At 38.1% G+C, this 54,287-nt stretch overlaps 2 protein-coding genes across 3 annotated transcripts in view; both read left to right on the top strand.

Annotated features, from left to right (window-relative positions):
- Positions 1 to 881, top strand: part of LOC132172202 (uncharacterized) — a 7,892-nt gene extending 7,011 nt beyond the window's left edge. The window contains exon 9 of the mRNA XM_059583665.1: positions 768 to 881. Within this exon, the coding sequence (XP_059439648.1) occupies positions 768 to 881 (114 nt within the window). The remainder of the gene's footprint in view (positions 1 to 767) is intronic.
- Positions 882 to 2,922: 2,041 nt separating this feature from the next.
- LOC132167794 (uncharacterized) lies at positions 2,923 to 46,111 on the top strand. 2 transcript variants are annotated; one of them, XM_059578824.1, is made up of 51 exons: positions 2,923 to 3,127; positions 7,689 to 7,986; positions 8,127 to 8,355; positions 8,488 to 8,824; positions 8,956 to 9,069; positions 9,178 to 9,306; positions 9,392 to 9,583; positions 9,679 to 9,873; positions 10,168 to 10,305; positions 10,926 to 11,048; positions 11,141 to 11,394; positions 11,797 to 11,900; positions 12,809 to 12,903; positions 12,980 to 13,219; positions 13,555 to 13,743; positions 13,853 to 13,934; positions 14,059 to 14,126; positions 20,546 to 20,691; positions 21,084 to 21,192; positions 21,303 to 21,449; positions 21,672 to 21,719; positions 21,798 to 21,926; positions 22,016 to 22,255; positions 22,385 to 22,525; positions 22,635 to 22,720; positions 22,806 to 22,911; positions 23,474 to 23,569; positions 23,708 to 23,860; positions 33,713 to 33,895; positions 33,994 to 34,214; positions 34,301 to 34,436; positions 34,523 to 34,648; positions 34,921 to 34,965; positions 35,137 to 35,214; positions 35,418 to 35,534; positions 35,966 to 36,092; positions 36,166 to 36,266; positions 36,346 to 36,483; positions 36,566 to 36,649; positions 41,072 to 41,218; positions 41,294 to 41,407; positions 41,505 to 41,534; positions 41,628 to 41,774; positions 41,847 to 41,908; positions 43,300 to 43,453; positions 43,549 to 43,740; positions 43,828 to 43,932; positions 44,183 to 44,314; positions 44,736 to 44,960; positions 45,431 to 45,532; positions 45,627 to 46,111. In XM_059578824.1, exons 1-51 carry the CDS (start codon positions 3,029 to 3,031, stop codon positions 45,774 to 45,776), a joined length of 7,203 nt encoding a protein of 2,400 aa, XP_059434807.1. In that variant the 5' UTR covers positions 2,923 to 3,028; the 3' UTR covers positions 45,777 to 46,111. The 2 variants fall into 2 exon arrangements, with proteins under 2 accessions (XP_059434807.1, XP_059434806.1); XM_059578823.1 differs by having other exon boundaries at positions 44,733 to 44,960.
- The last annotated feature ends 8,176 nt before the right edge of the window (positions 46,112 to 54,287 follow it).

Below are 54,287 nucleotides of genomic sequence, written 5' to 3'. Positions count from 1 at the left end.
TCAACGAAAAGCTTCATATGATTTCAACATCGGTGCATAAATAGTGAGTAGGTGCTACCACTGCTCTGACTCCCTCAAATGGCATCAGGCTTTTTTTTTTTTTTTTTTTTTGGGTTCTATTCAATACAGGGAGGGGGAAAGGAGAATTACATAATAAACACCCAAACACAGGTGAGCAACCTAAAAACAACTAAAATATGGTGCAAATACAAAGTAACCAACGAGAAAGAATCAAATAAATGACCCTATCCATTAAGAAAATCAAAACGATCACAAAGGACTGCAGTAATAGGCAAAACAAAGGGCTCCAAAAGAGCAACTATTTCCAAACCCTGACCATAACCACGGTAACAAAATAAGCACCGAAAATGCCACACCACAACAAACAAATCCAACCACCACACGCCGGAAGGAGAAGCCACCCTAAGCAAGAAAAATAGCCGAAGTGCATGGAGACTACATCTAAAAATAAATAAATAAATAAATAAATAAAAGAAAAACAACAAAACAGGATTAAACAACTTCAATATTGGTGAATGGGGATTGGGGCCAGTGGAGCAGTGAACTAGACATCATATGCACAAGTGAGGGGAGTCCACGTGGAAGACACTCATTGGCGAGTGAGATCCACGTTCGGGCGCTTGAGGGCTACACATCCGCGTGTGGTGGTCAGACGATGACACAAAAGATGTTAGAATATATTGTGTGAAATTTGATTTTATCAATTGATAATTAATCAAATCTCACACAATATATTATAACAAAAGAGAATGGCGGGAAGCGATGAGGCCCAAGAGCATGGTGGTGGGGCACGTCTGAAGACAAGGCTGATGAGGGGTGGTGGGCCAGAGGTGGAGGTTGAGCTGCAAGGGTCTTATTAATTTGGAGGAAACGAAAACAAAAACCAAAGTAGAAAACAAAAGGATGAAACAAGAATAAGAAAAGGAAAGGAGGAAAGGAAGAAAAAAAATGGGAAATGGAGGAGGGGAGGGAAAGAGATCCATCCTCCTCTCTTGGAGTTGAAGAAAAAGCCTTGCTCTTTTTAGAGAGAAGGTGGAGGTTCTCACTTCTCTCTAAAGAGAGAACAAAAAATATGAAGATTTATTTTATCAGTAAGAGTAAGTGTAACATGTAGCATGTTTGAGAGTCATTGTTTAAGATTTTAAAAATATTTGTAAATAGTATAATTTTGAAAGGGGTGTGAAAAATTAATGTTGCCGGGGGCCTAGTATAAAAAATAGTCATTTTCTAGCATTTTTGTAATTATTTAAAAAAGTATTGGGTTGCCAAAGACTCCAATCAATCACTTAGAGCATTAGCCGCAGCTTCCATTTGATTTTCCGTAAGTTTATGGTACAAAACTACTTTTTGTTTCCTGTGAAATTTTCTTATACCATTAAAATATTATTTATTTACAAAATACAAGTTTCCTACCTACTATCACTTTTTTCACAAAATCTCAACACAATCCTCAATTAAAGACAAAACGATAAAAGATAAATGTTTATATTAAAATAATGTATAAAAAACTACTTTTGGTTATGTATATATTGGGAAACACTATAGTAACTTTGAGAGTTGATTAAATGTAAGAAATCTGATGTGAGTAGATTGTTGTAGTTTTTATGAAATTTTTCCTAAACATAATAAATAAATAAATGACTTATAAAGCATCTGCTACTAGTGCTTTAAAGTCGGCCCCTAAACGTCGTCGTGCGACCACTTTCTACTAGCTAAGCGCCCGACTTGGGTTACAAGATTATATCACGAAGGGGCTAGTAGGGCTACTTGTTTGAGAAGTAGCCAGGCAATTCTTCGCTAACTTTTGACATTCTCTGTATGTCAAAAGTGGCCTGGCCATATAACCATTTATATATATATATATATATATATAAATAAAAGAAGTAAGCTATACACCTATTTATTTATTTATTTTCAAAGTAAACATGTTTAATATCTATTTATTAGAAAACCGAACCAAATAAGTTGATGAAGTGAACCCCATAAATTAAATTTTTATTTAAATATGAATCACACGATTCACATCTACCAACACTTATCACATTTATATTACATTAAAACACTTTTTTTCAAACAAAATCAGAAAAAAAATATTTCAACATTTTTTTTTTTTTTTTTAAAGTCCTTCTCATCGTTATAGTTTTTGTTACATGAAAAAAAGGAGTAATGTTAAAGAACTACTTTTTTTATTTTAATTTTTAAATGTCATGACTATCTTACATTGATGACAAGACAATTTCAGTCGACCTTTATATCAATCACTATTAAAAGAGTAATCATACATTTTAAATAAACATCTCTCAGAACTGATATAATAAGGTTTAATAGTTATTATAATTTTTTTTTAATGATGACTGATTAAAAAATGATTAGACCTTGTTAGTTGTCACATTAACTTTGTGAGATATTTGTGTGGTATACAACATTATTCTTATTAAAAGAAAGGGATATGCTAGTATCTAATAAAAACTTAATACTTTGCTCATAAAAGTTCATGTGGCAATATGCCACATTTTTTTTTCTGTTTTTTTTTTCTCCACAAAAAAATAATGTGACATCTTATCACATAAATTTTTATGGGTAAAATATAAATTTTTTATTAGATTATAGTATATCTCTTTCTTTTAAGAAGAATTGATTGAGATGTCAATATTATAAATAATTGTGAGTTAAAAATAATAATATATATATTTTTTAAAAAATACTATGGTCCCACTGTGAATGTAATGGCCTCGAGAGTCGGGATTGTAAATGGTATTTGATACCCACTCGAAAACATGTTCAACCCATCGTATAAAACCCGCCGGTAATCCGCACATTCCCTACGCAACCAAACCAGTCGTCTTACTCTATAAAACACTATCAGACGCAAAATCTTGCCTTTACTTTCCGTTTCTTGACGATTCTTCATCCCTTCGAATCTCCGAATCTCCTCACCCAATCTTCTTCTCACAGACTCAGTCTCTCTCTGCTAACCCTTAACCCTAGAATTCAATCACTCGCCACCATGCTGAAGTTTTCGTCAACGGCTTCGAATCAGATTCGGTACCTGCTCCAGATCCTCGACGAATCCAACGCCGACTCTGTTCTTCGTGAGCTCCGTCAGGTATTACCCCCCTCTCTCTCGGCATGTATGCGTATATGTGAATACCAGATTATCTATGTTTCTATTTGTAAAATGCTATGCTTTTTAGGTTGTAATATCATCATGATGTTACGTTTCCCTTGTTGGTTTAGCCGGAAACCTAATAATTTCACTTTTTTTTTTTTTTTTTTTTTTTTCATTTGTGTGGATTGCGCTAGCTTCTTTCTGTTTCTAGGCTTAGATTGTGCCTTATTTAAATTGGTTGAATCTGATTAAACGTGGGATTAAATATACTTGAGAGTGGGTTTACTCCAATGACTGGTTAAGGAGGAAAAGATTAAGAGGTAGTTTTGATGGGTATTTGCAAATTAATTTTTGGAAACTCAATTGATTTATTTATTTTGAGGATATAGTTAGCTTTGCTTTTGGACAGGATAAGTGTGTAATTGGTAATGCAGTTTGAAAATTGTTACTGGATGCTATGCTAGCAAAGAAGGATAGGGAAGACTGGAGGACTGGAAGACTGAGTAATCTTTTTAAAAATTAATAGGTTTGGACAAGTTATCTGCATGAATGTATTCTTGGTACAGAGAATTACTAGATTGCTAATGATATTGGATTTGTAAAACATAGAAAGGAGAGTGATTTTATTAAAAGAATGAAAAATGGAACTACCGTGCTTACCATAACTTCCATACTTAGGCCTTGAAAATGAACAAGAGAAAATGAAACTAAAGAAAGAAAATGAAGTTTAGTTGCTCTATGATGCTATTGATTAACAAAGTAGAAGATTGGGCGGAAATGTAACTTATACAGGCTTGAGCTGAAAAGTCACCATGGATACTATCTGCTTGTATCCTTTTTTATTTATTTATTTTATAAGTAAACAAATATCATTAAAAAGCACAAAGGGGCACAACCCAAGTACATAAGAAGTATACAAAATAAACACACAACTAAGAAGAAGAAGAACACAAATAAATAAATTCTAGAAAATTAGAAAAGCAAGAACAATTATAAGCAGGAATCCCAACATAAAGAGACTTGAGCATAATGGCTTTTAACTCTAACGCTGTATCTTTGGACAACTTCTTTTGTTTCTCTTTTGACGATTAGTTATCATGATTTATTTGTTTTTTTTTTTTTGCTCATTCTAACTAGGTGTTTTCTCTTGTATATTTTTTATGTACTTAGGAGCATCTTACACTTTTAATTTTTTTTTTTTTTTGATAAGTAATGAAACAATCTCATAAAAAGCGTAAGGCGCCCTTAAGTACACTGGGAGTATACAAAAGGAGCCACCTTAGCAGGGGCAAAACGAACTAGGAAATCACTAAAACTAATCGATAGAGGAGACACGTACGCTGCCGTCCATAGATACAAAGTTTCATAGAACAAGGATAAAATTTTCCCCAATGTCCTCTCTTTGTCCTCAAAGCACCTATCATTGCTTTCCTTCCATACACATCAGAAGAGGCATGTGGGCAACATTTTTCACACCGCAACACTCCTAGGCCTGCCGAAGGACCACCACAACAATTAAGCAAATCAACAACACTTCTAGGCATAACCCAAGACAACCCAAAACGACTAAAAAAGATATATTGATCACTTATAAAAAAAACTCAACACTGTCTTTTCACAATCTTTGAAGTTTTGAGCATTGTGTTTTCTCCAAATGCACCACATTAAACACAGATGAATGCTTATATCTTATTAATATTGTTTTTTAGGTTAGAATCTCTTAAAAGTTAAAGATATGCTTAATAATTCATTGCATGAATTTGGTCTTGTTTATTTCAGATGTATAGACATATCAGGAAAAATGTAGTCTTTTTTTGATAAGTAAATTATATATAACCAGAAAAGCGCAATGCGCCTCTAAGTACACAAGAAAGTATACATAGGTAGCCCAATTTAAACCCAAAGACAAAACCCAAGAAGACCCAACCCCAAAAACCCAAATAGTAACAACAACAAAACGGTAAACCAAAGAAAGAACCCAAAAAACCCAAAGATTGAAGCCCACAACCACCACCAGCCCTAAAAAAACACAAAGCCCCTAATGCACCTCTGGAGGAAAGGAAAATGCATTTTTGGTCCTAACACAACCCCGCCGGCGATGGCACTTCTCCGGAGAAGGTCTCTCTCTAGCCTCATAGTTGATGGAGCATTCTAAATTCTTGAGTTCCTTCTTCCCTTTTACCTTAGAGGTATAGGGCTCCCACTCCTCTTCAATTTTCGAAGAGAGATTCAAATGACTTTTCTCATCACCTCCTTCACCATTAGACAGTCCCACACTGGAGGCGAATTTCACCGCATCTCGCACCACCTCCGAATAGTTCTCCACCCCCTTCTCCGAAGGTTCCGCTACAACCTCGGCAAACAGCTCCTTGTTCTTATGCCACTGCTTAGCAATCTTCTCCTTCACCCTCCGGACATACCCTATTTGAGATTTGGAAATAGAGGAGTACATTGGAGCACCACTCTCCGACATGCGAGGAAAAGGTTCGCTTATTCTCAAACCTAGCTCAGCCGCGTGCTTCTTCGAAGAAGAATAAATCTGTGAATCTTTGACTACAACCTTAGAACCCTTTGCCGATGATGAAGCCTCCTTCATCCTAGGTAGAGAAGAAGAAGAAGCATTTCTAGACCCTAAAAACCCTCGACGTAGCAACCCTTTCATCGAAGCAGTCTTAACAGGCTCAACCTCCTTCGCCGGAACAACATCAACTCCCACCGGATGGACAAAGACCACCGTTGGAGACAGTGGAGACAGAAGAAATAAAAAAGATCCCCAATACTAGGCATGGTACTCACAGACCCTGACGCACAGCCCTATTGAGGTAACTCCGGATGCACCTCCGCCAATGACTACCCCACCAATGCAAGCTCGGAATCATTGCTGGAAACCCAGGCTAGACCACCGGCGATTGGCGCATATGCCTCAGAAACACACGCCTCCCTACGAGCGGCCGGAAAATCAACATCTCTCGGCGAGGCAGACCCGCACTGTTGAGACTTAGGCAAACACTTAACATGACGCTTCATACCCCTGTGCCAACCTGACTTAAGATACCCAGCGTGTTTGGGCTTAAGGAAAGACCCAAACCCGAGATCTTGTATGCCTTTTAAAAAAATAGAATAAACCCATTCTTTTTTCCTTAAAGGTAATACACCCAGTCCAACTAATAGTCCTTTAACTAACCCAGCTAGGACCCGGCCCAAATTAGAACGAAAAAGACCTAGCATCGTCTTAGTCTTCTTCTTCTTCTTCTTCGTATGATCAGCCGCCGGGATAGAACATGTAACAGAATTAGCAGGCTCTCGCGACTCCAACTCAAAACAATCCATCATCACCTGCGACTCATAATCTCCGTACCCCAGCTCAAAAGAGTCCTTCACCGGGAAAAGATCGAGAGGTTGCGAAGATCTTACCCTCCTCCCAACGGGAAGCACCTCAGAACCAGATGCCAGCCGAAGAACCTCTGCAAAGGAGCCCCCAGGATGACATCCAGAGATGGATTCTCCCAAACCAAGCTTGAGTTGCGTCCCCGGAACAGGGTGCACAAAGGCTTGTGGAGCCAACATCCTCTGCAACTCATTTGCAAACCGATGCCATCCCCTCCCACCATGGCCCTCAGGTAGTCAAATGATTCCTTTACGACCTCCGTCAACAAAGACAGCCACCTCCAGGAAACCACCTGCCTTATTAACACCCCCATGCACCATCAGAGCCTTATCGCCCTCATGGTATGACTTCGCAATATCAACCTTCAACAAAGATTGACTCGCCTCCTCAACCGTATCCACCAACCATGAAGCACAAGGTTGACTCACGAAAATTACCCCTACGAACCCTTTTCTCTTTTCCTCCAAACGGAGATCAGGACACCCTTCCTTCGCGGACAGGCAAAAGGATTTCGCTTCTATGGAGAAGCATCATTCCATTGTGGCTCACCAGAGCTAGCGCACAACACCTAACAGCGCCGCCGCTAGGGCAGAAAACTCTCTTTTCTTTTTTTTTTTTGATAAGTAGGGCAGAAAACTATCTTACTAACCTAAAAAGAAGAAAGAACATACACGCAAAGACATTTTGGAGCTCGTCATCACCTTCACCTAGAATTCAATAGATAAATCCACTAGCACAACATTACAAGGGAGTAGGGGAGAGAAAATACTGGTGTGTAATATTTTTTTAAGTGTTGATTCTAAATAATTGATAAGGCTCAAACCTTAGCACCTGGTCCATTCCTTAGGAAACTTGTATTTATATGTAAAATCTGTTAACTTGATTTCTATTGTGCAGTCTATTTCAGACATAAATATGCTGGCAATGATTAAAATTTAATCTTTTACATTCCCATTTTGAGGGGTTGTCTGAAGTTTATGGCATGCTTAACTGCTGGTCAAGCCTCTGTAAATTTTGTATAATTTTAAAAATTTGGAAGTGATGATAATTTGCTCAGGCAGAAAGAGGTATTCATGAAGCAGATCCAAATTCATTGGAATAAGGGTTTTTTGAGTTTCATCTATGCATTTGAATGGATAATGCACTGATATGGTCTATTTTTTTTGGCAGTTTGTTGAATATGGAGTTGAGGGAAGCATTATGCTGCTCCAAGCATGCATTGATCATCTGAACTCTTACGGCACAGACTCAAAGAACATGCAGCTAGAATTAGTTGTTGCATCAATTTTTAGATACCTGTTGGACCAGCCAAATTTCAGCACGGTGTTTTTTGAGTCGCTAAGGAACGCAGAGATCAATGAAGGAACTCTAGAGAATTTCTCTAATGCACTGCACCTGTCTGTATCTGAAAAAATTGCCATTGGTCTCGCTTTGTCAGATTCTGAAAACCTTGAAGCCAGAATGAGTGGTAAGTTTCGATTTTAAGTGGAAGTAAAATCTTGATACCGGGATGTATTCTTGCTTAGTTAGTTTCCTTTGCACTTATTGTCGCGTGTATGTTTTTCACCTTTTAATAGGGGATTTTTTGTTTTTTTTGGTGTTATCTAGGAAAAAGTTTTTGTATGGCTCAGATTGAGGAATTGTGTGCGAATCCTGTTTTACTGAACTCTTCTGAGCGAATTCAGAATATTGTTATGTTCCTCCAGCGGTCTGAGGCCCTTTCCAAGCATTTAGATTCCTTTATGCAGATGTTATCTTTCGTGCAGTCGAATGATGTTGCCCCATTTGTTTTAACGCCGCTTCTTTCAGATGAATTGCGTGAGGCCAATTTTCTAAGGTGACAAATCTTTCTCTAATTGTATTTCTTCTAGAAAAGTTGTGCAGTTGATTAAAAAGATGCCCTGCCCATTTGTTTATTGCTTCTAAAGGTATCATCTAGAAATAACTTTGATTGTTGTTTTTGCTACAGGAATATGGATTTGTTCCATGACTCTGGAGAAGATTTTGATTCTATTTTAGCAGAAATGGAGAAGGAAATGAGCATGGGAGATATTATGAAGGAACTAGGTTATGGGTGCACAGTTAATGCAACACAGTGCAAAGAGATTTTATCTCTTTTCTTGCCACTGACTGAGATTACTGTGTCTAAAATACTTGGCACAATTGCCCGCACCCAAGCTGGTCTTGAGGACAATCAGAGCATGTTTTCAACGCTTAGCTTGGCTCTTGGTTGCAGCACTTTGTTTGATCTGCAATCCTTGGACTCCTGGAATATTGATGTTGTCATAGATACAATCAAGCAACTTGTGAGTTTATTTTTTGTTCTTGTTGCTGCAAATTTTTATTTTTTTATTTTTTATTGTTATTATTTTTTTATCGTAATGATTGCTAGTTTGTATGTGTGTCTTTTGTACCTAAGTATGTATGCTGAATACAGGCTCCTGGAACCAATTGGATACGAGTTATTGAAAATATGGACCATGAGGGGTTCTACTTTCCTAATCAGGAGGCATTCTCTTTTTTTATGACTGCATATAAGCGCGCGTGCCAGGTATATTCTTAGTACATGTGCAGAGTTACACACAGAAAATGTGTTGTAAGATAAATATGTGAATTTCATATGAGAAACATGTTAGTTCTAAATCTTTGGATTACGCAGGAACCATTCCCTCTCCATGCCATTTGTGGTTCTGTTTGGAAGAATACAGAGGGTCAGCTATCTTTTCTTAAATATGCTGTTTCAGCACCACCAGAAATATTTACATTTGCCCATTCTGCAAGGCAGCTGGTATGATGCCATATGTATCCAGTTGTTACTTCTTTCCTTGAGCTATCTCTTTTTGATTGTTGTAAATAACCGATAATTGTTGCAGGCTGATATTGATGCCGTGCATGGCCATAAGTTACAACTTGGACATGCTAATCATGCATGGTTGTGTCTTGACCTTTTGGACGTGCTATGTCAACTAGCTGAGAGGGGTCATGCCACTTCTGTTCAGTTGATCGTTGAATATCCTATTAAACACTGTCCTGAAGTCTTACTTCTTGGGATGGCACACGTTAATGTACTTTTGTTTGCCTTTTCTATTCGGTCATTGATGGTTTTCATCATTTTCCAAATATTTTTGGTTGGTTAATAAATTTTGCATGTGTTTTGCAGACTGCTTATAACCTCCTCCAGTATGAAGTGACCTTTAGTGTTTTCCCGGTTATAGTAAAAAATGCCATGAATAGTGGAATGCTTCTTCACCTCTGGCATGTTAATCCCAATATGGTGTTGCGTGGATTTATAGATGCCCTCAACTCTGATCCAGACAGCATGACTAGAATATTGGAGATCTGCCAAGAGCTAAAGGTAAATTTTGAGTGAACTCATGGTTGATTGCCTTCCTGTTTGTGTGTTGCATTATATTGCTTTTAAACTCAAAAGTCAATATGCTTGTAGTATTAGTCTCTTGATCGGTCTGATGATCTCCCCAAAGAACTAGAAATACTGTCTGATGCTGTGAAGTTTCCATTGTGCTTTAGTTTTTCATTGCTTTGAGCTTCTTTTATCCAGATATACCCTTTTGAATGTCTAATGATTTTGGCATTATTAGATTTTTTATTTCTCCTGCTTCTGTACTCATTGCTCTTGTCTACTATGCAGATTATATCAGCAGTGTTAGATATGGTTCCTTCTTCTTATGCCATCCGATTGGCAGCTCTTGCGTCAAGAAAAGAACTTGTAGACCTTGAGAAGTGGCTCAGTTATAATTTAAATACATATAAAGATATTTTCTTTGAGGTAATAATTAGTTGCTCTTGCATCTGCTACCTGTAAATAGTGCAGATAACCGTGAGAGTGCCAATTTTTGGTACATTTTGAATATCCACTGTTTCCCCAAAATCGAGTATCTTGGTTTCAAATGGTACAATTTTTTTTTTTTTTTTTTTGGTGAAGATTAGTAAGTGCAATAAGCTTTCTTAAATGCCCTTGACCCTCAATTAGAGGTTGGCTAATGTTACCGGTTGGTTTTTTGAATAGGTAGGGTTAATGTGGGAGCATATAGAAAGTACTTTTGACTTTTTGAAAATGGCGCTCATTTTGGAACATCCCAAAAGGAAAGCAAAAAGTGACTTTAGGATGAAGAAGTTTTAGCTCTGTTTGTAATGTGTTTAGAGGGTGTTTTTTGTTTTTGGTTTGAAAAAGTGTTATGAGGTGACATAAAGTTGAACATTGTTTTTGTGTTTTTAGGAGTGTTTTGTCTTTAGGTTGTTTGTTAATGTTTTTGTTTTGAGAAGAGAAAACAAAAGACAGGAAACAAGAATGTTAACAAACGGAGCCTTTATTTTTGTTATTATTGGAAAAGAAATATAGCAACTGTATTAAAAATATGGTTTGAAGTGCATAGTTTGACCTTTCAGGAGTGCCTCAGTTTCTTGAAGGAGATTCAATTTGGTGGATCACAGGATTTTTCCACCAAAACATTCCATCATTCCGGTGCTGTCTTGAATCTCTATGTAGAGACTAGTTCTACCTTCTTGAAGGTTCTTCTTCTGCAACTCGGTCAATCTGTCAATCCACATGCAGTCTTGTTCTTGATTATCTGTAACCGTGTTCTGTATTTTTTTTACTGCAGGTCCTTAAAGCTCATACAGGCTTGATTAGCTCTACGCAGCTTGCTGAGGAGATGGAAAAGCTGCATGTAACAACTATGGATTCTAATCCAAGGTTGCAGAATGGTGGGGCTACAGATTCTTCAACGTCTGATGGATATGCAGATGATATTGAGGCTGAAGCAAACTCTTACTTCCATCAAATGTTTTCTGGTCAGTTGACCATTGAAGCAATGGTTCAAATGCTTGCTCGATTCAAGGAATCCTCTGTGAAAAGGTGTAATGCCTGTTAAAGCTTTTACTCACCTGGTTACTTCATATCTCAGAATATTGTTGTATTATTTGAAACCCCAGGTTTTGAAGGCTTACTCTGTCTTTGACTCTTTGTCATGGTACTTTTATCCAATTGAGATATGGCTATCTTTTCTCATATATCTGATGGCAGTTCCCATCAATGCTAATTGTCTTTCCGTGTTTTTGCCTTTGGAAAACGAGGTCTAAGTGGGTTTTTTGTCTTTGGAATTTTGTTGTGCCAATTTTTTATTTTCCAAAATGGGTAAAGTCTGGTTAAGGGAGCTTTTTGTTCAAATCTGCTGATGTCACCTATTTTCACATTAAAATTTTATTTTCTTTCTAATGTGGAATTAACATTTCAAGGATCTTCTGCACCAACTGACAGGGAACAATTAATTTTTGAGTGCATGATTGCAAATCTGTTTGAGGAGTACAGATTCTTCCCCAAGTATCCCGAGAGGCAGCTCAAAATTGCTGCAGTTCTGTTTGGTAAGTTTCATAATAAAATTTGCAGATGACTATTAACTTAACTATAATGACCCTGACCCTTTTTACTCGGAGAAAAAAAACTTTATGCATACATACATAATAAAATTTGCTGATACTTCATATCCTTTTATTGTACTCAGAATTAATCTTATTGAAACAGCTTGAGTTAATATGCTACATGAGCACTTTCAAATTTCAGCATCATTTCTCCATTTCTTGGGTATGCTGAACTAAGTTCTTTCTGTTTGGTCTTGTAATAGCTCAGCCTTGTAGAAATCTCCGAGAGAGAGATTGCCTGAAAGGGTCTTGTGAATAAAACCATGTTTTTGTCTTTGGACTTTTGCTATGATTATCTGCAGCAATAACATTTGCATCTACTCCACTCGTATCTTAAAGGATGCATTCTGACACATTTAACTTTAGGACATACCAGAGAGATATCAGAATTTGAGGCCTACTTTCCACATGTAGCTGTCTTTTTTAGTCGAACCACCTTGAAAGTTGGAGATCATCAGTTTCTGAAAACATTCTCTCTTTGGCCTTATGGTGACAATTAACTACAGTGTTGGATTTCACTACATTGTTAGAATTACCTGACTCACTACCCTGGTTAATCTTCTCTTCAGTAGTCTTCTAATGGTGACTGTGTTGAATGTGCTCAGCTCTATATGGTTATGCAATTTGGATTTATATGATATATGCAAGTCATATTTTGTTTTTCATGTCTTCAGCCGATTAACGACATTGACTTCATCAAAATTTATTTTTAGCCTGATTTTAATTGCAGTGATGTATATTATTCAGCTTTTGATTTATTAACAGACACCTTTTTTCATTGTTAGACTGTTATGTGTCTTTAAAATGAATTTTCTTTTGCTTTATTGCTATGGTTCTTAACCATATCTCAGGCTCTGTTATCAAGCACCAGCTTGTAACTCATCTCACACTCGGGATTGCTCTGCGTGGTGTTTTAGATGCTCTACGCAAACCTGCAGATTCAAAAGTTGGTATCATTTTTCATTGACTTTCTTTCATCGGTTATTGTTATATGATATTAATGATGGTTTCTTTCTGTGCAGATGTTTGTGTTTGGGACTATGGCTTTGGAGCAGTTTGTGGATCGTCTGATTGAGTGGCCACAATATTGCAACCATATCTTACAGATATCCCATCTGCGCGGGACTCATTCAGATATTGTTGCTTTCATAGAACAGGCTCTTGCAAGGATTTCATCAGGCCATTCAGACACGGATGGAGGCAGCCATGCTTCTGTTGTTAATCACCATGGTTCCACTCAGGCTACCTCAGGAAATCTGGAGGTAAAGAGCAATTGTCTCTTGACCTGTGTCACGCATCTGAACTTAATTGAAAATGAAGTTAAGAGGAGTAGACTTTCATAAGGCTGTCCTGATCAGCAAAATTACTTTTGGAAAAATTCTATAGAAATTGTAGAATGGATTGTTTGAGGATGCATTTTCAATCGGTCAAACAAATTCAATTCTAATAATTCATTCTCTATATTGCATTATTGACTATAATGTATTTTGAGTACGAAAAACTGAGGGACCCTTTTACTTGGCTAAACCAGTTATTCAGTTGATTTGTGTACTGAATAATCAATGCCTTTTGTTTATATGCTGGGTCATGACTGCAGCTAAATAGCTCTAGCATCATACAGCCTGGGCAGCAACTTTCGTCCCCACTGCAGCTTCAACATAGAAATGAAAGTCTTGAAGACCGTCATAAAGCAGCTGCAGTATCATCTAATGACGGGAAACCACTCTTATCTTCTGTAGGGCAATCTTCAGCTGTTCATTTAGGTGATGCTTCTAGTATTCAGAAGGTAACTCTCATTCTCTCTCTCTCTCTCTCTCTTTCCTTCTGGCCAGCATTCTTCTGTATCATTTTTATTCCCCTTCTAAGCAGTGTTCCTTCTATTGCTAAAATTGCAGTTACAGAATGCTATAAGTGCTCCGCCAATGCTTTCTTCTTCATCTGGTTTTGTTCGCCCTTCTCGAGCAGTTACTTCTACCAGTAATTTTCTTGTACTTCATATTTAATGCTTGTTCTTCTATAAAAGTTGCAATATGCTATTAGGTCTTTGTTTTAGTTAAATGCTTCATCACTTTAGTCATACTTATGCAACACAATTTTACAGGATTTGGCTCTGCTCTGAACATTGAAACACTTGTTGCTGCAGCCGAGAAAAGAGAGACTCCCATAGAGGTACTCAATTCCACATTCTTTAACTTTCACTGAAAAACGTTCACATGTGGTGCAAGTCAATGCATGTTAGATTGAGTTGAAGATTTGATTTGTGAGATATTTAGCATTTGACAATACATGTACTACAGTGGCAGTTTTGTTCTCTACATTCCTTTTTAAACTATTTTATGTATTTTGAAATTTTGTGCTTGGAGACTTTCCCTTGTCTGGTCTATTTCATCTTGGCAGTGTGTCGTATCTGTTCTTCCATTATTATAAGATTAATATTCACGTCCATTATCATAACAACCAGCTGGTTTTCATGTATTTCAAGTGCAACTAAGTTCTGTATTCTTCAATTGGGTTAAGTGAATTTTGACATACACAATTTTGGTCTGGTAGCCAAGGCAAAACTATATTGTGCTGATTTGAAAGATGTGATTTCTGGTACTCCTGATATGCCATATTTGGTTTAGCATTTTGGGTCTCTCTCTCTCTCTTTCTAAATACAATTTATACTTAGTAATCGAGATATCATTGAAAGCATAAGGTGTCTCCATGTATATAGGATGTATAAAAGACAAAACACTTAACTAGAAAAAGAAAAAAAAACACAAGAAAATCATGAAAACTTAGAACTAAAGGAGAAACATAAGTAGCTGTTCACAAGTATTGAAGAAAAAAAAAACTTAAGCTTCTCCATCGTTCTCTCGCGATCTTCAAATCTCCTATCATTCATTTCCCTCACCATAAAAGACAAAAACACACAACACTCCGGTATCACCAATAGTTCACCAAGATGCATACAAGTCAATAACTCATCTAGGCTTAACCCAAGAAATCCCAAAGTGACTGAAGAAAGCGTTCCATAAGACACATTTTGCCTCACGATGGAGAAGAAGATGATCCATGGACTCCCCATTCCTTTGACACATGCAACACCTATCGATCACTATGACATGTCGCTTTCTAAGATTGTCCATGGTAAGGCTCTTTCTTAGGGCCACCGACCAAGCAAGAAAAGCCACCCTTAAATGAGCCTTAGTCTGCCAAATACTCCTCTAATGGAAAACAGGGTCCTCCCTACAACCTAGGATACTGTAGAAAGATCTAGCATCGAGCAATCCTTTTTTAGAGGGGGCCCACCAAAGCTTGTCTTCACCTACTTGTTTCACTCTGATTGAACACAACAAGCTAAAGAATGAAACAAACACATCCACTTCCTAATCATAAGCCGCTCTAACAAAACTAACATTTCACTGTTTGGAATCACCAGACTTGGACCAACTTACCCTGTAAAATTTGGACTCTTCTCCTAACCCACCCCAAAGATGTTATGTTGAAATTTCTTAACGGTTTGCAACACCCAGAGGGAAAGGGAAGAGTGACATGCAATACATATGCAAATTGGAAAGTGTTCTTTATGAGGGTAACCATACCACCTTTAAACAAATACATCCCTTTTCAATTGGCCAACTGATGCTCTATCTTTTCAATAACCCTATCCTAAATAGACTTGGCCTTAAAGGAAGCCCTCAGTGGAAGACCAAGATACTTCAAATGCAAAGAAGCAACCCCACACAACCTAGAATGCCAGACAACCCATCTACATGATCAACATTGCCCATATGAACCAATTCAGACGTAGTCAAGATGATCTTCAGACCCGAAACAGCTTCAAAACATAAGAACAAACACCACAAATGACGCTGATGATCTAGGTCAGCCCCATTTAAAATCAAAGTGTCATCCGCAAACAAGAGGTGATAGATGAACTTGGGTTGGTAATCTTGGGCTTTTCCCCATAGAGAAGCTAGCCAACAAAGCTCCACTATGTGGTAAAAATCATCCTCCCCAAAGCCTTCATCATAGTGATGAATAACAAGGGAGACAGATGGTCCGCTTGTCTCAAACCAAAGGAGGTACAATAAAATTGGTGGGAGTGCTATTCACCAAGACCAAAAAACGCCCGAGGATATTCGGTGAGCTATCCATGAACATCATTTCCCCCCAAATCCACTCCTCAGCATGTACAACAAAAAATCCCAATTGACAAGATCATATGCTTTTTTAAGTCCAATTTGCATAGAACACTCGGCTCCCTAGATTTTATTCTACTATCAAGGCACTCAGTGGTGATATGAATTGGATATATAGGATCTGCCTACCTCGGATGAAAGCATTCTGTGACTTGGAGATAATCTTTCCCATAAACGTCTTTAGCCTGTGTGCTAGAATCTTAGCAATAATGTTGTAAATACCACTCACCAGACATATGGGGCCAAAGTCCCTGGTATCAACAACCCTAGGAATCTTCAGGATGAGGACGATGAGCCATTGCGCATTAAAGCTTTTTTCAAACTTACCTCTAGCATGGAATTCACAAAAGACGTTCATAATGTCTTCTTTTAATACACCCCAACAAGCTTGAAAGGAAGCCATAGAGAAACTGCCAGGTCCTAGCGCCTTGTCACCATTCATAGCTTCACTACCTCCAACACCTCCCCTTCCTCGAATTCTCTCTCCAACCAATTAACCTTAGCCTCACCAATAGAGTCGAAATAAAGGCCGTCGAACAAAGGTCACCAATGGAATTGCGTGGTATACATTTTTTTTTTGTAAAATTGTACAATGTGCTCTTTGATCTCCAAATGCTTGGTAGACATGGTGCCATCAATCGACAAGGAGTCAATAAAGTTCTTTCTTTTCTTAGAGTTGGCTATTTTGTGAAAAAAAACTTAGTACATTTGTGAGCCTCCCCCAACAACAAAGCCTTATATTTCTGCCTCCAACTCGCCTAACTCGCTTAGTACTTTTGACTTTTTCGTTCACTCCTCGTTGCCTAAAGCCCCTCCTTCAGCAATATAAAAGCACATAGCTCTTCTAGAAGGATCTTTTTCTTCCTTCCTACATTGCCAAGCACCTCCTCAATCTATTTCCTTAAATCAACTTTCAAAGCCTTAAGCTTGTGGGCCGTAATGAAGCTTGGAAAGCCATGAAAATAATTGGAAGAGTCCCACCTCTATTTCACCCTATTTGCAAAACCCTCAGACTTGAGCCACATGTTTTCAAATTTAAAGTACCTACTGCACGTCTGAAAGTCACCACAGTAAAGGAGGACCAGGAAATGATTTGAGCACAGCCTATGAAGCCTCCTCTGGGTCACACTAGGAAATCGAGCTTCCCAATCCAGAGAAACAATAAATCTCTTGATCCTAGACCAATAAGGTGACTCCCGTTTCTTCGACCAAGTAAAAGTACCTCCAACAAGAGGGAGGTCCATTAGGCTCTAATAAAAAAAATGAAGTTAGAGAACTCCATCATTGCTGGGCATAAGCGAGCTTCTCCAATCTCTCATTGGGGAACTGGGTAACGTTGAAATCACCCCCAATGCACTAAGGCAGGTTATACCAACTAAGCATACTAGCCAACTCATCCTAAAGAAGCCTTCTATCCCTATCAGGATTAGGGTAATAGACCCACGCAAAAGCCATGGTGAAATGATCTTCAACGTTTATGAAAGTAACCGCTAGAGTAAATTCCCCTGTACAATTGTTAATCTTTTCCACTACTCACTTATCCAACATAATTAAAATGCCACATGAAGCCCCTCCAAAGTCTAAACAACATCGGTCCACATGATGCCAACCCCACAAACTACACACAACACTACTTGACATAACCCCAAGCTTCGTTTCTTGCGAGCATGCAATGTCAACCTTTCACTCTCTGAGAAGGTTCCTCATCCTCAGACATTTATTCCCTCATTCTCAGACATTTATTCCCCTGATTCAACTCTCTTACGTTCCAGGATTACAACTTAGGCTTAATTAAAATTGAGAACCCCCTTTCCTTTCCTTTTCCGCAGCTTAACTCTCTCCTTGGGGATCATATAATTAATGGAGCACCCTGGTCTTTTTAACTCCCTACTACCTTTGTTGCCATGTTTAGAAGAGGAAGTTGAAACCTTATGACTTCAGCTTGCTTCAATAACTGTCAAGAGAGCTATAAACCCCTCCTCAAAACCCACACACAAGAAACCCCCATAACAAATTGGATTTTCTTCACTCTATGCAAAGCCCAATATGAGTACTCAAGCCTTGAGCAATCAGTTTTTCCCAGCACAGCAGGGGAGTGCAGGCCAAGCCTTCCTTCTATTGACAAGCAACATGTCCCTGCACAGTGTTTTGCCCCAACAACCCAACTCCATCCTAACCAATGCAGATAGAGCAGATCCTTCCCCCTTATTGTCAATAATACTATCTTTCCACATAAAACCCGAAGATGAACAAGAGACCGAGGGCTCAGTGAAGGATATAAACTCTCCTTTAAAATAGCAGGAGCCTTCTGAGCTGCTACCCTATTAGATCCTAGCTGGCAACCACCAGCAGACCAAGAGCTGGTAGCCTCAGCCCCCACAAAACCACAAATAAAAGCCTCAAGACCGCTGTGATTGAACTTGCAAATAACATTGTCTCCCTGTTTGTATCTCCTGAGGAAGGTTGAGAAAAGGGTTGCAGGGGAGTTGTCATGTGCGACACCTTAGACCCATATTTTCCGGTAAAATCTGAGCCATTTTGGTAGCACAATAGTGGCTCTGCATCACCCCCGACGAACTCTGCAAGGTTTTCTGTGCTCCCTTCCACAAGGAATGACATTTGCAGAACCAGAAGCTGAAACACCAATGAAGGAACTCACCAGCATGGCCACTGGTCCTCAATCAGCCCAAGTGCCTTTTTTCCCACTGGGAGGAAGGGTGGTCGTCACCTTGGAATTTCGGGTGGCCTCTTCCTAATAACCCATTAGAGCAACCGTCTTGGATTTCACTAACTCTGCAAATGGCCTTTGCCCCCCCTTGGTCGGAGAACATAACATCGTTTGATTCTTGCCCACACCCATCGACGAGCGGTTGGCGAAGAGCGATTGGAAGAAGTTCACAACCAAGCATAGCTCCGCTGTGAATGTCCACCCGTCTCTGTCTCTCCCTTTCAGTACTGATATATGTACCCTCCATCTCCCTCCACTGACGCTCCTCTATGAACAAGATCTGCACGTTCTTGTTAGAGCATTGTTGGGCGAGAATAGCAGGGAAACCTGCTCGAGAGTGTCTCCAAAACAACTTCGAGCCCATCTCTCACATCAATTCGTCTATGGTGGCTAACAACCACCAACTATTGGCTTTACCCAAGTAAATAGAGTGAATATTTTCCCAGCATCTTTCAAGAATCCGAACCCCAGGAGAACTTCCCTTCACCACCAACTCAAGCACTTTGGATTCAATTGAACGCCATCTTAACAACCCCTTAACTCTAACAACACTGGACTTAAGTGCCTAAGTAGAACAGAAAACTTTAATAACACTACCGCTGGGCATCGATTTGTACTTTGACGTGAACGGAACTATTTATTGCCCTTTCTTTCTGGGGGAGAAATATTTGTGAATGACTCTGAATTAAGAAAGAATATTGCTTTTTTTTGATAAGCAATGTAAATTCATTCAAAGCGCAGATTGGCACCACCCTATTTTCTTCACATTTTTTTTTTCTCTATGCCATTTAAAGTCACTTAAAGCCATATAGTTGTTTCTTGACCTTTTTTTTTGTCTGGATTTTTGGAGTGTTTCTCATTAATCTCTTCTTTGTTCTCAATTATCATGGTGTTTTTCTGGGTTATTTAGGTTTTTATATATATATTTTGACATACCCTTTTTTAGCTTTTAGAATCTATTTCTTAGTTCAAGACCCCTCTTACCTAATTGGAATTGTATGATCTTGTTTGGCAATTTCGCAACCAAAGTACATAATTGCATACTGTGTCAAGCCTTTTCTAGATTGTCATTATTTTATTTTATTTTTTCTCAAGTGAATGTTGCATGCAGAAGTAACTTCCCTTCTTGCCTTTATTTTTTTTGAGTTTTTTTATGACTGAGGAATTGTCATTAACAAAACAATTGAACACACCCAGTATGTGTCAAAGATTGATAATTGGGACTTTGACAGTCAATAGTTCAGGGCATTCCATTTAAAGCTCATCCCTATGGGCTTCTCTCTCTCTCTCTCTCTCACACACACACACACACACACACACAAAATAATATGGAAATAACGGTCTTTACACATTGCTCCTTCTGTATAAAAAGAAAATCTCTCCCTCTGTTGATGCTGAAGATCAGCTTTTTGGTGGAAGTGCTGGCAGTTGGCTTGATATATGAATTATAGGGTTTTGATCCTTCTGTTAGTCTCCTTATTTTTGACTATGTGAGTATTAAGTTCATCTTTTAAGTAGAACAGGGCTTAGTTCAATTAATCATCCTGTTGAATATCATGGTAACAATGAGGATTGCACAATGGAAAAGTTACCATTGAAATTTTTGGTTTGCCATTCAATTTGTCCATATGGTCTTGTTCTAATCCTTTTATGTGTCTATTCTTTGTTTACAGGCTCCGGCATCAGAGATTCAAGACAAAATTTCTTTTATCATAAATAATATCTCAGTTGCTAATATTGAAGCTAAGGCGAAAGAATTCAATGAAATTTTTAAGGAACAGTACTATCCCTGGTTTGCACAATATATGGTTATGAAAAGGTTAGAAACTTTGTGATTGTATTTATGTTTGCATTCATAGAAAAGCACATATTAGAAACATGCTGCCTGAACTTGTAACTTTGTTTATGCTAATCCTAACAGCTGCCTTTATATATTTTATTTTTTTGGGGTCCCTTTGAATACTGTTATGCTTAGCTTACGCCATACAGTAGTTTGTTGTAATTGTCTTTATAATTGTCCAGTCCTTTATAAATGTCTCCCAACTATTTAATGGTAAAGCATTTAGCTGGATTTTCAATGACCTGTGAATTCACACACACAGATATATATAGGTATATACACATAGTTAGGTACACACACCTTGCAGTTGCCTTTTTGTCATGTTCATATGATTTCTTATCACATATCACATTCTACCTATTCCTTGACAGAGCAAGCATTGAGCCGAATTTTCATGACTTGTATTTGAAGTTTTTGGACAAGGTTACTGCAAAGGCTTTGAATAAAGAAATTGTTCAAGCCACATATGAGAACTGCAAGGTTTGTCTTATAACTAATTTGTTTATGCATTTGGATGTAGCTACCAGTGTAATAACGATTGGGATCTATTTATTTTATTTTAATTTTTTTTTTTAAATTTGTTTTTTCAGGTTCTCCTAGGATCAGAGCTTATAAAGTCAAGTTCCGAAGAGCGTTCATTGCTAAAAAACTTGGGTAGTTGGCTTGGGAAGTTAACAATTGGAAGGAATCAAGTCTTACGGGCTCGTGAAATTGATCCTAAATCTTTGATTATAGAGGTGATAATTTGATTAATGTTGTCTTCTTGATTATGGTTATGCCGGATTAGATTTTCTTTTGTTATCTTTCAAGTTTTTCTGGTTAGGTTACATCCTCTCGCATTTTAATAAATTTTGATTGCTTATGAAAAAAAAACTTTCAGGTGCTCTTGAGAATCATATGCTACATATTTTATGATTTGATATTTGACTTTTTTTGTTCATCTTGGGTTGGTGGGACAGGCATATGAGAAGGGATTGATGATTGCAGTAATACCATTTACTTCCAAGGTATGGTTATGCTGATAATTGCTAACTTCTGCTCTGAATTTAGGTGCTGTGATCTTAACCACACACTTCTTGCTGCAGGTTTTGGAACCATGCCAAAACAGTCTAGCATATCAACCTCCCAATCCTTGGACCATGGGCATTCTTGGGTTACTTGCTGAGATTTATTCAATGCCAAACTTGAAAATGAACCTCAAGTTTGATATTGAGGTAGACGTACAATTATTTCATTGTTGAAGCCTGCCTAATATAATGTTGGCTCTTTTAGCTATTTATATTTCTACCTCTTGCCATTTCAGGTCCTATTCAAGAACCTGAGTGTTGATATGAAGGATGTTACACCGACTTCTCTTCTCAAGGATCGCAAAAGGGAAGTTGAAGGGAATCCTGATTTTTCTAACAAAGATGTTGGAGCATCCCAACCACAGTTGGTTGCTGAAATTAAATCCGGAATGGTACCACCAGTGAACCAAGTTGAGCTACCGCTTGAGGTTGCTAGTACACCTAATTCTGGAGGCCACACACATTTGTTATCTCAGGTTTGTTTGGTTTGAGATTTTTGAGATCGGTTATGACCCTCCCTTCTTTTTCGTATGTTCTCTGTATAGCTTAGTTCGAATTAGTTTGGTGGTCTGTATCCTCGAGTTTTCATGAATTTGGTTTTTCAGTATGCTGCTTCTCTTCATCTTCCTTCTGGTACATTGATGGAGGATGAAAAGCTGTCAGCTTTAGGATTGGCTGATCAGCTCCCTTCTGCGCAAGGACTCTTGCAAGCCACTCCATCCCAGTCGCCGTTTTCTCTAACTCAGGTATGGTTGCATTTTCTTCCTTGCGTTTAGTAAGAAGAAAATTATGTTTATTTTAATAAGGTAGGACATCTAGTTTTAACTAAGTATCTGGTTCTTCTGTTGTTTGTAGCTTCCTGCACCAATACCTAACATTGGAACTCATGTTATTATCAACCAGAAGCTCAGTGCTTTGGGCTTACACCTGCATTTTCAGAGGTTTGAAGCTGAAAATTCTTTTACTGCTTGTTGAGAAAAGTGCTTATTACTTCTATGACAAGCTCATCTCATTCATACATTACAGAGTGGTTCCAATTGCGATGGACAGAGCTATTAAAGAGATAGTATCTGGTATTGTTCAGCGCAGTGTATCTATAGCAACCCAAACAACAAAGGAGCTTGTTTTAAAGGTTTGTTAAATCTTTACGTGATACTAATTCTGTGTATCCATTTCCTTTTTGGCTATTGGCAGGTCCGTACTCTAATCAATCTTGTCTCTGTTCTCACTGCCATGTGTCATCGTCATCTTTTCCTTTAAGCACCTCGACTTGAAAATAATCTCTACATATAAATGATGCATTAATTGTTCTTCTATTCAAATACTCATCTTTGACGATGTCCCCACATCTTCCTTAATTGTTGCCACCTTTGACTTCTCCGCCGTATTCGTATTTTTTTTGAGTCATTTTGTCCCACTTATCCATTCTGTTTTTGTGTTTCAACTTTGCTTTTTCTGTTTTGCATGCAGTATCCTGACTGCTCAGCATATTGTTCCATAAATTAGAGCCGGCCTTATCTTTTTGTAGAATGATCCCTTTTTCTTGAAGTGTTAAAACTCTTGCATAAGCCTTTTTCACCTTGCAATGGCAGAGCAATAGAACTATCTGGAATCATAAGAAGCTCTTGTCCGTAAAGCTTTCTAGTTGCTACGGTTGTATCTTTTTCCACTTACTTTTTCAAATACAATGGCAGGATTATGCCATGGAATTGGATGAAACACGCATATTTAATGCAGCACACTTGATGGTTGCAAGTCTGGCTGGAAGTCTTGCTCATGTAACGTGCAAAGTAATGTCTCACACTTAAATTTGGGAATTTATTTATCCCGTTTGGTTTTAAAGAATATCTTTGTGATTCAATGGTCATATCTTTTAGATTGTATGCTTTTATTTTCTGTTGTTAACTTTTGTTTGTGGTTTCTGCTAGGAACCCTTACGTGGGTCAATATCAAGTCAGCTGAGGAATTCACTTCAGGGTCTGAATATTGCGAGTGAACTTCTAGAACAAGCAGTACAACTTGTTACAAATGACAACCTTGATCTCGGTTGTGCAGTCATTGAACAGGCTGCCACGGATAAGGTTAGCTGCAATGCTTATATCTTTTATGCTCATGCTCATTTGTATTTTACTTTGAGGTGGGTGGAAATTTCATCTTCATGTACTAAAGCATTTTTCTACACACTTTCTACTCAAGGTGTTTTACTATTGATGGCGTTACAAAAAGCACCAAATCTTTTTATCGTGTCAACTAGAAAATATAAAATAATATTTTGGAATAGAAGTTTTATCACCAAAATTGTCATGGACATTACTCTTTTGATGATGTTGAACATTTCTAATAGCTGTTTGGTATGAAAACACTAACTTGATGATATCCATGAAAATATTTGGCTACGTCTTGTATATTAGAACAGAATGATTTCAGTAAATTGGAATGTGTAGATTGAAGTCAATTAAGTGAAAGAGAAAAAGGGACCTGAAAAATTGCTGCTCACCAAGGTTGAAAAAATTGGCAAAGTAAAAGTTGCTTTGGACATTTTGGGTATTTAAATATCCTATAAAGAATGATTTGAAGCTATTCAAAGATCTTGTGCATTTGAAAGTTTTTCTCTAGTGGAATTCATGGGTATGTAATTACGTTTTATGTTATGAATTTGATAGCTTGTTAGAATTTGAAAAGCCTATAAAGATTGATTTGAAGTTATTCCAAGTTCCTGTGCATCTTAAAGTTTTTATTTTTTTGATAAGTCAATGATTTGTTTAAAAATCAAAGGGTGCGCTCAAGTACACAGGAAACATACAAGAGAAACACCGAACCAGAAAAAGAAAAAAAGGTCAAACAAGTCATGAAAACTAGGAATATGAAAACAGTTATAGGCAACCATCCATTGGAAAAGGGTATAGAAAAAGAAGGCCTTTAGCTCTACTAACGTCTTCACGCTCCGGTCATTTCTTTCTGTACAAATACACCACTTCATACAGAGTGGAATCATCTTCCAAATAACTTCACTTTGAGGACTACCAAACTGCTATGTCCACATCATATAGAGCGGAATCATCTTCCAAATAGCTTCACTTTGAAGATTACCAAATTGCCCTCGACGGGGCATGGTGCACATTAAACCGAATAAACGGAAACTTGAGATCCATATTGGCTATCTTGCAATGGAGTTGGAGGTGGTCAACGGTTTTCCCTCTCGTCTTACACATACAACACCAATCTACCACATTGAGATTGCTTTCTGAATTTTTCCAAAGTGAGGATCTTACCTAAAGCAGCCGACCAAGCAAATAAAGCACTCTTACAAGGGTCTTACTTTGCAAAATACACCACCAAGGGAAGGGAGTGCTAACATGGGGTAGAACAATCTTACATCAAACAACCCTCTCTTGGAGGGATGTCTTGCTTCAATTTGATGGAATACAAATGATTGAAAAATGAAGAAAATGGGGTAGAACAATCCTCACTCTTACAAGGGCCTTACTTCGCAAAATACACCACCGAGGGAAGGGAGTGCTAAAATGGGGTAGAACAATCTTACATCAAACAACCCTCTCTTGGAGGGGTGTCTTGCTTCAATTTGATGGAATACAAATGATTGAAAAATGAGGAAAATGATTCGAACTCCCAACCATGCTTGTCTACGCTGTCCTGTTTCAATTGGATGGAATACAACTGATCGAAAAACGAGGAAAAGGATTCGAACTCCCAACCATGCGCCACTCTAACAAAGTTAACGTTCCATTGAGTAGAGCCATTAGAGAACTAAAGATAATCTGCTAGGAAGTAGGTAGGAAAATTGGATAAAGTGCTCTTGATCATGGTCGCTTAACCTTCTCAATTATGACATCCCAAATAGATTTGGCTTTTAAAGAAGCACCCGAAGGAAATCTAGGTACTTCATAGGCAAAGAAGAGACCTTGCATCCCAATATCCTAGCCAAACCTTCTACATTATTGACACCTACAAGAACCAATTCCGACTTGGCTAAATTGATCTTAAAGCTTGAGACAACTTCAAAACATAAGAACAAGCAACACAAATTACGGAGGTTGTCTAGGTCCGCCTCATAGAAAATTAGAGTGTTATCTGCAAACAGAAGATGAGAGATGGTGATCCCACCAACATTTCCAGCCCCTACAGAAAACCTAGATAACAACCCCCCCTTCCCAAACACTTCAGGAGAAATCATCTTTGCCCAAATCCTCCATCACAATGACAAACAACAACTGAGGCAAAGGTTTAATAGTTTTGTTTTTTGTTTTTTGTTTTTTGTTTTGTTTTGTTTTTTTTTTTTTTAAATTTAAAAAAAAACTATTAAAAAAACAGGTGGAGTGCTGTTCACCAATGCAGAAAAACGCACCAAAGAAATACAATGAGCTATTCAAGTGCACAATTTCTCCCCAAAGCCGCTCCTCAGCATATACATCAGAAAATCCCAATTTTTCGTGATCATGTACTTTGTCAAAATCCAATTTGCAAATCGCGCCTGACTCCCTTAATCTGCAAATCGTGCCTAACTCTCTTAATCTGATTATGCTATCAACACATTCATAAGCAATGAGAACGGGGTCTAGAATCTGCCTTCCTGGGATGATAGCGTCTAAGACTTGGAAAAAATCTTCTCCAAAACCATTTTCAGCTTGTTAGCTAGAACTTTGGCAATAATTTTTAGATGCAACTCACTAGACCAATTGGACGAAAATCCTTTAGATCAACAGCCTTGAAATCTTCGGAATGAGAACAATGAACATAACATTTAGGCTGCTTTCAAACTTGCTTTTAGCATGGAAGTCATGAAAGATGTTCATGATGTCTTCTGTTAAACAACTCAACATGCTTAGAAGAATGCCATAGAGTAATTGTCAAGGCCCAAGGCTTTATCACCTTTCATTGCTTTCGCTACCCCGAAAACCTCCCCTTCCTCAAACGCTTTCTCCGGCCAATTGGCCTCAACTGCATCAATAGAGCCAAAAGAAAGGGCATCCAAATTAGGCCACCAAATGAACTGCTCCGAATACAAATTATTATAAAAGTGCACAGTGTGCTCGGTGATCTTAACCTGGTTGGTAGAAACTGTACTATCAACTTACAAAGATTCAATTGAGTTTTTTCTTCTATTTGGTTGGCCATTATGCGAAAAAAATTCATGCACTTGGCTATGTTTTTAATTGAGTGATTCGTTTTCTTTAAAAAATAGACTTCTTTGTTCATGAGTGCACTGCTATAGGAGTTAAAGATATAATACGATTTTGCATCATTAAGCAGAATTAGGAAAGTATTCGATGTTATAGTTCTTGGGTTTGTTTGAATGATTTTGTATCTATTAGGAAGTCCCACAAGTTCATGTGGGAAGCATGATGCTTGTATGCGGTGATCTTCCGTTGTCGATTAATCCCTTGTCAATCAAGCACGTCTAGAAAGACTCGACTTTTCTGTACCCTGCTAGGATTAGGACACCTAACTCATAAGGTACTTAGTAACGCCTGGTGGACTAAGTTTTTTTTGGATAAGTAATAATGTTATATATCAAAAGCGCAGAGGGGCGCAACTCACATACATGGGAAGTATAAAAGAGAGCTCCTAAGAGGGAGAGAAATGAAATAAGAAGTCAGAGAAACTAATCACTAAAGGAGCTAGCCAAGCGGCTATCCAAGAGTAAAGAGTAAAGAAGAAAAGATGAGTTAGTTCCTCTATAGTCCTAGTGGAGTTTTCAAAACATCTAGCATTTCTTTCAATCCATATACACCACATAAGACACAGGGATCATCTTCCACACTACCACACTTCGAGCACATCCTCCCGACCACCAGTAATCGAACAAGTCCCTCACCCTGCAAGGCATGACCTAATGCAACCCAAACCGACTAAAAATAGTATGCCAAATAGCACTTGCGATCTCACAGTGGAGAAGAAGATGATCTACTGACTCTTTGGTCTTGCACATACAACACCACTCCACCACCATAAGGTTTCTTTTACGCAGATTATCGTGAGTCAAAATTTTGCCTAGAGCCGCGGTCCACCCGAAAAAAGTCACTCGCAAAGGCACCTTTGTACGCCAAATGCTCTTCCAAGGAAACACCTCATGGTCAAATTTGGACAAGGCCTTGAAGAGCGACTTAACCTCGAACTTGCCTTTCTTAGACGAGGACCAGCGAATACGATCCACAGTACCTATGGAGATCTTGCAAGAGTACAACCGATCAAAGAAAGGAGAAACCAAATCCATCTCCCAATCCTGGACGGGCCGCACAAAAATGACATTCCACTCAACAACCCCAATTCCTCCAAGTAAAGTTATCCTTCACCCATGCTTCTTTGTGTCTAGCGATACTGAACAAGGATGGGAAGGCATGCTTCAAAGAATTTTCCCCACACCAAATATCATACCAGAAACGAACTTTCGAGCCCACCCCCACCTCAAACCAAATACCTTTGGCAAAGAAGTTCCAACCTTGTCGAATATGCTTCCATAAGCCCATACAATGAGAACCCGAAACCTCCTTCATGCACCACCTACCTTCCTGGTCTTCATACTTAGCTTTGATAACCTTGCACCAAAGAGCCTCACTCTCATTCGCATATCTCCAAAGTCATTTCCCCAAGAGAGCTTGATTAAACTGATGCAACTTTCGAATGCCAAGACCATCGTAGTGCAAGGGACGACAGACTGGGTTCCAATTTACAAGATGCAACTTAGGCTCATCTCCCATCCCTCCCCACAAGAAATCTCTTTGGACTTTCTCAAGCCTTTTAGCTACACATAGGAATCGGAAACAGAGACAAAAAGTAAGTCGGGATATTAGTCAACGTACTCTTAATGAGAGTTAAACGGCCTCCTTTAGAGAGGTACATTCTCTTCCAACCTGCCATTTGACGCTCCATCTTTTCGATCACATCATTCCACATAACCGTATCCTTATACGGCGCCCCAAGAGGGCGACCCAAATACTTCATAGGCAAATCGGCAACACTACACCCAAGGATATTAGCTAAAACCCCAATGTTCTCCACCTCTCCAATAGCCACAATTTTTGACTTTCCAAGATTAACTCTCAAACTCGAAACAACTTCAAAACATAAGAGAATGAGATGCACATACCGGATTTGCTCGAGAGAAGCTTCACAAAAAATCAGAGCATCATCAGCAAATAAAGAGTGAGAAACCACCAACTCTGAGAAGACCCTATCTCCCACCAAGAAACCAGTCAAAAGGCCTTGGTCAACCGTCGCATTCACCATCTTACTCTAGGCCTCCATAACAAGCTCAAAAAGTAACGGAGAGAGAGGATCCCCTTGCCGAATTCCCCTCGAACTGTTAAAGAAACCTTCCGGAGAACCATTCACAAGAATGGAAAATCTTACCGACGTAATACACCACTCTATCTAAGCCCTCAACCTCTCACCAAAACCGCACCTATGCAGCACATACAAAACAAAGTCCCCATTTACATGGTCATAAGCCTTTTCCAGGTCCAATTTACAAAGAACACCTGGCACCCCTGATTTCATGCGGCTATCCACACATTCGTTTGCAATAAGAACCGAATCTAGGATTTGACGACTACCGATCAAAGCATTTTGAGAGTAGGATATGACCTTACCCAAAACAGTTCTCATCCTATTGGCAAGAACCTTAGAAACAATTTTGTACACCCCTCCCACCAAGCTAATGGGCCGAAAGTCCTTCATCTCCACCGCATCCGCCTTTTTTGGTATCAAGGAAATAAAAGTTGCATTAAAGCTTTTCACCAATAGACGTCTACGATGGAACTCATCAAAAACCGCCATAACATCATGTTTAATTACATCCCAACAAGCTTGAAAAAAAGCCATGGAGAAGCCATCTGGACTTGGTGCCTTATCACCATCCATGTCTTTTACCACCTCCCATACCTCCTTTTCCTCAAAATCTCTTTCTAACCACCTATTATCCTCCTCATCAATAGACAAAAAAGGCTGGTTATCCATTCTAGGCCGCCATGAGCTTTGTTCCGAGTATAAGCTTTGATAATACTGCACAATGTGATCTTTTACCTCAACTGGATCATCGGATAAGACGCCATTAATACGAAGCACTTCCATACGATTGTACCTGCGATGAGAATTAGCCATCTTGTGAAAAAAACGAGTATTTCGGTCCCCCTCCTTGAGCCACTAAGCTCTCGATTTCTGGCGCCAATGAATTTCTTCACACAATAAGGTATACTCCAAAACTTTCAACATATCTGCCTTTCGAATCTTTTCCTCCCGATCTTAACCTCTCGACTCTGCCAACTCATCCAGCTCCTGAATACCTCCCATCAACTCCTTCTTTTTCTTCCCAATATCACCAAACACCTCCTCATTCCACTTTTTCAAATCCAATTTGAGGAATTTCAATTTATTAGCTAACACAAAACTAGGTAAACCCTCAAACGAATAAGACCCCTACCAAGAACTAACCTTGTCAACAAAACCTTCGGCTTTAAGCCACATGTTTTCAAATTTAAAGTACTTATTACCTCCGCAAAGAGCCCCACAGTCCAGTAATATAGGGAAATGATCGGAGAACAGGCGTTGAAGTCTTCTTTGTGACACTGTTGGGTAGTGATCTTCCCAATCCGAGGATAGCAAGAACCGGTCAATTCTAGACCAAATCTCATTTTCTTGATTATTAGACCAAGTAAATTGTCCCCCCATCATCGGAATGTCCACCAAATTGTTTTCTGAAATGAAGTCTGAGAAATCCATCATGCCAGAAGAGTAATAAGAAACACTAGAGCGCTCACTAGGGAACCAGACAATATTAAAATCCTCACCAAAACACCAAGGGACCTCCTACACATTCATCAAACCAGCCAGCTCTTCCCAAAGGGCCCTCCTCTCCACATCCTCATTCGGACCATACACCCCCCCAAACGCCCATACCCAGTTGTCCTCCACATTTTTAAAAGAGCACGCCAGGGTGAAATGCCCCACACACTCCTCCTTACACTCCACCACCCTCCTATCCCATATCAGTAACATCCCCCCCGACAAACCATTAGAACCTTTATACTTCCACCCCACATGTTGACCACCCCAAAGACTATGGACCACCTCACGGGAAATAGCCTCCATCTTAGTCTCAATCAAACACACTATATCTGCTTTCCACTCTTTTAAGAAACCCCTAATACGCAACCTTTTTTTGAGGGCATTCAACCCTCTCACATTCTATGCTACGATGTTAAGCTTCATGATCCACCAATTCGATCCCTACCTTGCACAAATATCGTCTGGCCCTTGTCAAAAAAACGAGCACAATCGGACTCCTTAAGCTCCTTAAATCCTTTGGGAGCAGGAACATAGGCAGAAATGCCTCCCAAATCAGAATCAAACTGCATCCTGGAAGCTTCAATAGAATTGAACAAAGCCGCCAACTCCTCCTTCTTCCCCTTATCAGATACACCAATTTTAGGACAAAAATTGAGGCAACTTTCAACTACCTAGCTGGAAGAAATCTTCTCTGGCCCTAAATCCTCCAACCCAATTGTTGCTGAGATGCTGTTCTCGTCCATACCTGACCCAGACCCAATGAGCTCCATCGACGGCAAACGTTCAACTCCTTCCTGTCCAACATGAAGCGACTGAACTAGACTCATTGCCTCCCCCCGACAGACCTTCTGCGAACAGCCCCCTACAGCCATCCCATAATTCCAACGAGAGGAAAACTCCAACATAACCTGATCTGTGGCGGAGCCCATGTCCTCACCAGCATCGCCGGTCTCCACAGGGCACTCCGGCGAACCCTCACTAGCATCGCCAGTCTCCATTCGGCACTCCGGTGAACTCTGAGGATTCTCCGGCAAAGATTGCATCTCCGGCACCCTCTGAGTAGATTCCGGCTTCGACCCGAGAATCCCTTTCACCTGCCCACAAGCCGAAGAAGAAGCTTCTAACGAACCCACCAGTGCAGCGTCCCACCTCTGCGGCCCAAACTTCCTCCTCCTATAAGTCAACAGAGCTTTGCCCTTGCCGGTGGGCTGTGCCTCGATCGCCGAACTTAGAGGATGCTTGTTGTTGGGCTTCTCTCTGGCCAGAGACCCATCAAAGCCCCATGTAGGTGTGCTGATAACCACCTTGGGTGCTCCTCTTGCCGCTGACCCAACCCCCCCTCCCACAGATAAGACCCTTGTGGCCACAAACGATGGGCTTGCCGACCTAGCCATGTATGGTCGCAAGCCATTCGAAACTTTCTCAGTCTCCTCCGTCGGAGCCACCTCTTCTGAATATTTTGCTCCTATTGGTCCAGCATGCCCTGGGCTATTAAAGCCCACGCCTGAGCCCAACACTCCTTTAGGCTTAAAAACCGCTCTCTTCTTCACCTTCAGCTATCTATTGGGCTTTGTGACTTTTCCTTCCAGCCCAAACTTCTCCTTCCCATTCGGTACTGATTTCCTCTGACAAGCTGATTCCTTATCTCCCTGCCCAAGCCCACTAACCTCCATTTGCTTGATCACCATGTCTATCTTTATCAGCCCCACGTCACACTCCCATTTCAGACGTCTCAACGACTCCCTGACTTTGAGGAGCTCGAGACTTACCTCAGAGTAGGTCTGCCCAGCATGGTGCCCCTTACCCCCCCTTCCCGTCATGTGTTCAGAAACTGCCATTGAAGCATGCGACATCGCCGGCGTTTGGAGACTACTCGCCGGAGCTCTAAACGAAACCCCCGTGCGACCTCCATCCTTCAAACTTGTATACCATCCTCTACAGGTGCTTGGACAGACCTCGCCGGACAAAAAATCTTCGTTAGAACCACCGTGAGCCCTCACCGATGCATGGGTCGTCGTCGGAACCAATGCTTTCTTGCCATACTCATGGGTCTGCTGTTCCATATAACTAGAGGCACCTTTCGGGCACCTTTGCACCTTGACAAACGGTTCTTGGAAGGAATTGCAACACTCTTCGGTTGGCTTCAATGATAGCCTCAATGTCTCCGCATAACTCCTCCGTTCCTTAACCTCCTTATCTCTCTTATCTTCCCTGAACACTCGATGCTCATGGAGAGAAGAGTTTGCCACTCGCATTTCCTCGACGAATCGTTCCCACCCTATCCCACAACGTCCTTCTGGAATGATGATTAAGCCACACCTTCTATCATGAAATTCCTCCACCGTCAGAAAACATCCACGCCTATTAGCGCATTTCTGAGCGATTATTCTAGGATACCCAGCTCTGGATTGATCCCAAAAGACTTCTGAGTTATCCACTGCTACCAAATCCTCCACTATTCGCACCATCCAAGCTAGCTCATCCTTCTTCATGAAAATGGACCTATTGATCCTTTTACTCCTCTCAAAAATCCTCACCCCTGACGCTCCTACCTTAATCAACACCTTAAACTCCTTGGACTCCACCGACCACCTTCTCGAACCAGCCATGACACAGCCTAAAAGTAGCACCAATCAGCTCTCACGCGCCACCCACGCACCAACACAGGCGGGAGTGGATGAGAGAGTTGCCTAGCTTTTCTATAGACTTTCTAAAGTCGAATAATATGCTCCTAAGAGTCTTAGAAACTCCTAGAGAACTTTAGAGTCAACAAGATCAGGAGAATGTTACCCGATCTTTGAAGTGGGTAAGCCTTGTTTCATTGGTGTTGGCATGTGGGTCCCACTTGATAGAACTCAAGATCGCCATAGGTGAAAGCAACAAACCTGTGACTTAGTTTTTTCTTTTGCTGCATCATGCAAGTGCTTATAATATTCAAACCAATAATTCAATTTAAACCTTTTAGGGCATATCCTAAAAAGACCATACTTTCTTCCCTCTATCGCCTCTCACTTGTTTATCTATTCAATTATGATTGTGGACAAAAGAACTGGTTATGAACTTTTTTCATTAGTTTTTGTATTTTGTGGCAATATAAATTTTAATTCGTGGTACATTGCTTCTTGTAGGCGATACAAACCATTGATGGGGAAATAGCTCAACAACTTGCTTTGAGAAGGAAGCATAGAGAGGGTGTTGGCCCCACATTTTTTGATGGAAACATGTATACACAAGGTTCTATGGGTGTTGTACCAGAGGCCCTCCGTCCTAAACCTGGTCACTTGTCCCTTTCTCAACAGCGAGTTTATGAGGTAGGTACCTGCTGACTTTTTGCATGAGGTATGATATGGTGTTTAAGAAACTTGGTGCTTAAAATATGACATTTTTTGGTATTCCCTTTCTGTTTTAGGACTTTGTTCGGCTTCCCTGGCAAAATCAATCTAGCCAGAGTTCACATGCTATGCCTTCTGGTCCTGCTTCATCTGGCGGTACGAGTCTGACTGGTGCATATGGCTCCGCATCTGGACAATTAAATCCTGGCTACTCATCTACCTCAGGAAGCACAGGATTTGAAGCAGTCTCTCGGTCGCAAGATGAGTCAATGGAATCTAATTCAGCTATGCATCTTAGGTGCTTTATCTATTTTATGTATATTTATTACTTCTATTTTCTAAATTTTATTTGCTAATATGATTGGAGTGCTTGTGAGTATCCAGTGCTTCCTCAATTCACATTGGAGTGGCTGATGGTGTTGCCCAGCTTAGTTCTGAGAATGATTCTGCCACTGGTTCGTTTCCTCCAACTTCTTCAGCCTCTGAGTTGCATTCATTGGATTCCTCTGATGTTGCAAAGGTTAGAATTTGTTATTTTGTTGATGCTTTTTATGGTGTTGAGGTCTTAGTCTTTGTTATTAACATGTGCTTCTAATTTGTTGCAAGGAATCTGGAGCTTCTTCACAGCTATTACCTTCACCAGTTGCCACTGAGCGCCTTGGAAATAGCATATCCGAGCCTTCGCTCACCACTAGGGATGCATTGGATAAATACCAGATTGTTGCACAGAAGGTTGGAAATGACCTTTGTTGCTTGTCCTTCTTGTATCTTCTCCCTTCAGTGTCCTTTCCCCCTCTCTTTCTTGTATACCATTTACATCATTATAGTATACTGTCTGCAACTTATGTTTATGTTTTGGACAAATATGGCGCTGATTGTGGCCTGTTGCATGGAGACCATTTGCTTTCAGGGCTAGTGGTTCCATGTTTGTTTTTTTTGTTAGTTCCTTTCAGTTCTGTTATTGTTACTTCAGAAATACTTTAACCTGTTTGTAATTGTTTCAGTTGGAAGCTTTGCTAAATAATGATGGTAAAGAAGCGGACATCCAGGTATTATCTGTACTACTGCCTTACATTCATTATCTGTGATAACTTTTTTGTGGAATCACTTGTGCTTTATCCTATTTCTTGAACATGTTCTTAGTCTGAAATTTTAATTACTTTTTATTGGGACATATATTCACATTAAAATGCATTCTTTCGGGGTATATTTGTGTTCAGGGAGTCATTGCTGAAGTTCCTGAAATCATACTCAGATGCATTAGTCGTGATGAAGCTGCCTTGGCTGTTGCACAAAAGGTGTACTTCCTTTTATAAGATAATATTTTGGGTTATACTTTTTGTTTAATGTGTTATGCTCGAGCTATCTTGTTTGCTGCACAATTTTATGTTGGTGTCCAATCAACTGCTTTAAATAGCTGCGGAAGTAACCATATACCTTTGGGAATTTCTTAGCCTAAACTTTTCTATGATTTGATTTTCATTCTGTATTTTTGATACAGGTTTTCAAAGGTTTATATGAGAATGGGTCAAACATTATTCATGTTGGTACTCATCTTGCAATTCTGACTGCTATTCGTGATGTTTGCAAGCTTGTTGTTAAGGAGCTCACTAGCTGGGTATGCCCTATTGCTCCTTTTTCCTGTTTCTCAAGATGCACGATATGGTTTGGAAGCTCTTTTGTCCCATGCTATGTGATGGTTTCTTTACCTTTTACACCCTTGGTCTACCTTAGGTTATATCTTAATTTTAGATAAACTTTCTATGCTGATCTTTGTATTATGAATCCTATGTTTTTTGTATTCATCTTTTCTCTGTATGTGGATCTCCGAGAATTTTCCAAATATTCTCAAATCTCATAGGGTATTTATTAGCATTATTTTTGCTTTGTGCTTTCATAGACTTGAGTTATATCACCTTCAGGTTATTAGAGGGAGACCTTTACTTGATATACTATATAATGTTTCTGCTGTTGATAATTCTGTTTCTCTTCATGCTTTGTCTGTTCCATTTCTTCATCATTATATGAGTTTGCACATTATTTTTACAGGTTATTTACTCAGATGAGGAGCGGAAGTTCAACAAAGATATAACTGTTGGTCTTATTCGCAGTGAATTGCTAAACCTTGCAGAGTACAATGTTCACATGGCAAAACTTATTGATGGAGGCAGGAATAGTATGTTCAAGGAACTTCATTTGCATAGTTTATATTGTACTACAGTTGACTGACTAATTGCATGAATTTGCAGAGGCTGCAACCGAGTTTGCAATTTCCCTTCTGCAAACTTTGGTCATTGAAGAATCTAGAGTTATATCTGAACTTCACAATCTTGTTGATGCTTTAGCAAAGGTTTGCCTTTGTGCACTTTGTGTGAGAGAGTGCATTCCATGATTTCTAAATACCGTTTCTTACTAATTCTAATATTTAGGTTGCTGCAAAGCCTGGATCTCCTGAGTCATTACAACAACTAGTTGAGGTTGTGAAGAATCCTGCTGCTAGTGTGGCTGCTCTATCTGGTGTTAATGTTGGAAAGGAGGATAAAGCCAGACAATTGAAAGACAAAAAGGTCAATGGAGATGTCATAGTCTACTATTGTTTGAATTTGATAATTTGTTCTGATCCAAAAATATTTCTTTCTGCTGAAACAGCCTCCTGGGCACTCTACAGCAAGTAGGGAAGACTATAACAGTGTGGAGTCTGTAGGACCAGATCCTGCTGGTTTTGGCGAGCAGGTATCATGATTTTAAATTCTTCATATACCTTGGTTTAACCCAGGTAAAGTTTTTAGGGATTATATGTATTTGACCAGAGCTGCTGATTTAGGATGAATGAAAATTGAGAAGGATATATTGGGTGCATCTGTCATGACCTTGATATGTTGTATTTTTTAAAAAAATTTATATGCTTATTTTTTTTCTTGGCTTGTTACTGTGTTTTGGTTCCTTTCTATTCAAGTCGACTGAAGATAATGACTTAAAACTTGAAACTTGCCCACACCTTTTCATGCATATGAGAACTTTATGTCAAAGCGATCCGCCGGTGTCTGCATTGAGTGAATTATTGTTTTCATCAGATATTGTTTGATATCATGTTAAAGATGAGACTAAAGTGAGATTTCAACTTGAAGTTGGAAGTTTGAAGGGGTGCTTTAGAAACTAGAGATTTTAGGTGGAGTAGGATTAAAACCGAGTATAGGAAGTGTAAGTTTAGTGAAATTAAAAATAGGGTTGGCGGGATGGTATAAAATATTAGGATGTTAAAAAGTAACAAGTACATAAATTGAGTAGCTGAAATGTGACTATTAAGATGCTTCGGCAGGGGTTTTTTGGGTCGAGATCTGTGACTCCTCCTCTGTCTAAGGTGAAGGAGGTGTCCTCGTCGACCCTGGTTGGTTCAGGATCTAGATCGGAACCAGCTTCTGCTTTGGATCCCGGTTCGAATTCCTTGTCGGCATTGGAGTTTCTGATGACTACCGGCATTGAACAGGTACATTTAGCGGATACCTCTGTCCCTTCACATTCCTTTTCTTTGGTACCCGTGGCTGCCCATTCGTTAGAGGCGCTAGCATTGGGAGATAGATTACACTCAATTTCTGGGTTATCGGATAATGGCACTCCCATAGTTCCTAACAAGCAGATGTCAAGCTACTATCGGAGAGCTAAGAAAGAACGAGGAAGCCGGGTGAATGATTCTCTTCTTGAGACGGTGGAATCCCTTAGTGCTCCGCTGGTACAATATCATGCCGACCCAATCGCTGGGTTCGCTGGGTTTGCTGCTTACAATGCTCAAGTGAAGCTTGTTCCTAAGGACACTAATCCGATGAGGGGCATAAGTCCGATGGAGAAAGGGAATTTTGTTCCGGAAGTGGAGGTTGCACAGCCTAGGATCAAAGGCACTTCTGACACCATAACTGGTGAAAATGGTTTGACCAAACCCCAAAAGTGGCTGATTGAGTGGATGAGGGCAGGTGTAAAGGACGATGATCCGCATATGGCGAGCTTGAAGGTCATGGAGGAGGATTTTTGTCGGGCAAATCAGGTAGCACGCAATGGGAAGCTATCCCCCGATCTTCCTAATCAGGGGCTGGATGGCGATGAAGATGATCAGAAGTTGGTGTTGCTGAATGAGGTGATAGAGAATTTCCTTCGGGAAATAAAGGTCGCGCAACCTAGGGCTAAGGGCAAGAGAGAGCTGTTAAATTTAGAAAGCTCTATTAATTATGGCATTGCTAGCGCGTCTCCTCGGAGAAGGAAGGGCAAGACTATTGGGATGTAACGATTCATGTTTGTTTTGAGGGTTTTGGGCTTCTTTGGGTTTTTGTTTTTGAGGGTTTTTGGGTGGATGTGTTGGGGTTCTTTTGTGGGTGAGCTTCGGCTTTCTCTTTTCTTTTTCTAGTTAGGTGTTGCCACTTGTATACTTCTAGTGTACGTTGGGGCGCCTTACGCTTTTAATAAAACTTATTATTACTTATCAAAAAAAAAAAAGATGGATGGGTGAGAAGATTAGGAAAGATAAGGTTGCAAAGTCATTCATGCAAAGATAAGGGTGACTCCTACTGGGTAAAAAAGTGAGGCAGTTGCTTAAGTTGGTCTCGTTTGCAACAAAGATTATTAGTGTATTGGTGAGAAAGTGCGATTAATTTGAGGTGAGGGATTGAAAGAGGTTAAGGAAGGCCTAAAATAGTATGGATAAAATTAGTGAAAAAGGATATGTCAATTAGTGAGGTGACGAAGATGTGATTTTTGATATAATAGAATAGCATAAAAGAATATATGTTTCTGACGACGCTGATTAGTTGATAAGGATTCGTAGCTGATCTAAATTTCATTGTGATTATGGTTTAGTTGAATTGGAATTGTCTTGAGACACTGCTTGATGGCACAACAATTGTGTTGCTAGAGACAAAACATTTTCTTTGGAAGCCTAAGACTAAGCAAGAGGTCTCTTTGGTTCAAGAAGTGTCTTTGGTAGTTAATTAGGTCACACCTTACATATCAAAGAAAAAAGTTAATTATGTCATACCATTTTATTCTCTTTCAATTTGGTTTATTGAAAGTTAAGGGTGTTTTCATTAGTCTTGTAATTGTTGGTTGTAGGGCATAGTCGTGGACCTTGGATTTTAATTTAATAAGTGATCAGTCTTGCATAGTTTATGGGTTTTTATGTGTAGGCTTTAGTCCAGTCCAATTGGGAGTTTGTTTATTAGTTGAAGTAGGAGTTTTTGTCCTATTAAATGTTAAGATCTAGAATCTATTCGTGTACGATGGCTTTGCCTTTTTTTATGGTGTTATTCATAAAAAAACATCTAGAATTGTAAATTCTCATTGTACTCAAAATTTTCAGAGTTGAATAATAAAATCGAGTATTTGGGTTTATTGAAGGTTTATGTGCCTAGTAGAGCTTTAGTCAAGCCGATATTGAATGTTTAAACTTGTTTCGTTTAATTTTGTCTCGAATATAAGTTGAGCTTGAGTTTATTACCGAGTTAGATAATCTATTTAACTTTGGTTTATTCATTTTTTGAACGAATTCGAGCTTATTGACGAGCTGATCAATTAACTTATTAATTTCTTTGTTTATATTTTTTCCTAGATCCTTGTTCATCATTAGTTATTTAATTGTTGTTAAGATTTTATACAAGTTAATTAGATAAATTGATTTTTATTTTTTTATGTACTTTAAAAAAATAAACTTCACTAACCTTGTATTATATAAACCATCTATAATATTTTTTCATGAAATAGGCTATTTATATTATATCTTATTATCTTTTCTAAAATATTAAATAATCGAATCTCAAGTCTATATGTATGTTTTGCAGTACACACACGTACACATACAAATATCTATATCAACACTTACAATTACAAAGATTTAAGCTATATCTATTATGATAAAAATAGAATTCCCCTTCTTTAACTTTATGTTCTCCCTACAAAGTAAAAACAATACTATAAAGTAAACGATAAAAATGAAGTTATAAAAGTTTAAAGAGCTTATACAAGTCGCTCTGAGTTTATTCAAGTTCCTTAAATGAACAAGCCTAAATTTCTGTTCAAGCTCGAGTCAAACTCAAGTCATGTTTATATGGGTTGAGTTTGAGCTGTTTATGAACGGCTCGGTTCTTTTGCAACCCTAGTGCCTAGAGTACTTTCTTGGTCACTGTTCACATTACTGTTTTTCTTTTATTATTTTTATTGTAAGTAAATGAATTTCATTAAAAAGTGGTGCAACCAAAGTAGATAAAAAGTATACAAGAGAAACACCTAACCAAAAGAAGAAAAAAGATTAAGAAAATCATGACAGATAGAAAAACGAAAGCAATCCAGGGCAGCCGCCCTTTGGTAGAGGGTATTGAAGAATAAAGCTTTTAATTCCACTATCATCCTCTCACATTCCAGATACACCACATCAGGCAGGACTGTACCGTTCATTGCTTCGATGATTTTGTTTTCTTGTGATATTTTAATCTTAATCCTCAACTCTTTTCCTAGATCTTATAAACCGCTAAACTCTGAGCTTTTCCATATTGTAATCCACCAATTAAAACCTTAGTACAACCTCAAAAATATCAGATCTTGTTGCTGCCAAAAAAATCTCTGCTAGTGTTTGCTTCAAGGAGGAGTCCTCTTCATCCTTTAAGCCCATCTAGTTCTTTATGTAAAACCTTGAAGACAACGTCCTATGACCACTAGCCCTTAAACCTAACCTTTCAGCCCTAAAGCCCACGACAAATTACCTGAACATATATCTTTAAATCTTTCCAATGTCACTGCTCCTTTCTTTTGTTGTTGTTGTTGTTATTGTTGTTGTTGTGTTTTTAAAAATATTGCCTTTGTTTCACAGATACAAATAAAAAAAAATGCTATGTCTTCATCATGTTGTGTACTAATTTTCTCAAGATTTTTTGTGTCAGCTTATTTATATAGTGGTATACTGTGTTTGCTGTTGGTGTCTTGTGTATGTGTAGAACAGGAAGTACCTAATTCTTTTGTTCTGTTGTCTGTTTCTATTTTGAGTTTATTATGATTGGACATTATTGCTCATAATAGTGTTAATGGAGGTGTGACTAAATAGAATAAAAACATAATGATCAGTATTTTATATGCATTAGTGTTGTGGTCTTAACATTTATGTGTGTTAATATGCTGTAGGTTTCTAGGCTGTTTGCGGAATGGTACCGGATATGTGAACTGCCTGGTGCAAACGATGCAGCCTGTACACATTATATCTTACAGTTGCATCAGAATGGACTGCTGAAGGGAGATGATATGACAGATCGCTTTTTCCGCCACCTGACTGTGAGGTTTCTTTTTAAAGCAATATTTCAACCTAATTCTCTGAGATGCACACTGAACCCTTAATATTCATCTCAGGAGCTTTCTGTTGCACATTGTCTATCTTCTGAGGTACAATCACCTCAACAAGTGCAGAATATGTCCTTCCTTGCTGTTGATATCTATGGAAAACTGGTGTTTTCTATCCTGAAGGTGATCATGTGTTTTAAAGATTCTGTATGGTCTTTTCTTCTTTGGAATCTAATTTACATCTATGTAATGTTGCATTATTTGATTTTTTGTGGAGCAGGGGTCTAGTAAACTCTTTCTTTTGTCTAAGGTTAGTCCGTAGTCCAAACTAAAAACTTGTTTTTGCTCCTTTTCCTTATTATTCTAGAATGATGGTTCCTATCTTATAAATGGTATGTGACAGATTCTGGCTGTGACTGTGAGATTCATCCAGAAGGATGCAGAGGAGAAGAAAACATCCTTTAATCCGCGACCATATTTTAGATTGTTCATTAACTGGCTGCTGGACCTGAGTTCCCTGGATCCTGTTATTGATGGTGCAAACATTCAGGTTTGGATAGTTATCATTTGCTTTTTTCACTCTTGGCTCCATGATACACTAAAGTGGTGCTGCATTTTGCAGATTTTGGCAGCGTTTGCGAATGCATTTCATGCTTTGCAGCCCCTTAAAGTTCCTACATTCAGGTTAGCATGTTGAATTTGTTCCGTCAACAGTCTGATGGTAGGACATGTTGACATTAACATTATGAACCTCTGAGCTTTGGTACAGATAGATTTAAATTTGGATGATCGTCAATGATGTTTGCTTTTAGTTTGAATGCTGACTTGTTGGTTCTTTTTAGAGATGTAATTAATAGTTTCGTGACTGATTTGTGAGGAAGAACTGTTGAATTGTATGTTTTAAGTTGATTAAAGCATCCTGCATAGAATATTAATATGCAAGCTTACTAGTCAGACAAGTTACGTCCAGTTGATCTCCTCTTTGCTTTAGTAACCTTTCTAGATGGACAAATGAAGGGCAGTTTTTACTAGGATAGTTTGAGAGATTGAATAAATTGGAAAAGTCCGTAATTAAATTGTTGGGACTGATGGTTTGCACTAAAATTATAGGTGCTCTATAAAACATTATTCTATAGTTCCTCATGTAGTTCAATTAAATTGAACTATCAATTGAAGTACCAAATCTACTTTTCTTACTGTTATACCAAAGCAAGGAATCTATAGCTCAGTAGATACTCATTAGCTTCTATTAAAGCATAAGAAATACATGGTTAAAGATACTTGTTAATGCTTGGATTGAAGAAAGTTCTTTGAAAAGTTAGGTTGGTGATTAGTTGATTTTCATTTTGGAGCAAAGGGCTGGTTCAGGACTTGATTGGAAACTGTTAACTTTCTTGAATTGATCATTCTTCTTTACGTTGTTTGTAGATGTTTTGACCAGGGTCATCAGTAAAACGCATTGCCAGAATGAGATTAAAGGCTTCTTAGTGGGCAGAAATAGAAGTTGGATTTTTGGCGGTGGTTTGAAGTCGATATGCTTTTCTGATCCTCTCTGCTGCTAATTCTGAAAATCAGAAAGCTTTTAGATATTTTAAGCTGATAGGTTTATTAAATCCAATCGGTTTTTTCCAACTTGACCATGACCAAGTTTGTCTTTGTTTAAGAAATCTGTCAAGTGGCTGTTAGGTTTGAAATGTTCTACTTGGAATCTTGATGGGCACTGCTAATAGAGGACAAAATTGATCATGCAATAGAGTTGTCTGTACCCATTATGAAAGATTTTAGAATGGTCTGAAGTTTTTAGAAATAGTGTCTTACGAGTTTTATATTTCTGGGTAATTGGCTGTGAAGGTTTACAAGGGGTTTAAAAAAGGCCCTTGGCATGCTGATGCTAATCAGCAAGTAGGTATTCATTATTATATGGGTGGCATTTTTCTTTGGAACATATTTTATTTGGAGAGGATTTAATATGCTTAATGTGGTTTCTATACATCATGATTTTGGCCTGCCTGTGTTATTTTATGTGTCTTCCATTTTGCACCTGCAACACTAACTTTGTTGAAATGCTTCTTCAGCTTTGCATGGCTTGAGTTGGTGAGTCACAGGAGTTTCATGCCAAAAATGCTCACTGTAAATGGTCAGAAGGGATGGCCATTTGTGCAGCGGTTGCTGGTAGACTTGTTCCAATTCATGGAGCCATTTTTGAGGAATGCTGAACTCGGAGTGCCGGTTTGCCTCTTTGTTACTGGGTTTCATTGCTTACAGCCACTATGACTTAAAGTATAACTATCTTTCATTCTTTTTATTTTCTTTGATATTCACAGGTTCATTTTCTGTACAAAGGCACGCTTAGGGTGCTGTTAGTGCTGCTTCATGATTTCCCCGAGTTCCTGTGTGATTTTCATTTTTCCTTCTGTGATGTGATTCCTCCGAGCTGCATACAAATGCGAAACATTATCCTTAGTGCATTTCCCCGTAATATGAGGCTGCCAGATCCATCTACTCCCAACTTAAAGGTACCTGATTGATCGAATGTAATACTTGTAAAGCGTTTCTTTAAGAGAAAAAAATCCTGAGTGGAACTGGTTTTCTTTGATATGCAGATTGATTTACTTGCAGAAATCAGGCAATCCCCACGCATTCTCTCTGATGTTGAAATAGCTCTTAAAGCAAAGCAGATTAAGGCTGACTTAGATGAGTATCTCAAGGTACCTGGTTTTGTCTCCTTCATTGTTTGTTACCAGAAAATATGCTTGGGGAAACTGTGTTTCACTTGGTGCGGCATTTACTTGCCTTTTCTTTTTTCTCATATATTTTTCTGTGCTTTTCCCTCATAATATTCTGGACATTTCTTTCCTTTAATTCTAGTACCACGCTCCGGAGTTTATTCTTTCTAATGTTACATTCTTGTTGTCCTTTTTCTTTTGTTATTTTTTTGTTTTTGGGTATATTCCACAGACTAGGCAGCCTGCATCTTTTGTGACTGAACTGAAGCAGAAACTACTACTTCCACCAAGTGATGCTGCCTCTGCTGGTACCCGTTACAATGTACCCTTGATCAACGCCCTTGTGCTTTATGTTGGAATGCAGGTACTCTGATTTTTACCCTACTTATACATGTGTACTCAGGGTCTCAAAGACCACCATTCATTGTTAGTAGACTGTGCTCCCCAGTTTTTTTATATGTTTGAAGTTGTCCACTGGGTTATTAGTTATTACTTATGCATTCTTTACCTGTTAATGTTGATTGGTCAGTTACCAATGCGTTAAGTGCTATTATCGTCTTTTTTTTTTTTTCACTCTTTATCTTTTTTTTTAAAAGAACTTTCGAAGAAACCACAGTATTTAATTTTCTAATTAAGAACTATTAATTTGCCATGTCTTTTTACTCCAGAGACTTGGGACCTGTGGATATAGGATAATATGTTTATCAATTTGAAATTAAAAGGACTCTAGGAAATTGTGTTTTGATGCTTATCTTCATGTTGTTTTTCTACTGGCCATCCAGCAGCTGCAGTCGAAAACTCCTCATGCACAGTCCCCTACCAACACTGTTCCATTGGCTATGTTCTTTGTTGGTGCCGCCTTGGATATCTTCCAGGCTCTAATAGCGGACTTAGACACTGAAGGGCGCTACCTCTTTCTTAATGCGGTCGCTAACCAATTGCGCTATCCAAACACCCATACACATTACTTCTCCTTCATCCTTCTTTACTTGTTTGCCGAATCAAATCAGGTACAAAATGATCTATTTACAATATCACTTGAATGTATTGTCTTGCGTGTTTTTAATTTTGTAACTGACGCTGAAGATGGCGATCTGTGCTTAGAACTTCCTGCTTAGGCAATAGGAAAGATTGTTTGATTTTTGGATTTCTGGATTTCAAGCAAGCAATGTAAACCAAGTGCATGCCCTTCAACAAAATGGATGGACTGATATACTGCTCCTTTTAAGTATTCAGGCCTAAAATATGATTCAAAATCTGTTAAATTGGCAAAAAAATTCATCTTTAAAATTTTCATTTTTTGTTGTCATGGTGAGGTTATTCTATTGTTAAATCTCTAAATTATTCGGTTTCAAGATTTCTGTTGTAAAGCATCTTTTAACTGGTATTAGCAATCGATGATTTAACTCGCATTGTTTTAAAGATTACATAGAATATTCAGCTGCTTGCCTTGAATTCTAATTTCCTTTGGCGTGGGCAGGAAATAATCCAGGAGCAAATTACAAGAGTGCTGTTGGAACGCCTGATTGTCAACCGACCTCATCCATGGGGCCTTCTCATTACTTTCATCGAGTTAATTAAGGTGATGATATTTTTAATTGCACTGTATGCCTTTGCAACTTTAATTCCAAAATTTTTCTTCTAAGTTGGTCATTTTTTTTTTTTAATTTTTTCAGAATCCTAGATACAACTTTTGGAACCAAACCTTCATAAGGTGTGCCCCCGAGATTGAAAAACTATTTGAATCAGTCTCAAGATCCTGCGGAGGGCCAAAATCTGTGGATGAGAGTATGGTTCCTGGTTGGGTATCTGACAACACCCACTGATTCTTTGCAGCATTTGATTATCAAAGACAGGACAATTATGTACTTTAACTAGTTAAAGCAATTAAATCCATTGTATGTAGTATTCAATATTCTTACAATTGTATTTAATGGATAGTTGTAAATATTTTTGCTTTCAAACTTCCAAGCTTTTGGTTATAGCGTCATGTAATTGTTTCTTTATCGCCTGAAACACTAGATGTGTAAATGCTACATGTTAGAACCGTCTGGTTAAACTTCCAAGGGAAGGGAAGGTAAAGAGGATTAATGCTTTTTAGTAGATTGTTATACAATTCGGATGACGTAGTAATGAAAATTAATCTTTGATTTTTTATTTTTCTCACAAGTGCTAATTCAATGGTTGATTTTTATTACTACATCATCAAGTTCATGTTTGTGTATTGGGTTCAGATCTTGTCAAAGAGTAAATAAAACTATATAAGTTGAACCTAATTTGATCTATTTAATTAAACGTGTCTAATTTTTTAATCTTAACCTTCTAATTTTGTATTGAGTTTGTGTCGGGTTCGTGGGACATGTTAAAAATTGTTGGTCCTTATGTCGTATGTTGGGTTCGAATTGTGTCGAAATATAGGTATAAAATTATATATATCAACTATAACTCGACCAATTTAATTAAACAAGTTAGGCTCATTAACTATAACCCTCTAATTTTGCAGAGGGCTGCTAGGCATTCCAACACATTTTTCCAAATTCCCTTTTCCAAATAATCTGGACACCTTATTCATTTAAGAAAAAAAAAAAAAAATTATTTATTTAATGGACTAGATGATTTGGGAAAATGAATTTGGAAAAAAGTGTTGGGATGTCTAGTATTATTCAATTTTGTATTGGTTTTGTGTCAGTTTTGTGGGTCATGTGAAAAATTGTTAGTCATTATGTCTGGTTTAAGTCGTGTGAAAATTGACCCATTCAATTAAACGAGTTAAACTTTCAACCATAATCTTTTTGTCTTTGGTTTATGTTGAGTTCAAGAGTCATGTCAAAAATTGCTAGCCATTATGTCGCGTGTCGGGTTTGGGTCATGTTAAGGCATAAGTGTAAGATTATATAAGCTTACTATAACCCGACCAATTTAATTAAACGTGTCAAACTCTTCAACTTTAATCTTCAATTTTTGTATTGAGTTTATGACAGGTTTGCGGCTCATATAAAAAATTGATAATCATTATGTCATGTGTTAGGTTGTGTCAAAGTATATGTATAAGATTATATATGTCAACTATAACTCGATACATTTAATTAAATGGATTAGACTTTTCAACCATAATCCTTTAGTTTTATATTGGGTTCGTGTCGGGTTTACGAGTCATGTCAAAAATTGCTAGTCATTATGTTGCGTGTCGGATTTGAGTTGTATCAAGGCATTAATATAAGATTATATAGGTCAACTATAACTAGACTCATTTAATTAAACGAGTTAAACTCTTCAGCTCTAATTTTTTAATTTCGTATTGAATTTGTGTTGAGTTCACGAGTTTGTCAAAAATTGCTAATCAGGATAACATTATTGATAGTCTCGAAAAGTAACAAAGGTGAATGTTTTTTTTATTGAAGCAAAAGTACCTCGAAAAAATTCTGACTTGGGTAATAAACAAAGAGAAAATATGAATGAAGTGTTTGTCCTTTTCTTCAAAGGGCAAAGAATGGTAATGCCACCAGAACCAACGGTTGGGTGTAATTGTCATACGGTGATGTATTGAATATGATTGAATATGAACTAATGAGTAATTTGAGTAAAATGTTATATACTATATTTGTATTCTTTATTGTTGATATGAATTTTAAAATCAGTATTAGATCAATATTTAAAAGTAATTAAAATTTGATCTAATATTAATTTTAAAATCAAATCAATTTTAAAGGGATAAAAGGACGGATTATAGCATTTCTTTGAACTAAAAGAACTTCCTAAGCTCGAGCAATAGAAAACTTTTGGTGGCTCGGATCTTCTCATAATATTTTGAAACTGCTGATATCTCGTCAATTGTTGATCGTCTCGCCTTTGATTTCTTCCTGCTTGCCTCGTTCTTGACTCTGCTTATTCTCTTGTTTGTCTTCGCCAATGCCTTGGAGCGTTTTCTCTCCAGCTTGCTCTGCCAACAAGGAATGATGAGAGGAAAAAGAAGAAAAAAAAAAAAGAAAAAAAAAAGATCTTTAAAATAATCTGCGATTTCTTATGGTGATGATCTTGTGTGTTATTAGGCTTCCAATAAGGCCCGGATTAACAAGTTTCGAGTTGCCTGAACACTTGTTCAAGCAATTTTTCGAGCATAGTTGGGCTTGGGCTCTCTAAAGTATGTACCATGCCATATTTCATCCCATTTTGTAAATGAAACAAGGTCATCTATATGTTTGATTAATATTAACCACCTTGATTTCTAATGATATCTTGGTGAGGCTGGGTCAAGCTATGATTCAGTCAAACTTGAGGAAATGCCTGTGGTTCCCATTGTCTAGGCCCCTCCTGTAAGGCTCCCAGCAGGTAGGTGCTACCATGGTCACGCTCAGGTAGGATAACCACAATTGGTTTCTCATACTTACCCTTTTTTATTTAGAAAAAAAAAAAAAAAAAGGCCATCCATCATTTAGATGATTAAACTCTAAAATCTGTTATAAATATAGATTAGCGACATAATAATTTTGATTAAAAAGAACATTAAAAATAAATATATTTTTCATAGGAAAATGTTAGGTGTTCTCCTAGTGTTCTCTTGGTGCCCTTCCAACTGTGATGTACCTTTTAAAATCACCAATAGATTAAAAGTTAATAATGATCATAATCTCAAATTCAACGATAATTTTAAAAATCACATCACAATTGGGAGGACACCAAGAGAACACTAGAAGAATACTCAACATTTCCCTTTTTTCCATACCTCATAATTCTTCATCTCCTCCATGGCCTTCTTGGTATTCTTCAACTCCCATTCATTGATAACAGCTTCTTTCCTTTCCAGTCTGCCAGAACATGCTTAATTAAAATCTCTCTTGAATATCACAGAGAGAAAAAGAGAGAGAGAGAGAGAGAGAGAGAGAGAGGAGATTTGATATCTCACTTGTGCACGAGTTTCTGATATTTGGCTTTCTTCCATGCGTCAATCTGAGCTTGAAGCTCCTGCCTCTTGAGTTCATCCAAAAAAGCATGGTAAGGTTTGTGGCGGCTCACCAATTTGTGGCGTCCATTGTTGAGGCTTCCGGCTTCGGAGGCTCCGAATATGGTGTTAGCGCATGCTACTGGAGATGAAATCAGGCTGGAAACTTCTTGATCAGGAGCTGCATACACATGAGTTTAACAACACCATCCTTTGAAGAAGCTCAACACAGAGAGAGAGAGAGAGAGAGAGAGAGAGAGAACCTTTGAAATGGTTGTTGTTATGCAAGAAGGGGTGACGAAAATGGGAAAATGTTTTGGCATTCTCCATCCATTTTTCTATTTCATTACAAGAAGTTTGTCTCTGAGAATTGAATGAAACAGACTCTTATAACAAATCAAGAAACAAAGACATTCTCATCAGAAATATGTATTCATCAAAAAGAGAGAGAGAGATTGCAAAGCAAAGACATCTATTTTGTTATCTATAAAAGAGCACTAGCAAGTAGCAACAGTTTCCTTTTAATTTTTCATAAGTTTTAGGAACAAAATTACTTTTTATTTATCTATCCAAATATATTTCACAATAGCTTCAATTCCTTATTTTATTTTTATTTTTTTTTATATCATTAAAATATTATTTCTTTACAAAATACAAGTTCCATACTTTTTACAAAATCTCAACATAATCCTTAATAAAAGGCAAAAGGATGAAAGAGGAGAGGAAATAGAAATATTTATATTAAAATAATTTATAGGAAAGCTCTTTTGGTTCCTTACACATTGGGTAACATTGTAGCATTCCCAATGTATAGGGAACAATAGGGAAGTTGCGTGACTTTTTATGATTTTTTTGAGATTTTTCCTATATATAAAGAGGGGAATGGGTTATAGGGGAGAAATGATAAAAACCATTCCTTCAACCATCTTTCAACCATTTATGTATAGTGAATGAGTGAATCTACCATTGAATTTTTGTGGGACCTATATGAGTCTACAAATCCAATTATGAATCCATTAGATTTACAAAAAGAGATGGTTGAAAGATGGTAGAGAGAATGATATGTAGCATGTCTCGGTTGAGAAGTGATAGAGAGCTAAACAAATGAATACAGAAAAATTTTCAAATTGATGTGGCAGACAATGAGTGGTAGACAATGGAAAGAGAATTACATTTTTCTTTTTTTTTTTAAATTTAAAACTTTTGCCACATTAGTTTGAAAATTTTTCTTGGTTCATTTGTTTGGCTTCCTAACACTTCTCGTCTCGGTTATAAGGTGTCTGTTACTACTTACTAGTGCTCTAATTCATTAAAAAGCGAAAAGAGATCAACTTCGGCAAAACCCAACAATAAACAGAGACAATCAAATCTTGCAAGATTCAAAAGGGTCATGCATAATATATCCATCGTTTTCAAAATCTATACAAATCAAGAAACAAATTAAGACAGTCTGTTGAAGCCCAACAACAAACAAAATCAAACTCCTAAATACCTGCAGGTTTCTTGCATCAGAAGACTCAATGGGGACTTGAGAGTCCCGAGGGCTGGAGGAGGAGGCGGCGGCGCTGCAAGTGGGTGATGGAGATTCCGGCAAGACGGCCGTAATAGAGCTCATGCTCCACGCTGGACAGCCTTCAGAGGAATCCTCTGAAGGCGGAGCCTTCGTTATCTTGGAATAGCTGCAGTGGTTGTAGTGAGAGAGAGCCATGGAGATGGAGTTGATCAATTCATGGCGGGTTTGCATGGGGAGGATTCTATCCCATCATATCATCATTTTCTTGGGCTTTTTGCGTTTCTGTTGTTTCAGTTCTTTTTGAATTCAATGTCTCTGATTCCTCTTATATCCAAATCTTTGTTATGTTAGCCACTTGTGCAGAAACAGAGAGAATTCCCAACTATTTGGTTCTTCTTGAGCAGTTGACACTTGGGCCCATTTATTTGGGCCTAATATATTTTTTCTTAGAAAAGGTTTTGCCTTTATTATTATTATTTATTTTATTTTTTAGTGTTTGACGCGATGTATACTAATAGTTAACCCTTCATGCGGCGTAAAATGGTTTATATTTCTCATCTATATAAATCATTTTTCATCGCTATCTCACACCTTCAGACGGGTTATTGTGAGAAGACCCCCTATCCAAGTAGGTCTTGGCTACCCAAACACCTGCCCAGGTAGGTTGGCCTCCATAAGGGTCATCTTACAATTACTTGTCTAAATTACAAGCAAAATGAGCAAACAATTGCGTTGAATCTCAATCCCACATTTAAAAGCCTTCTATTCTTGTACTCTTCTTCGTAGCTTCTCTTCTCAATCCCACCTTAAAAAAAGAAAAAAAGCACTTTATGCGAAATCAAACAAATTCTTAGGCTTTGTTTGATGTGTTCGGATTTACCCTATTCTCAATCCAAAATGTGGCAAGACAATTAGTTTTGGATTTAATCTTCTTAAATTTCCTAATTACTACTTTTGCTGATGCTATTGACAATAAGTAATGCTATTTAGTAGGCTTTTATATTTTTGTCATGAAACTATGATGATGTGATAGTGAAAATTAACATTTGGATCAACATAAGCTTGTAAAAATAAAAATCAATGGCTGATATTTACTGTTACATCAACATAGTTGTAATAAATATCATTTCTCATTTATAGCCCCGGATGTTTCCTTCTACTTCAATCCATCTCTTTAAACTCCTCTCCAGGCTCTCCTCTCCTTTGGTGTACACAATTCGATCCTAGGCCCCTTGTTTGGTGATAAAATACCCACGATTTTCTATCTTTGCTCAACATGTAACATGCCAATTGCAAATTCTAACAGTGCATGACTTTTATTTTTACATTTTTCATGGAAGTGATCTATAATTTCAAGAAGATGCTTTCGATTGATACTTCGTCTTCTAGTAAAGAGAGAGGTTGCACATTAATACTTTACCTCTCATTTTTTTCGCATTAGCAGGAAAACATTACACTTGATCCTCTTCTAATGGGTATTGGGGCCATTTTTGCCAATCAGATCAAAGGTTGCTGGTAAAAAACGGCAAATGCTTCAAGCGACATCTAAGGTCAGTTGAAGCAATGTTGCCATGATGAGGGCAACCCTCATTTCAGCTTGTCATCTTCACAACATTAAGTACATAAAGAATAGATTCTGAAAATAAACATGGCAGCCATAAGTGGCTATCAATAACCATGACCTAATATATATATATATATCACACCACTAATAATGTTGTAGAAGTGCAAAATTTTTCCTCAATTAACAGAGTACTGCTATACAACGTCATATAATTAGAATGACATATATCATCAAATTGTATAACAATTTACTAAATAACATTACTCTTCAAATGTAAATCATATTCGCATAACCCAACTATGCTTAAGCATATGATGCCAATCAATAGTAGCAATGAAAATGAATGCTTTGCAATGACTGTATTCTCATTTTAAAGGACAAGTGACGTTAACACCAGCAGAATGTTGCAGAAACCTTTGCCTCTAATAAACAGAAACAAAGACAAACTACAGCTGTTTCAACCATTAAAGAAGTTAATAAATTGAAAGGTCAACCTTTCATCACTTAACATAACTACTTATTCGTTCAAAACCCAAAATTCACCACATTGAATTCTCTATCATTTTGGTCAGTGCCCTACTATGCCTCTCTTTTCACAAAGTACAGTTTACCCATGACATGAAGGATGGCAACGAAGGCAATGAAGCCAATGCTCATGACAAGGACAACATTCGGAGAGATCTTGAGGCCTGGGGCGTCATCCGTGTAAAACTGGAGCATAGTCCCGGCTGCCCCTCCGGAGGCCCCACCAGTTGTGGTCCTCCTCCTGCGCATGCTTGCAGTAGCTGCTGCACTTCCCCTAGGGGGAGCTGGTCCGCCCAACGCCATTTCTGCAAGAGTCATTCGAAAGATTTAGCGAGATCTTCAATATCTCACAAACGGAGCTACACAAGTTATATAGGCTAAAATACTCTGAAAACAATCGCAGCATTGCTCAGTCAAGCATGAGCATAATAGAGAGCAGTTTGCTATTTCTTTCAGTATTTTGCAACGGAATCTTCAAGTGCAAGCAGTCTTTTGGCAACCCAAACCAATGTAATACTGCAAATTGATAATATTGGCTTTGTTTCTTTTTTTTGTTTTGTCATTCTTTTCAGTGATTACAATTAATTCTCAAAATTACAAGTACACTATTTGTACAAATTGGTGCATATATTATTCAACCATAGAATGCTTCAAAGCTTTTGAAAAATGCTGCGAAAAAAACTCAACTCTGACTACGCATGCAGAACAGTTTTCAAATGGAAGACATTTTCTCATTTTTCACTGAATCTTCCACAAAATTAAAACATGCTTAGTGAGAAACCAAGAAAATATTACCAGAAAGGGGAGAATTTACTCTAATATACCATGCCAGTTGCACCAAAAGAACCTAAATTTCTAAATCTAGGGTTGAATAATTTATTTATATTTTTTAAACAACAACAAGCCTCGCAATTGGATATCGATCACATACAACTCAAACATTTATTCATGTATGTACAAAATTTGAATCAGTTTAAGAAAAATAACGCCAACAAATTGCTTTTGCATGCAAAAAGCGATGAATCGCTTGGTTTACACGAAATTCCAAACAATGATAAAACAAAAATTGATTAAAAATCAAAATAGCAACGAATTTAAAGAGAATTGCAATAGAATCCATCAACAACGAAAATATTTTAGAAAATAGACCAGAAGAAGAAGAAGCAAACATATTCAACATAAAACATTCCTATCTAGCTAATTCTAAAGCCCTAGATCTCCAAATCGCACTAGAAAAGTTGGATCTGGAACGAAAGTGCACGAAAAGCCAAATCTCAAACAAGATCCCAGAAGAGATTGAAGATTTCATGCCATAGATCGGATCTATAACCGCGCGCATCGGATACATATTCAAAATAATCGGGAATCAAAAATTCTACATGCATGAGATTTGAATAGCAAATGCCAAAAGAGGGAGAGAAAACTCGCCTGAGTCGACTCAGTGATTCGGAACTCGGCCGCCTTTGAAGAAGAGAGAACGGCTTTTGACTCTGCTTGGGATGAATGCACCGATTCTTTCCTTTGACGATTTTTATACCAACGTGTTTTGTGTCGACGACTACTCAACCAATGGGTTTCTGCCACGTAAGACTATAACTTGAACAAGTCTACAAAGACCTTTTATTCCTTTTAGAAAAAAAAAAGAAAAGAAAGAAAGCTAAATTGGTGTTCCTGATTTAAGGTTGTGACTAATAATTTGACGTGGATTCAAAAGTAGGAGTGTCAAGGTAGGAGTGTCAAGGTGATTACAGTTAACGGTTAAATAGTTAATGGTTATAGTAGGGGTGTCAAAAAAA

Source organism: Corylus avellana, chromosome ca1, assembly GCF_901000735.1.
Source record: "Corylus avellana chromosome ca1, CavTom2PMs-1.0".
Classification (NCBI taxonomy): domain Eukaryota; kingdom Viridiplantae; phylum Streptophyta; class Magnoliopsida; order Fagales; family Betulaceae; genus Corylus; species Corylus avellana.
Note: the sequence above shows the minus strand (reverse complement) of the source record. Positions and strands in the feature narration are given on the sequence as shown.

Excerpts from the sequence above, each read along its gene's own strand:
- LOC132167794 (XM_059578823.1), top strand. The coding sequence starts at position 3,029 with ATGCTGAAGTTTTCGTCAACGGCTTCGAATCAGATTCGGTACCTGCTC. Across the intron at positions 13,935-14,058 it reads TCGAGCAGTTACTTCTACCA|GATTTGGCTCTGCTCTGAAC; the intron begins GTAATTTTCTTG and ends ACAATTTTACAG. Across the intron at positions 22,912-23,473 it reads CAAAGGAGCTTGTTTTAAAG|GATTATGCCATGGAATTGGA; the intron begins GTTTGTTAAATC and ends ATACAATGGCAG.